We start from the raw sequence: 72089 nt of genomic DNA, 5'->3' as shown, positions 1-72089 counted from the left end.
TGAAGGGTAGTTAAGAATCCTTCAGCCTATTTAAAGAGGGAACTCGAATGATTACTACTAAAGGGCAGTTAAGTATTCTTTAATAGGTAATCAAAATGAATGAATTAGAAAACAGGAGAAATGAACATTTCACTATTTATCCTAATTCAGAAGAAAACATAGAGAATAATAACGATTGAAAACAGAGTGCAATCAAGCATATTCTGGATTATTCTTTCTCGTTAATCATTCAGATGTGAAACATAGGTGATATAATAAACAAATAAAACTTTAAAACAAAAGGTATAGAGGACTTATTGATCCGGTGTTTGATTCAAGAAATATGTAAAAAGTCCTTTGCCTCAATTCTTTATCCAGTAAGCCATACAAAGTTGGTCCAATCAGCACTTTATTCCAAGTAATCAATATTAAAGCAATGTCCCCGAATCCACCCTCAATACTCCAATTGAGGAGATATTTATACAAAAATATTTACAAAAAATATCTCATAACAGAGTGAGATATATCCTAGGGTGACTAAGAATAAGTTACAAGAAAAATAGAGATAAGTAGTCTCAAAGATAGGAGAAAGGTAAACTGATGTTGTGCCGGTCCCTTTTTTGCTGGAGGCAGGCCCTATGATTTGGCTTGCTGTTGTCCTCTTTAGTAACTCTGTGCTAGCTGCCCTGTTTTGACTGATACTCTTTACCTGTCCTGATACACTTCAACCTATTTGACCTTTGTTCATCTCTGCTCACCTTTATTCATCTTACCACAGTAAATAGCTCAAAATTTACATTTTACTAGGGATAATTTTACAAAATTTCCAACATATCTTCCCACCATTTTTGCTCTGCCAGTTTGTGTTTCTGAAGTTTCCTTAGAGTCTCATCAGTCTTTGTATATCTGAAAAAGGTAGGCTGGATTGGGAATAAGTGTTTTATCTCATGCTCAACATAAAATAAGTTCTCTAAGCTGTCATAGAGAACTCGGCCTGTGGGGAGTGCTTTTATTCCTGATGCACTTGTTGATGAACTAACTTGATTGGCAGCATACTTATTCAATTTGGTTACATAATCTACATGCATCATTAATCTGTCATTAATTACCAAAGGATTTGGTAGCCCTTTATTTTGCAAAATAGTGAACTTCTCCATAAAAGAATCAATTTCCACCTTCATATCTTGACATCTTCTCTCCAAATTCTGAATCAAAGTTTTCTTGGTTAGCACCCTTTTGATTTCCAAAATAGTTTCTATCCTATCTGCGATGCCAAGTTCTTCCAGTTGTTCCTTATTTCTGTTATTCAAGAGATGTATGAGCCAGTTGGCTTGATCAAGCATTTGTCCCAACAGAGCCCTTGTCTTTTGAATTTCTCCCTATGCTACTTTCACTAGATCAATCTGTTCATAGATCACTTGGATGGATGGCCAAACATTATTTATGGATTGGATGATGTTGTCCCAAAGAATATTCTTGATCTTTGCAAGAGAATTGTCAAAAGTGAGATCTTTTTCTAATTTTTTCACTTTATTTTCTAATGTTTTGATCTCCCTTGTTTTTTCCGCAACATTTATTTTGGAGAGATCATAATTTCTTTCTACCTTAGCCTGCTGATCTTTTACCTGTTTTAATTCTGAAACTTGCAGTCTCATTTCTTCCATTACCTTTATCAACTCTTCAGTGCTCAAATTAGCACTGCTACCTTGTCCTGTTCCTGTTGTTGCTGTACCTGTGACCACCTCTGCGATGGTTGCTGGGATGTTTGGAGCTAATGCAGTTCCAAGTGTAGAAGGGACTGTTGTTGAGACTATTGGTATTACATCAGGAGGCTGGGAGGTCGACTCTCCCTGATTTTCCTTCAGTGCTTTTTCTAATGCCTGCTTTGTATCATTTAGTCTTTCATTGAGTTTCAAAAGTAGGTCCATCATCTCTTCTTCAGACTTTTGTTGTATAACCTCAACAATCTGCAGATGCCTTGAAGGAGGCAGCTTTAGCTGCTTCCTCAAGGCAGCAATATCTTCTTCTTTCTTCTTGATTAATGCTTCTACACCTTTTACATCTTTGGGATTATGTCCCAATCCAATGATGATTTCTTCTAATGATTTTATTCTATTGTCCTTGGCCAGGGAGGAGGCTTTTTCTACGTTCAGCTGGGCAATTGTATTATCCAAAGAATTTTGTAGCCTATGGGCCATCATTGCTTTTCCAGTCAAGGTTGAATAGACCATTTCTGCAGTTTGCTTGTGCAATTCGATCTGGTCCAAAGGATGAATATCCTTTGTCAAGACCTCCAAGTTTGTTCCGATATAATCTGCAACTGATTGAGGTTGTTGCACCTTTGGGTTGAAGTGACTCATTATCATCTTACTTTCTTTAATGTCATAGGCTGACATTAATCTTTGCTGATTTGTGGGGGCCATTTTCAAATATTTATTGTAGACTTGAAGTCTCAATGGATCATTCCTGGCCTTTATCTCTGTGAATTTTTTCTTGATATCTAAAGATTCTATACTTGGTGGCCTGAGGGATGAAACTTCTGCACTTTGTTGCCTTTCTAGATCTTGCCTTTGTGTGCTAGTGAACGTTGCTCCCAGTGTAAAAGTTTGTTGGCTAACCACCCTCTCTTCTCTTTGACTGTCAGTGGTTTCTTCAATAATTTCCTCTTCTAAAAGAGGATTCAGTCTTTGCCTCTTTTTCCTAGGCTGTCTTGTAGGTCCACTGGTTGGAGTAGTATTTTCCCTATCCCTTTTTTTATTTCTTTCCTCTTTTAGAGGAGTTTGCAAAATTGGACTTTCTGCTACACTGGCTTGAGCTAGAAGAGTTGGCACTTGACCCTATTCTTTGGAAATTCCAGGCTGATCTGTCATTGTAGGCTATTCTATGGACTCTACTTCCTTACCTTTGGATGTTCCTGTGGCTGGTATGTTGACTTCCTGTGGAAGCTGTTGGGAAGTTCCAGCAGTGGATGTATTGATTGTTGATTGTTGAGACAACTTGAATGGTACCTGCCCAAAAGAATCCAAGTCAAGGGTTTTCTCAAGATCTCTCATAGAATTTTCCATATTGACCTTCTCATTTACCTCTTCTACTAGGGTCCCCTCTATCCATTCATCCAAGTTTGCAAACTACTCAATTTCTGGGATTCTGTGGTGAATATATGGGGATAACCTGTTCTTCATCCTTCTGTCACATAGAAAACTACAAGGGCCATATGGCACCCACCTAAAACTCTTTCGTAATCTAAGGTGATCTTCTAAAAAAATTTCAGCTTCTTTCCATACATCCTTAGAGTTGATGACAAAAGCACATAGTTGGTTATTAATTCTTAGCTAAGCTGTCTTTTTGGCACCACAAAAATGGACTAAATCTGCATTTATGATCTGTCTGAAATATTCCAATGCAAATAATCTCATGGGAATATACTTGGGTAACTTAAAAGGGGAAAGTTCACACCCATACATCCTGATTTCTGTGTGATCTTTATATAGGTACCAGTCACCTGTTTTGTACTGCTTAGAGAACTGGAGAATTTTCTTCATGTCACCATGGATCTTAGGAGGGGAAACTCCTGTTAACAGAGTGGTTGCTAGATGTACAAATAAGTCAATAAACTCATTATAAGTGTAAGGGGACTCACTGGTATTATGAAAGATTGAACTCCAAAAGATCACAGATATAGGATTTCCTTTGGTGTCAAGTTTCTGGATAGGGAAAGGAAAGCTATCTGACTGGTAATATAACATAAGATGGTATATGAAAGAGGTATATTTGAAAACTCCTTCCCTTTCCAAATTCAGGAATTTACCATGGATCTTGTTGGCAATAAAGGTAGCATAGTCATATTTTACAACAGGGCGCTGTGCTGGAGTAAAGATTGATAGTAACACTAGGGTGACATCATCAACATATTCACTTGAGTTAAATCCCATGATCAGGGATATCATATCAACAATAAGTCTTCCAGTTTTAGTGAAGAAAGCCTTCAGATAAGGAGGGGGACCTTTGGGCTGGTGCTTTGGCGACATGAAGGTCTGAAAGAGGCGAATGAGTTCAGATTGTGGCATTTCAGCTGCTTTCTCAAGTAAATATTCCATAAAAAGGGGAGTGAGATCTTGTCCTGGGGAAAATTGCAGCATTTCATTAATCGATGTAGTTGTTATGGGGAATAAGATTGTTTGGCTTGGGGACATAACAGCTCTTAAGTTAGGATCATAGTTGGCGCAGCATTAATGAATTACATCAGGAAACACATGGACTGAGGGGAGGAAATACATGGGAAGATTATATTCCCACAGTCCAAAAATGTCATATTTATTCATAAAACTATCTCTGGCTTGGCAAAAGACCTGAAGATGGTTTTTATCACCGGATATGTCTTTTATCTGAAAATCCTTATCGGCCAAAGGTAGATAATCTATGTCTTTGTGAGGAGCGTTGAGGGGCGCGACACTCAGAGCTAAAGGGGTTTCCATATTTGGTTCTTGTGGATTCAAAATGAAATTCGGGCTTTCTGTGGGAAAATAGATCAAACAGCAGGCTTGGGGACTTTTTATGGCAACACAGATTGTTCTTAGACTTGAATTTGGCCCTCTCTGGTAGAATTTTCCGTAGAAAACTAAAATTACAGGGTTGCAGAGTAAATAGGATAAATACCTGTGTTAAGGAGGTAAGTTGTACAATGGCAGGTTGGATGACAGGCTGCGGAGTGCGTCGTTGTAGTTTTCTTGATCAGGTGGCGGTTGGGAAACTAGAATAGTTGACTCAGATGTTGTTTTGCATGGGAGCATGGGTCACAGTGTATTATAGTGAAAATGACATTTTGTTCGTTTATTTAACAAAACTGAGGTTGGTGGGTCTTTTTTTGTTTTTATCGGGTGTATGACGTAAGCGGGATGTGATGTTTTGTCGCTTGCGGAGGGTCATAAGCGGTTTGTATCGTATCGCTTTCAACGCTGGGCGGTTTTGGGCTTGGGGCAAGCGAGCATATGGACAGCGTGGCGTGCGGCGGGAGTACAGGTGGAAAACCGCCTGGTGATCGCGAGTTAAAGTACGGTCACCAGGGGGGCGCGATATCAACGTCAACCGTTGGATGAAAAGGGAGTGATGGGACGGTGGACATGCATTGGAGACGGTGGAAGTTTATTTGTGGTAGGCCCGATGTAATTAACAATGTTTTAGTCATATCGGGGTCAATATGATTGGTCGGGGGTGGTTATTAATTAACCTAAAGGGTTAATTAATCCCGTATAGTGCGGCGGGGAATTAGGCTCTTAACGAATCACAGATTAACTCATTAATTCCTTTTAAACAATGTTTATTGTTGTATTCAACCGGGGGCGGGATATATTATTCTTGGGGATTTTTATATAGTTAAATCATACGAGAAGGGTAAATGTTTATTTGGGGAGTTATACTATAAGTTAAAAGTTAATATGGCATAAAATGAGAATGAGCACTAAGTAAATGTTAGAAATTTACATTAAAACTTAGGCTAAAGTGGAAGAGGGGTTTTTTAAGTGATATTGTGCATTATTCCTAAGTAAAATAGGATTTTACTTAAGAAAACTTTGTGTAATGAAATGAATGGTTTATGGATGATAATAAGTACTTAGGCTTTCAAATTATTGGGCCGAGGGTCCGGTCCCTCCAGAAGTCAGAGAAATGCTCTGAGCCCCTTTAATTTTCAAAGACCTTAATACTTTTAGGGGAAATTAGTGAAATCTTTAAGGAAAAATGTGGATGGAAGTTAATCATTTAACCTTGTTTTGTTTGAACTGCATCAAGTAAAATGTCTGCCTTGCACTTGTGATAAAAGTAAAATTGACACATTTTGAAACATGATCCATCACAAGTAATTCTGCAACACCATCTACCTACCCTACCTACTTTAGCCTAACATTTTTTCTTCTTTATTAGGGTGCACTTAGACTAGCAAACCCTTATCACACTTTTTCTTTTACATATAGAATCTATCTAAATCTAACCTTATTACATCCAAGGGCTCAGATTAAACTATTGAGCTCCTTTTATTCACTCTACCTATCTACTTATCTGCCAAGATTAAACTGTTTGGTCAGATACTTATTCTCTATTCTATAGCATGAAATTCAAATATGAACTAGCCAAGCTTACGTTGTTTGACTATTCATCAATTGTGGCATAAGTTAACAAGCTGCACACAATTGCTTATTACAGAAAATGAAATAGTAGTGGCATTTAAACTTGCACACTTTCCTGGTCTATTTTTTGTTTGGGGTTCATTTCTTCTCATTTTTTGACCATCTTTATTCTTTTTACCCTTTGATTTTTCTTTTAGGGTATACCCTCTTTACATTTTTTAAATTTTTTGATTTTGAAAATATGGAAAACCTTTGCAACAAAAAAAGGTATGAACATATTCATAGCTCATCAAGTCAATCATGAAATATGACACCTATTGGTATAGGAGCATAACAGGACCCATGCCACTACTGTGGTGAAAGGCCTATCAGTAGAAATCACCCCTGAAGTTATAAGCAAAATCACCACACTCCCTTTAGGGTTACCTTGGAGAAAAGAAGATAAGGGTAACAACGTCCTTGCAAAGAATAAATTCTTTTTGCAAGGGGAGGAGGCCATGGAGGACAAAAATGGGTCAAAAGAGAAAGCATTCCATGCCCTTGGAATGAAGTTAGTTACCACATCATTAAATATATATCATGTGAAGGGAGATACAGTGTGGTGTATTGATACCATTTCAGACTCCTCCAAGAACTGAGATTTGGAGCAGACACACCTTCTCAAAATAGATTAAGTATACCCTACTTTCTTCTTCAGTCAATGATAGATATGAGCATCAAAGTGCAGAAGGGAAAACATCAACAACCGCTCTACAAAACCTAAGACTCCCTATTACATGGACAACTTTCAGAGACATGCAGGCAGAGGGAGCAATTCAAAATCTTGAATATGACAAAACCCCCACTACTAGTGAGAGGAATGAAGAAACAGAAAATGAAGAGGAAATAGAGGAGGAAAAAGATGAAGAAAAGGAAGAGGAAAATTAAGAAGAGACAGAAGAAGAAACAAAAGAAGAAACAAATGAGCAGAGTGAGGAACTAGAGGAAGAAGAGAAAGAGAAATACAAGGATAAGAAGGAGAATGGAAAAGAGGAAACATAACAAAAAGAAGAATATAGGGTTACGGTTCAAGGCAAAGAAGGGGAAGAATCACCAAGGTATCTCCAGAACCCACTGAGAAAGAGGCAGCAACTGCTCGTACTGCCCTAAGTACACCTATCAATTCGAAAGGGAAGAGATAGAGACAAAACCAACTGTACTTTAGGAAAGAAAGAGCACAAGGATCAGGCAAGGAAGACCTCAAACACCCACCAAAATTCCTATTGTCATTGAAGCCTCACCAAAGCATAAAGAAAAGATAGCTCCTCTTGAGAAAAATCAAGGAGAAGGATCATTAGGACAAGCCTCTCCCAAATATCCCATCACTTATGTTAGGAGGCCTGTCACAAGGTCTGCCTCATCAAAGGGAAAAGGTATCCTATAGGAGACATAGAAAAACCTACAGGAAGCAAAGGCCATCCTACAAGAAACTTTGTTAAACCTACATGAAACTCAGAAAATGGACCAAGAAGGTATCACTCAGCAAGAAACAAAGAAGGAAGACCTAGAACTCAAAGAACCTAGTCCACAACTCAACCTCAACTCTTACTACAAGTTCATTGAAGGGAGTAGGGTTATCACACAGAATTTTTCCATCCCCATATTCTTTGAACTTGAGAAAGAAAGGGGAAGGACACATAGGTGGACGCAAATTTCCAAATCAAAAGGAGTGGAGGATGTAGGCCACATGGAGGATAAGTTGAAGGAAATGGGCAGAGAACTAAACAGCATAAGGGACAGAGAGGCAATGATGAAAGCTCAGCTATAAGCAGAGAATGCATCGCTAAGGAGATAGTTACAAGAAAGGGAAAGCCAATTGGCATCTATGGCTAGTTTATCCTTAGAGGAAATCCAGTGCAGGATGCTAGCCAAGTCCTATGCCTTGTATCTCAAGGAACAATGACTACAATTCCAAATTAAGACCTTAGCATAGAGAGGCACTATTCCCTTCCAATACTATAGACAATTCATTTATCTTTGTGATCAAAGAACCTTAGAGGATAGAGAAAAGATGTCTAAGTTTTACCTACACAACTTGGCCTTGACAGATTTGAATGTGTGGGACCCAAATTCAAAGCTAGGAGACTTGCAATTGATGGCCTTAGCATCATGGATGAATCATGAGGAGGCAAGAGCTACAAAGATGAAAAAGGTAATGGCAAGAGAAGAGACAGAACCACTGATGATCAGAGGTGAACAATCTAATCCAATGGCTATCATCAGCACCCACAACCTGATTACAAATGGTCCTAAGATTGCACCTTGGTACCTTGTTGCATAAGAGAAAGCAGTCACACACTTTGAATACATGTTCATATTGCTAGGAGATGACAGCATGCAAGCTTGCCAAAGGAGATGGAACACCTTGCCTTACAGCCTAAAAATCATAGAGTACCATTCTCCTCAAAAAATGAGAGAGGTACTAAACAAAACACCCATGTACAAGCAAGCTCTACAAAGACTCAAAGTCAATTGGATTGGCTTGAGACTCAATCCACCACTGCTTTTAGGAATGTTGGAAGGAAGGAAAGATCAAGAAGAAAGAAAGCAATGGGAAGAGATAGAGAGGAAGGTAGGATTTTTTCCACAAGAAGAAGAAATTACAACAGAAGCATGGGATGTCAAGGAGGCCATTAGAGCAATGAAGGACATGGATATAGATTAAGTTGCTTAGAGGATGAGCAATACTTTCAATAGGGGGGGTGATGATGAGCCTCATCATTAGGTAACTATATGGACCTTAATACACCTCCAATATTATTAAAATCAAATCTTCTTATAATTCCTTGCATGTTTTAATTATATTTTGCTTAATGAGATGAGTAAAAGTAAGATGTATGTCTAGTGGTCTAATGTGCATTGATTGTGGGTTTTTGAGAGAAAATCATGGCAATTTTGGCTAATTAAGGGTAGAAACTTGAATGAGACAAGGAGGAGAGATTATAGGAGATAGATCCTCTTCATATCATCCTTATCCATTTGAATATTCCTCAATCAAATCACACTATCTCGGAGTACCATGTAGCCGAGTCATGGGGATTGTTTATGTAAGAGCACTAAGCATTTTCGAGTGCAAGTTTGTGGCAAAACATTGTTATGTAATTTTTCTGATATGATAATGAGAATGAGCATTTCCTTGATCTAGCACTGAGTTGACTTAGAGGGCTGAAGCTTTTGGGTTAGGGTCCAATCCTAGAAGCAAAGGCTCCTCTTCTTGTACTTGTATGTTTAGATCATTTCATAGGTTAATTGTTGAATTGGTTTTAGCATTGTTTCATTGCAAGTAGTGGAAAATTTGATTAGTTTGCTTCTATTTGTGCATAGCTTTAGAAGTAGCTTAGAGAGGTATAGGAATACCAAAAAGGCTGATAGCAGGTGGATTTGGCCTCACTCCTCCCTTCAGGGACCATGGTTTGAGGGAAAACTCCTATTCAGCCCCAAAAAGATAGAATTTTGATTTCTTATGGAATATAGGGTTTTCTGCTACTCAGGCCAGCATCTTTTCAGTTTTCAGGGGTAGGTTTCAATTTTCATTTATGATATCTTCAGCTTTGCATTAGATCTCATGGTGTTTCACAATATTTTGCAAGTATTTCCATGCATGAACTAGGCAACTAAGTAATGAAATTATGTTTTCTTAAGTTGATTGCAAATATTTCTTGTTTGACATGATTCATGGATAAATACCAATGATGTATGTATTGCAGGAGTTTCAATAGTGCAGGAAGACCTCATTCCAACAACCCAGCCTAACCTTATCCATCCATGATCACCAAAAGCCACTAAGTTCATCAACCAATTCATCATTCCATAAGGAAAACTTTCTAGGTTTGTTGAGCAAATCCAACCATCTTACAAACTTTGGTTTGAGCTCTGAGGAAGTCCTAGCCACCCCCTTGCCTTGTTTCTTCCATCATTCACCTTCCTAAGCCCTATACCACCTTCCAAATCACTCCTATTGCTCTCGGCTGGATCCTGTAGGAATACAGGGGATCCTGTAGGAGCATTAGGACATCTTGTAGGAAGCATTAGGACATCCTGTAGGACGACCTATAGTGGCCTATTTTGAGGCCTATTTGTGGAAAAAGCATACAAGAAGATAGGAGAAGACCCCTACTTACCTCCCAAGCCATCTTACCTTTCACCATCTCTAACCCACCTGCCACACCACCAAGAAGATTTAACATTCACATTTTCACAAAAAAAGAGATAAAAAAGAAAAAAGAGTTATTGTGTTCATTCATGTGCACAACAATAGAATGTTTAGTTATTTCAAATTGCATGCATAGGAAAGTTAAGATTAATCACATGTTAGCTTATAATTCTTCTGAAGAAATATCTCTTAGCTATTAGTTAGATGAGTGGTGTGTTTAAAGAATTGATTCTAGTCTCTCCTTACTATAGTAGACAATATTTCAAGTCTCCTAATTAGTGAAAAATTCCCCTTTCTTCATTGGTAATAAAACTTCTTCTGAATCAATAGAAGGTTGGTTTGAGAAACCATAGTGGTCTATTGCCATCTCAGCAGTGACAAAGAGTGGACCCATCACATCTGCTTGTGTATACAGCACTGTCACCTCCAAGTTTGTACGAACCCTAGGTTGATAAAGTAAAGTTGGTAGCATCAGGAGTTGCAGCATTTTTACTGCAATACTGGTGCTCATCAACTGCCCATCCACGTCATCATAGCCCCCGGTCCATTGGCATATGTTTCCATGGTGGCATATAACTCGGGGCTAGTCCCCAATCTTTGCACCTGTCCACTAGTTCTGCCCTACCTCTTCCTCTGGTTACATGGCTTATGGAAAAACCTTCGGTTGGGGCTAAGCCTCAAGCCCTTGGTCACTCCACCCATGGGCTCATGTGTTTTATAGTGACAAGGGTTAGCCCCGACATGTAAGAACCGAAAACAGATATTCAGAAAATAGTAAGGAATTTACCTACAGTTGAAGTACCTACCTAAACTACTGTAGTTGAAGATGACCAAATCCACCCAGCCAGACTGAGTAGAGCCTGGCTGCTCAATCCAGTAAGCTTCTCAATAGAAGTTGACTATCCCCCATGCCCAGAACCTCAGAACTCTCAAGCTCTTCCAATGGTTGATTTCCTTCCCTTCTGAATTCTTCCTCCTGGTTTCTCCCTCTCCTAATCAACCCATGGCCTGCGGTTTATATCCTCTGGTTTGGCAGTGGCCGCCCTCCCACCTGCAGCCACCACTCACCCTGCTATTGCCACGCCTCCGTCTATGTAGCCCCTCTTGGTCTCCATTCAGGTAGTGATGAATACCCTTTATTTTTTGAACCAGATGATATTTATAAGTCGTTCTTTTAATATGACATTACATACATACCATTTAGAACATTACAACATTTATATATATTTTAACATAACACAAAGTTTTATTTATATTTATTTTAATATAAAGTTTATTTTATATTTATTTTAATATAAAGTTTTTATTTATATTTGTTTTAATATAACATTTAAAACTTTATACTTGGATCTTTTTTAATTAATTATTTAAATTAATACTTAACCTTTATTTTATTTTATTAATATGATTTTTATCAATATTCTGGAGCATATAATATATCTATATATATATATATATATATATATATATATATATATATATATATATATATATATATATATATATATATATAGATAGATAGATAGATAGATAGATAGTCCTCTTGATCTAACCATACATTTCGCAATATTGATGAATGAGTAGAACTTCTTTTCCCAGAAGGGTCATGGTATTTAGCACTTATAATCAATTTAGTATAAAATACTAGTGCGGTGTATGTGACACATGCATATGTAGCTATCATATGCATGTACCGTATACCTACTATTATGCTTGCGTTCTTTGTATTTATAAATGGGTTGTAATATTTCAAGTCTCCTAATTAGTGAAAAATTCCCCTTTCTTCATTGGTAATAAAAATTCTTCTGAATCAACAGAAGGTTGGTTTGAGAAACCATAGTGGTCTATTGCCATCTCAGTAGTGACAAAGAGTGGACCCATCACATCTGCTTGTGTATACAGCACTGTCACCTCCATGTTTGTACGAACCCCAGGTTGATAAAGTAAAGTTGGTAGCAACAGGAGTTACAACATTTTTACTGCAATACTGGTGCTCATCAACTGCCCATCCACGTCATCATAGCCCCCCGGTCCATCGGCATATGTTTCCATGGTGGCATATAACCCGGGGCTAGTCCCCAATCTTTGCACCTGTCCACTAGTTCTGCCCTACCTCTTCCTCTGGTTACATGGCTTATGGAAAGAACTTGGGTTGGGGCTAAGCCTCAAGCCCTTGGTCACTCCACCTGTGGGCCCATGTGTTTTATAATGACAAGGGTTAGCCCCGACCCCTTACACCAGCATAAATGTGCCAAAACTTTAAATACAAATTCATTGTCATAGCTATTAAGAATCACCCGGTAGTATAGTGGTAAGGCGCTCAGCTGCCATGCTTGAGGTCCTGCGTTCGATCCTCCCCAATGGCAGTTCAGCCTTAACAAAATTTTGCATAGTAGTGGGTTGCCACGTGGTAGCCCATGACCCGGCAACATGGAACCCATCCATTGGTTCACTAAAAACTCCAACAACCATTCAAATCCATCAATCCTTGAATGAATCTAATGAAGTCGCTTAGAATCCTACCATTGGTGCGAGGTACAGTCAGCTTGCCTAGTCATCCTACTTAGTCATCATACAGACTTCCCAGTCAGCAGTCCTACACCCGACCTGCAAAAAAATTACCTGCTTGGGAAAACAATCAGAATGTTATATTGGGAGAATACGATAACAATTTTGAGCGATTTAAGTTGCATTGGATTCAAGTTGGTGAAATCTACGCTTTGGCACCATTTTCAAGAAATTTTGAACACTTTAATTTTAAGAACTTTACTGATCCCTTGGATTACTCCACCGCACTGGAAGCTTTTGGACCTCCAAAAGACTATTTTCAATCAACAAACAGATGAGTGTACATTTTGCTCACCCTTCCAATCTCAATCCATTTGTCTTTGATTGGATTTGTACCTTTGAGCCCCACACGAAGGTACTCCACGTTCCCTCTTCTTGAAGTTCTTGTTTTTCTATCAAGGATAGTATCTTGCTATAATTCTTCAAGAAATTCAGGAGAGAAATCTTCTATTGAAGGAATGTGAACATTCTCTCCTTGATCTTCAATCAAAGTAGGCTCATATAATCTCAAATTCTTAACATTAAAAACTACATAAATTTTCATATATGGAAGCAAATCCAACCTGAAGGCATTATTGCCAATCTTTTCTAAAATATTAAAAGGTCCATACCTGATTGGTTTTAGTTTTTTTACCTTCTCCTCGAAGCCTCTCCTTACTAATGTAAATCTAAAATTCATCTCCAACCTGAAAAATTGTGGTCAACACGATGCTCATCATGCCTTGTCTTATACTTGGCTTAACTCTTTTCCAGCTTTTCTTAAACAATTTCATGCACCAATTGAACTTGTTCAATGAATCGCTTGGCCTTATCAATGTCACTATGTCCATCAATAGAAACATCTTTCGCAAAGATAAAATATAAAGGATATTTTGGTAAGTATCCAAAGAACGCCTCAAATGGAGATGTTTGAGTCGATGAATGCTTGGCCCAGTTGTAAGCATGTTGAATGTAGTGTAAGTGTTGATCCCAAAGCTTAGGATGTTTGTTGCAATAACCATGAAGAAGATGTACTATTGTTTTGTTTACCATTTTTGTCTGACCATCGATTTGTGGATTGAATGTTGTGCTCTTCTTCAACTTGGTGTCCATGAGTCCCCATAAGCTTGACCAAAATTTCCTAACAAATCGAGAATCTCGATTATAAATAATAGATGTGGGAAACCCAAAATGCACCCATACATTTTGAAAGAACATTTGTGCAGTCTTTTCATATGTAACCTACTTCTTACAAGGCATCGAAACACACATTTTGTTGAAATGATCCACCACAACATAAATATAATCATGACTTTTCCTAGACATAGTTATCCCTCCTACAAAGTCCATAGAAACACTTTCCCAAAGACCGGAAGGAACTAGAAGTGGAGTATACAATCCTAAATTTCTATTGTTAGGCTTACTAGTAGCACACAAAGAACATCCTCTTACATATCGTGACACACTTTCATTCATATGAGGCCATTAACAATACCTTTGTAATTGTGCCACCATCTTGCCTACACCAAAATGGCCAGCAATAAGGGAATTATGTGCTTCACTTATGATGTTGACTCTTTCACGCCGTGGAATGCATAGCTTTCCAAGATGATACAATAGTTTATCATGAACATGGTAATCTAATTCCTCTACTTGGTTTCCTTGACACAAAGTTGCATATACATCTTTAAAAGTGTCATCTAAAGCATATTGTTCAACATAGCTCTCATGCATGATAGAATTAGGCTTAATAATAACTAGTGCACTAATAGTTGGTCTAGATCGCATATCAACAACTTTGTTATAGATACCTTTCTTAAACCTTATCACCAAGTGGAATTGTTGTAAGAAATGCATCCATCTGAAATTCCTCACTTGTTATAGCTTGGTTTGTGATTGCAAGTATTGCAATGGTTGATGATCAGTACAAATGATAGTTTCCTTTCCCATCAAACAATGTTTCCATTTTTTCACACTTTGAACCAAAACATACAATTCTTTGTCATGTGTTGGATAATTTACTACTACACCATTAAAATTTTCAGAATGGTAACGAATGGGCTTACCATATTGCATCAAGACTACTCCCATAAGATATTCACTTGCATCGGTTTGTATCTTAAATTGCTATCTTAAATCAAGAAGTGTGAGAACTAGTGTTGTACTGATTCTCTATTTCAATGCATCGAAAGCTTTTTGTTGCTTTCCTCCCCACCAAAAAACATGTTTCACACTTGTCAAGGCATGTAATGGAGCTGCAATTGATGAGAAGTTAGAAATTAACTTTCTCCAATATCAGGTTGCTCCCAAAAATATTCTAACCTCTGTTACATTATTGGGTTTAGTCCAATCCACCATTACTTTGGCCTTTGAGGGATCTATTTTCAATTCACCCCCTCCAACCATATGACCGAAATATTCTAACAAGGTTTTTCCAAATTCACATTTAGACATCCTTAAAAACAGCTTTTATTTCTTTAAGACATCTAAGACTTGCCTTACATGCTTGACATGCTCTTCACGAGTCTTCCTGAAAATCAGTATGTCATCTAAGTAAACTACCGCAAACTCATCAAGAAAAGGTCTTAAGACATCATTCATAACTCGCATGAATGTTGCAGGAGAATTACAAAGCCAAAATGGCATAACACACCATTCAAACAAACCTTGATTTATGTTGAAGGTTGTCTTCCATATGTCTCCTTCAACAATCCTAATCTAATGATAGCCACTTCTCAAGTCCAACTTAGTGAAATAAACAACATCTTTCAACTGATCAAGTAAATCATCAATTCGAGGAAGAGGGTAACGATTCTTTACCATGATCTTGTTCAAGGCTCTGAAATCCACACACATGTGCCATGTAACATATTTATTTGGTACTAAAATAATTGGAAACCTGCATGGCGATGTGCTTGGTTTGATGACCACTTTATCTAGCAATTCTTGGATTTGTTTCTTGATTTCTACATTCTCCATGACTAACATCCTGTACATACCAATGTTTGGAACATGACGATCTTGTTGTAATTGGATCTCATGTTGGATTCCTCTTTTAGGAGGCAATCCTTCAGGTTTTTGAAACATCTTATCATAGGTGTTAAATACCTCAATCTTATCATGGTGAGGAAAGATGGTTCTCCTATCATATAGATATGGGATCCCCAAAAAAATAACACAAATGTCAAGTGGATTTACATCAAGCTCTACCTCATCTATGAAGTTTGCAGTGATGGAAAATTTTTGTTTACATCTTTTTGTCACATGCAATTTCGCATTGTCACATATCCATCCTAAAGGATAAGGTTTAGGATGAGGAATGGTTTCTTAACAATGTCTTCTGAAATAAGGTTTGCTTGTGATCCACTATCAAACAAAGTATCTATCTTAGTATGTTTTGAAATAAATCTAATGTGGAAATCTCTATTCTTTCTTTTTCATGTTGAGTTTCATTGAGGTTACTAGAAGAACTAGTACTTGCAATAGAGTCCTTACCTTTAAATCACATGGTTGTGATATTTTTATTCATCCCCAAAATCAGATCCTAAATCATGTTGTGTAGTTGCATCAGTATTTTGTTTCCCTTTGTGGTTAAACTTTTTGGATCTCATCTCAGGATAAAGTATTCAACAATGGTTTTCATCATGGCCTTCTTTTTAACAATGTTTACATGTGAGTTTTTCTCCCTCATTCTTGACTAAATCATTCTTCTTCCCTTTAAATTTGAATTTCTCCTTTCCTTTGTCTCCACTCTTGAATGGATTCTTGCTACCCTCTTGGGGAACATTCTTCCCTCTTCCTTCTAAATGAGTTGCATGTACACAAACTTCAACTAGTTTTGTATGGTTAAACATGACACTTGTGTGTCTCAAATAACTATGTAAACCTCCAATGTATTTAAGTATAGTGTCTTGAGAGGATAAATCTATACCCAAAATCAAAACATTTTTCCTAAATTCTTGAGTATAGCTTTGCACACTTTTACCCTTAGCTTGCCTAAAAATTTTTCAATCCATTATAGCTTTCTGCATGTATGCTAATGGATAAAATTCTCTACTTATAGAAACAAAAAAATCATTCCAAGAGGATAAAACCTTACCACTTTTATTCATGTCCTCTTAATTTTTGGCCTCCCACCAAATGAGTGTTGCAATTTCCAACCTAAGAGAAGCAAGTTGAATTTTGGTTACAGCATCCTTGATTCTTAGTATCCTGCAATACACTTCAATATGATGAACCCAATTATCTAATTTCTTAGCATTTACCTTTCCATTGTACATAGGAAATTCAAACTTTATGTAAAGCTTTAACAAAGGAGTATTACCATGTCCCTTTGGAGAATGTGGAAGTGTTAGTGAAGGGGTAGAAGTAGAATAAGATGAGGATGAGGATGGAGGTGAAGGTGGTGGCTTGTCACGATCCCCTCCATTCCCTTTTGTAGGTTTGTCTCCATTTACTACATTTCCTTTTTGAGGTTTTGAGCTCTCTCCTTACAACCTTGAGTTCCTCTCCTCATAAGGAGCTTTCACCATTTCAGGCATTTCAAAGAAATATTTTCTAAGAGTTCTCTCATCTTCAGACATCCCTTCATAACCTTCTTCAGGTGCCATGACTGGTGAGGCTTGAGATATGTGTGTTCTCCTTGAAGCAATATGAGACCTTGGCTCCACAAGCTCTCCTTCTCCTCTTTTGAGCTTCAACCTTGTAAGCATCAGAAAACACTTGCAAACAAAATCAAACCTTCAAAATAACCTTGAGCTCTAATAATAAACTGATCTTTCTGAGTTTAGACTTCTGTGATCTATAATGTTTAGAAGAGATTTTTTCAGAGAGATCACATTGAACAATTTCTTGAAGCCAACGTTCCGAACCCTCTACTATGGTTCATCATCAGGGCAAAGGTGGAGCATCTGATCTAACATTATATATATATATATATATATATATATATAGAGAGAGAGATCTATCTATCTAGAGATATATATATATATATATATTTATAAAAAACATAAAAACATAATAATCCATTAGAAAGTCAAAAATAAAAAATTAATAAAAATATATAATATATATATATATATAATATAAAATATATAAATAATATATATATATATATATATATATAGATATAGATATATATATTGTAAAATAATATAAAACTTTAAAAAGTGCTAAATTAATGGAGAAAATAAAGGAAGTCAAAAAGCAGGATCCATATAAATTATTAAAAAATATAGGATCAATGAATAGATATATATATATATATATATATATATATATATATATCTCACTCGTCTTCATTAACCTCTATTTTCATATACAAACTTGAAGGTGATAGGAAAATTTGCAAGTAAAATTTTATGTCTTTTAGGAAATGGATCACTTTTCAAAATCGCATAAAATAATGGTTTTAAAACTCAGTTAACATCATAAAAATAGAGACAAATATACCATATACAGGAACACAAGACATAAAAATGATAAATGAGTTCACCCCTCCTGAGTTACATCTCCTGGTAAAGCTTCCAATGTTGGGCCTCTTTCATTAAGTGTTCAAATTTGTGTTTACAAGGATTTACAGTGCTCAGAATGTAAAAATTATGTCCCCAATGGCTCCAAAATAGTGAAAAATCCCAAGTTGGGCTCTTATTGAGCTCAATTTGGCAAAAAATTGAAGAAGTTATGCTCTAGAAAAGTTTTTGTGCTAACTACTCTACAAAATGGACTCCTCTGCTAACTGTTCTACAAATTCCACAATTCCAAGGATCGTCGAGCCCCATTTTCACCCAATGTCGCAAACTTCCCATCGGTTCAGGGGAAATTTGTTGGTTCATTTAAATTCCCAATGATGCCTTTCGGTGGAAAATCTGGGTGATCCAGGTGGATATTGGTGGCCACCCACCTATTACACCTAGTCCTCTAGTCAGTTTCAATTGTTTCCTTATTTATTTCATCATTTACTATTTTTAGTCTTTTTTGGGTCTGGAACTTCTGGAGCAGTTTTGACCCCCTAAACGACATTTTTCTAGGTCTGTTGCAAGCCCATAACCATAGATAGGTGGATGCAGCAAAACCGGTAGTACTCAAAGAGACCTATCCAACAAGGTATCATACACACCAAACAAAGAAGTTGGCTACCCAACTAACCTCAACGGGGCCCATAAACTCTTGGCATTTCACCTCCTGGGGTTAGGGTTTTGGTTGTTTAGTGTTTTCTCATGTTTTTCAATAATAAATAGGCCCTTGAGCCTCATTGTAACATAGTTCAGAGGCATGTAGTTGCCACATCTCTTGTTAGAGATAAGCTACCATCGCCTGAGCTAGTCTTATTTCCATTCTATTTCTAAGCATATTTCAGTATTTGATATTAATCAAATGAAGTGCTATTTTTGCTACATCTTTGTATTTACGGTTATATCTATAATTTGTTGCGTTCAAGTTTAAATCTGAATCAGTGGTATTAGAGCGGTCTTCTCTTTCTATGTTTTTCTTTGCATGTCCCCAACAAGGTCGGGATATAAGGAGTTAGGGTTTGAACTGGTCGAACATTTGCAAGACCAGCCTCGTAAATCCCGACGACTTCCCATGGCAGAAAAAAATAAAGACGAGGGCACAAGAGATCTCATCAAAATCTTTCTTGAAGAAGCCCTCAAGCGACAAAGGAACACGATGATGGACAACTTTGCCTAGATACTTCAGTGACTACCCAACAATGACACATCTACTTCCAGCAGTTACTATGGAAGCACCACACCCTTTAAGGTACAATTTAACTTTGGCATTCCCATACTTGAGGGTCAGATAGATGCAGACGCCATAGATAAATGGTTAAATCTGCTAGAAGGATATTTTTCTATTCATGATTTTTCCAACCAGGAAAAGATTACTTTTGCTCTTCTCAAAGTCAACCCCCACGTCAAGGGCTAGTAGGAAACCTACTGCAAGTAGAAGGATGAAATTACGCCCTCACAATTTTCATCTGCACCCACTTGGGATTTTTTCCGGGATGCCATCAAGGAGCAGTAATACCCTGTCGGGAGCTATGAGGATAAATACATAAATTGCACCACACTACGATAGGGAAGGGACCAAGATGTGCCAAAGTTTACCAATGTTTTTCATACCCTTAGCATGAAGTTGGGTATCAAGGATTATGAGAAACATTTGTTACTCAAGTATTGCGGCTTCCTACATAGGTACATCCATGATAAGATGGAGTTCCTCGACATCTCCTCGCTCAACAAATCATACCAATACACTGTCAACATTGAGAAGAAGCTTAAACATAAAAAGTGAGACTTTTGATCTGCAAATCCAAAGCAAGGGAACGGCGCCCCCAAACTGCAGAGCAAACGGAAAAGCCAAGGTTGGGTGACCCAGGATAACCCGCCAAAGCTCCAAGAAAAGAAAAACACCATGAAGACAAAGAAGGACACAAGAAAGTGGTGTGGGCTCCATAAGAGTCCGATCACAACACAAGTGAGTGTTGGGCCAATCAGTCACTAGTGGTCGAGCTGAAGGCTTCTGAGTTTAATGCACGTTTGAACTCTAAGACAAAACCCGACAAGGGGAATGACAAAGATAAGCAGATCATTGACGTAGAGCCTAGTGCCACTGTGGCCACTACCAAGATCTAGAAGATTGATCCTGAAGATCCAAAAGAGGGGGAGCACCTATTCCACTCACAGATGTGGGTGAAGGGTTCTCCGTTGCAGTTTATTATTGATAGCGAGAGCCAAAATAACTTCATTTCAGAAGAGGTCATGAAGTGGTTGGGCCTACCAACTACAACACATCCGTAGTCGTACACCATTAGGTGGCTTCACCAAGGATGCCATCTCCGCATCATCTAGCAGTGTTTCCTTCCCTACAACATCAAGCCCTTCACGGATGAGGTACTGTGTGATGTTTCTCCTCTTGAATTTTGTCATGTTTTATTAGGACAACCATACTTATGGAAGCGACATGTTGTATATGATTCTAGACCTCACCTATCACCATCTCTTTAACCTCTGCTAAGCAATGCAGTAACATCATCTCCCAGACTGGGAAATTTGTTTTCTTTCTAATTCTCTCTCAAAGTAATGGGAAGGTCACAGCCACATCCATGGGCCCGGGGAAGGGTTCCTATAAGTAGAAGAAGCAGATGGATGCGGTCGTGGAAGAATACAGGGACATCTTCTCCTCACCCAAATAGGTACCCTTGCATTGTCAGGTCAAGCATTCAATCGATCTGACTCCCAGAGCACCTCTGCCCAATGGGACGATATATCGTTAATCCATTATGGAAAATGAAGAGATCAAGCAGAAAATCTAGGAGTTGTTGCAAAAATGGAACATCCGACCAAGTTCCTCACTTTGGGGAGCCCTATTGTACTGGTACAAAAGAAAGACAGAACATGGCGGCTTTGCATTGATTATCAGGCATTAAAAAAAATCACTATCAGGAATAGGTATTCAATCCCATGGATTGATGACCTGCTGGACCAACTCAAGGGGGCCAAGTATTTCAACAAGATCGATTTGAAGTCTAGTTATCACAAGGTACCCATAGCGCCCACAGATGTATGGAAGATTGCCTTTAAATCCAAGGAAGGCCTTTTTGAATGGTTGGTTATGTACTTTGGGTTGATAAATGCCCCCGCTACTTTTATGAGGTTAATGGATGACACCTTGATTCCCTTCACCAACTCGTTCATGGTGATTTATCTAGACGACATCCTCATCTTTAGAAAGAGTTGGGAAGAATAATTGCAACACATTCAGCAGTTCCTTTAAACCCTTTGGTAGCACAAACTGTGTGCCAACTTGGAGAAATGCACCTTTGGCATGAGTCAGGTCCAGTACTTGGGGTACATCATAGATGAGTGTGGCGTGCATGTCAACCTGACCAAGATCCAAGTAATTCTGGATTGGCCAGCCCTGACCACTCTAATGAATATTCACAGCTTTTTGGGCCTTACAATATTTTATCGGAGGTTTGTGTTGGGATTCTCCCATATCACTTGGCCTTTGATTTAGATTACTAAGGGCGGGGTGAAAGAAAATTTTTCCTGGTATGAGTCCCTGATGAGCCTCGTCATTGGGTAATCATATGGGCCTTAATTCACCTCCAAGCTTATTCAAACCAATTATTCTCACAACTTATTGCATACTTTTGGTTATATTTTGTTTATGAGATGAGTTAGAGTTGGATATTTTGCTTTGTGGTCTAATGTGCATTTAATGCAGGATTAAAGGATAAAAGCAAGGAATTTTGGCAAAGACCTTGGTCAAAACTCGAATGGGACAAGGGAGAGGAATTATAGTAGGTAAATCCTCCTCATTTACTACCCCTCCATTCAAATATTCCTCCATCAGCTTGGAGTGCAAACAACCAAATCATGAGGACTAGAAGGCAGTCGAGCAAGTGAAAGTCAAAGCACCAGTTTATCTCGAGTTTGGGAGCCGAGTCTCCCTAATTTTAAGGAAGTTGTTAGAGACTTCATATTTATAAGTAGAGAGGCCTAGGACCTAAGTAGGATTCAAATTTTTTATTGTAAAAGTTTACTCTATTTTCGAGCTGCAAGACTTGTGACAGTTTTTGATGTAATCCATTGTTTTGATAATAAGAATGAGTCTTGTTTTGAGCTACCACTGAGTTAACTCAGAGGGCTGAAGCTCTTGGGTTAGGGCCCAACCCTAATAGCTAAGGCTCCTCTTTATTGTACATGTATGCTAGCATAGATTCATGGTTTAATCGTTAATTTGCTTAAATAGTTGCATTCCCATTACAGCAATGTAGCGCATAGATTTATGGTCTAATCGTTCATTTTCTTAAGTAGCTACATTTCCATTATAAAAGTGTACCATAGATTGGTTGTGTTTTAGTCTGCTTCCAGTTGTGCCTTCTTTCGATTAGCAGGTTAGCAAGGAGAAAAATATCACCATAAGGTTGTTAGCAGGTGTCTTGGCCTCACCTCGTCCCTCTAGGACCATGACTTGAGGAAGAGACCCTTCAGCAACCCCAAAAACATGAATTTCTAGTTCTTGCATGAGCTTTGGAGTTTGTCATCTTGATTCAGTACTTGGTTCATTTAATCGTTATCATTTTCAATCACTCTCTTTCTGTAATAGATCTCACTCATATTCTCATTTCCTTCAACACTAAATTCTTAGTGGAAGCCAATGAATCACGTCTTAATCGAATTATACATGTAGATCTCCTTATCTTCTGATCCACAACAAACCTGGCCAATCAATGTCAACCGCATGCGTATTCATTTCAACATTTGACTTTAGGCACTCCGAATCTCCACTGTCGATCTGCCTCACTTGATCCAACAGCTATCGCGTCACCTGATCGCCAACTAGCTTGGCTGATCTCCACTGTTGATCAATCCCGCATGATCCAATAGCTATCATGCAATCCCGCATGAATTCCTGCACGGCCTATATCCCCCCGAGAGCATGCGAGAAAAGTGGTATTCTCGTGCTACGTGTCACTCACTTAGGCTAATCGCGTAAAATTTAGGAATTCCACTTACAGCTTTGAGGGCGCACGAGAAACTACTTACCACCTACGAAAACCCACTTCATCATTCTGCATGTTTTCCACCCTTCTATCGACACGTGACTTGATGTGATCCATCCATCTATTGACTTCATCTCCCATGATAAGATCTCCACCATTCATCTCTCGGTAATCCTATTCATCCATCTATTGACTTAACCTCCCGCGATAAGATCTCCGCTGCTTATCTTCCGTTAGTCTTGTTCGTCCATCTATTCACTTCATGTCCTGTGATAAGATCTCTGCCATTCATCTCCCGGTAATCTTGTTCGTCCATCTATTGACTTAACCTCCCATGATAAGATATCCGTCGCTTATCTTTCGTTAGTCTTGTTCATCCATCTATTCACTTAATCCCCTGTGATAAGATCTCTGCCATTCATCTCTCGTTAATCCTATTTGTCCATCTATTCACTTAATCCCTTGCGATAAGATCTTTGCCACTCGTCTTCTATTTACATTGTTCATTGATCTGACTGATCCAACGGTTCCCATGCACTGTTGCTTCATTACATCCTCCTTTCACTGATTTCGATCTCCACTTGCTCTTCCGCTTGACTCCTTGCATGCTTGATGTTACCAAAGAGAAAAACAAAAACGTGAAAACATACTTAGTTTAGTTTCCTTTCTTACACATTACTTTGGTTTGATGTTATTTACTTCTGTAACTTAGATAGCAGCATTAGGATAGCGTTGATTTAGCAATTCTACTTAGCATGGTTGTTTAAATGGTTAATTAGGATATGGTGTGATTTAGCATTACATCTTGTTTTCTTCATTACTACAGTACAGTAGCTCTCTTAGAATAGATTTTCTCTTCTTCCATTAAAGAATCAAGCTTCTTCTAACCTTATAGAAGTATGGCTTGGAACCCCTGGGGTCTCTCGCCAGATGAACAGTGACAATAGGTAGGACCTTCACTTCTACTTGTGCATATAGCACTGTCACCTCCAAGTTTGTACGAACCCGAGGTTGATAAATAAAGCTAGTAGCCCAAGAGTTGCATCATCCTTGCTGCAATACTGGAGCTCATCACTTTTTGGCGTCGTTGCTGGGGAGGTGTCTAAGTAGAATGTGATTACTGCTTTCTTTTCTTCTATTTCTAGTCTGCTTTCTTTTCTTCTATTTCTAGTCTCCAGTTTTGTGCCATTAGTTTATTTCTGCAAAAGTAATCTAGTAGCTTCCTTTGTTTCATTTTTCATTATCTACTTTCCTTTCCATTCTGCAAGTAGAATTTCAAATTCACCAAGTAGTTTCTTTGTCAGTAGTTTTCATTCAATCAGCACTTTCATTTCTGCAAATTACTTTCCAGCGTAAAAAATAAAAAATAAAAAAATAAAATAAAATAAAATAATTCTTATAAAAGCCAACCCAAGAACATTTCCTTTCATGCCTCGTAGGTGTTGAGGTATAAAATGTGTCTTTTTAACTCCTGGTTATCTTCACATTAGTTATCAATCTGGGCAAGATTTTCTATTTCAAGAGTGTACACAGTATGTGGCGGCTATTTACTCAAGAGTAATGTTTCTAAATTGCAGTACAGTGCTTTCAAACATAAAAGTAAATGGATGCTGCTAGTGAACTCAAATTACAATTAAAAGAAAGCTTAATCTTGCTAATAAAACCAAATCAAACATTCATTCAAGTATCAGTCAAGAATACAGTAGCAATAACTCATTTCTCTTTTAACTGATTGATATTCCAAAAGTATTTTCTAATCTGAACAGCAGGGATCTCAGTCTGAGAGCATAGACAGCAGTAGTCAATGCTCTTACAGTGGAGAATCTCAAGACAGCACGCTAAACTAATTACTAGATTGGAAATAGAATGCTGAACTCAAATGACTCAATCTGAAATAATAAAGAAATACTGAAATAGGTAATTGAATAACAACTTGAACCAATACTTCTGTAGCATGTAAAACAGAGTAATTCTGAGAATAAGAAATAGCAAAGCGATGCGATTACAATAGATGGAAATCAGACCAAACCATCGCATAGCAGAAACTGTAAACAAATGATATAGGAACAGCAAGTGAATCCACTAGGGCTGGGCCCTTAGCCACCAGTGAACACCACCGGATTACTTCAATATGAGAGAAGGAACAGCAACTGTATTATGTATTAATCATTTGCAAAATAGTTACAGCAGTTCGTACTCTGTTTCAACAATGAGAGTCGATGATCAAAGTAACAATACAATAGTAATTTCTGAATAATCTCTCCTCCCGTTCTCTTTACAATCGTTGCCTTTTATAATGGTCAAGCGATAAGAAGGGTAAAATAGTAACAACGATCCCTCAGGATCAAGAGATCCTGAGGGATCCGCTCAATCTTCCATCTTCAGTTAGCTCTTTGTCTTTTGCGCTGATGCTGTGATCTTCTTTGTTCTTATCCATAACTGCGTGCTCCATCCTTGGCTTGCTGCCTGTACGCTGTTTCCTAGCTAGGGAACAGTAGTTGTTCCATTTTGTCATTTTCCTGCATGAAGAGTGATGATAGTTAGCTAAATCATGATGATAGATAATTTCCTTATTTTTACCATAATCCCTTGATATATTAACACTTTAGGGTGTAGAAGGGATATAACTAAGGAAAAGGATAATAAAATAAATAATATATGCATACATTTTCCATGACTCAACACACTCCCCTGCTTACCCTTTTTCATGCCCTCATGAAAACCATGTAGTTTGTGTGCAAAGCAGTCAAAGAATAGGCTAGAGAAGGATTGTCATGAAGTGGTCTGAACCCATGATTCTGGGCCAAGGTTTAAAAAATGTGTCATGTTTGTCCTTCAAGTAATTCATATATACCTTTATAATCTTCTACAGGATACCAGACAATAGGACTACAAAATTGACAGCCTAACCAATATGGCCCTTCCCTCAAGATGAGGTTGCTATAAGTAACAAAGTGCTCTGCAGCCAATTTAAAGTTTTTATAGTTGAGCGGTTCTCTGTCCTGCACATTACGATTGGAAATTGTCCATCTGAATTTAGCTGCTGCCAAGGAATTGTCTTTGATAGAGAGAAAATACTCTACCCCTTGCTGGACAATTTCTTTGTGAATGGGCCCCAATATCTAGATTACTTCTTCCTTTTGCATCAAACTTTTAGGTTTGGCCAATAGTTGTAGTGGGTTTTTCAGTTCACCCCTGACCCAAAGGTCCAACCCATTTTCCTGCCTCTGAAAAGTATTATGGGCTTTGAAGCATTTCAACTAGTTAACAGCAAATGAAATGAAAGCTTGAAATTCTATATCCCCCACAAAAGGGTTGGGATTCTTCTCCATTTCTTCTTCCAATATAAAATTGTGCAAATAAAACTCACAGAGTAAGATTTGAACTTTCACTCCATGGTGTTTACAGCAATTTATGAAATCCTCCACAATTTTCAATTCTATGGATTTCCCTGCCCTGACAGCCTTAATTTTTAACTGTAAATACCTTTCTAACAAAAATAAATCATAGTTCTTGGCAGGGGACCTGCATGCTAAAACATTTGTGTATAGGGAACAAAGAGTATCCCTTTGATGCATGACTGTCTTCAGTCTGATCTCTATTTCCTCAATTCTTTCTTCTACCCTCCGACATTTCTCAAAGGCCTCACTTTCCAACGCGTTGATATCCCGCAATTGCCTCTGTAATTCCTAGTACCTTCGTTGGGGAACAGTCTCTTCCTCAAGCTTTTCTATGGTCAGTCGAGCCTGTGCCAGATTCTCTTGAAGATTTGTTATACCAGGATTGTTGCCTATCAAAACATCTTTGGCTTGGATATATGTCTGTGTCTGCACTGTTGGAGGGTATTACCTCTATTTGAACAGCTACATTGCAAAAATATACATTCTCTGTTTGGGCAGCCGCTTCTCTAACAGTTGCATGCTGTTCCTTATCTATTTGAATGAATATTGGCTCGATTTGAGTCCCAACAATCTTTGTATCAGGGAATTCAGTTTGAATGGCTGCATCCACCATTTTCCGAGTTCTGCTTGAAATTTTCCCCCTTTTTAATGTCCTTGTCATTTGTCTGAGTCTTTTCACTACGCTCTGCAGCTTCTGCTGTTCCTTTCTCAACCTCTTAATTTTGCTTTTCTTCTTTCTAGGAGGAACAGCTATTTCACTAACTGTTTTTGCTCTTAGCGAGCTTGGTTGCTCATTTAGGTTTTTCTCTTCAAGGGTTGTGTCTCTCCCCTGGCTAGTTTCTATTTCCTCTGTTCAGCCCATATCTTCTATGTTTAAATTGCCCTAGCTAGGTTCTTCTGGAGGGGTATCCCTCATTTGGTCCACCTCCTCCTAAGTGGCTTCTACCCCTGTTTCTGCTTCACCAATTATTTCTTCTGATATACTCCTATTGTGGGCAGAGTTTTCTTCTGATTGTGTTGCTTCGACATTAAGGTTGAGCGGATTTTCAGGCTGTATATATTCACTCATGTTGGTCAAAATCTGGGCTAATTCAACATCATGAAGCAAATCTTGTGGTGTACTTGTGCTGGGAGTTAAGGGAAGTTTTGTTTCATCCCTCTCCTCTTCACTAGTATGCTATGTTTCCTCCTGAAGTTTTGACTCTAGGTTATCTCTTCCTTCCAGCTGTAAAGGTTGCTCGTTTTCGGGGCTAGATAATTCTAAGGGTTGGCTATTTCTACCCAGAAAGTTTTCAGTTGTTCCTTGACTTTTCTCGGCATATCGTCTGTGTTTTTGTGGTCTATTTGCTGTGTTGGAAGTCCTTTTCCTTTTTGGGGCAGGTAAGGCTAACCCTCCTTCTATAGTAAACACTAATTCTTCCCAACTGGTTTGTTGTTGGGCTAGACTGTAGCTTACTATCAACCTAATTAAGCAATGATGGCTTACAATAGTCTCTATATGCCAGGATTTCTTTATGCTTTGAGCAGCTTCATACAACAAGAATTTCAAATATGCAGGCAAGTTTACAGAACATTTATGTTTTAAAACTGTTAATAATTTAAGGTGGCGTGGTCTTACCACATCTTTTCTTCCGTCGCATGTGATATAACTTTGAACGATTCTAGCCAGCTCTGTCCATGGTTCTCCTAGAGATGAAGGTTGAACTCCTTTGCCTTTGACAATCAAGTTCTGTCCCTCATCCCGAAAGACGGTAATGACGTCTTGTAGCCTCAACTTTTTATGCATCCATATGGGTCCGACTACTAGTAAGCCAGATACCTCAGCTATTACTGCATCTGTCACTATTGTTCGTCTTCCTCTTACTATAGAATGATCATCCTGCAAATTTTGTAAAAATTTGATAGCCACAGTTTCATTGGGTTGCTACAGTTGTGTAAAATATGCGACCCATCCAGCTCATACTAGAATTTCTCGAGTGGCATTGGAAACAGCTAGTGTCTGTGGATCACTGCATACTGATTGTCCTCCCATTTTGTCTGAATTCTGCACACTATTAGCTTTACACAGGTCACACAACAATACACAGAGCCAACAATGGAACAACAAGTTGTTAAATTCGGATAATACTTTTTTAACATAGATACCATTAAAAACTTGCTATTATGGGATATCATGTAGCCCGATACAACCAAATGACAGATGGACACATATACAAAAGTGCTTTGGAAGTCACCCGCACCCCCCTGAAAAATGATAGGTCGCCTTCGACCAGTTAAATGAAGGAATGATGTACTGACGACAATCGTACAGTGGTAAAAATGGCAAGGTGTACATATTTATGACAAGATCACAAAAATATCGAGTTGTTGAAATCGATGCATAGCATGAGAATTATGAATAAATATGGAAATGCCATGGAGTGATGCGGAAAAGGGAAAAAGGATATCTGACGTGGGTAAGATGCTATGCAGTCATTATTCCACTTAAACCGTTATGATTGACTTTTTAAACAATATTTCATGCATAAAGGTTCAAAAGGAATTGGGAGCATAATCTCTTTTGAAATAAAGATAAAGAAATAAGAAAAGGGAGTTATAATTACTATTGATGTTGAAGAATATGACTCCAATACCATTAATAGAGCTCTGTTGCCCACAAGTGTCTATAACCTTGACAGAGTTGCTTTTTCACCCTTTGGAACCATGATCCTCTATGTATACTTAGGAAAGTGCCTTATGATGTCAGGATGGAGGCCATTGTGCTGGCTTGGTAACCAGATGGATCACAATGCCATTCACTGGGAAGGAGTGAAAGGTGGGCAGGCCGGCTCGTGATGAGACCCCCTATCCTCTATCTGACACATCATAGAATTGTTAGTAAACATATATACATATTTTTTTCTTTCGTTTTCTTTTCTTTTATTTTATATAGCACTTCCTACTTATATATAGAGGATGGGTCAACACTCCTTAAGAGTAGGGATGGTGGAAGAAGTCTGATCATATCAATAGAAGAAAATATGCCCTTATTCTTATTCAATGATAATAAGCAAAGAGAATTATGAAAATTAGGGAAGAACTAGCATGGTACAAATAATCAATCAATTTGAGTTGTAATGAAGATAAAGACAGCAAAGTGATATAGATAGTTATGTCCTCCCCTTTTCTAATCAATACAAAGCAATTTCATTAAAGATGATAATTTCTCTTTGATTTGCTTATTCCAATAACCTTTAAATTTTGTATCCTTGCATATGTGTGTATTCTTGCCTTCAAAGGATCATGAAGAGTGAAACAATATTCACAAAAAGACTTCTCAAAAAGAGTGTTGTTCTTTAGGAGGAAAAACAAAAAAAATGCACAAGAAAGGGTGTTGTTCCTTAAAAGGAACCGCCGTTGTTCCTTAAGAGGAACAACAAAAAGACAACTCGCACACAAAAATGTTGTTCCTTAAGAGGAATGGCAAAAAGAAAGAAAAAAATGGCACATGAAACTGTTGTTCCTTAAAAGGAACAGCAGTTGTTCCTTAAGAGGAACAGCAGGAAAACGAACGCAAGTGAAAGTGCTGATCCTTCAGGGGAATAGCATTAAAACAAACTGAAGAAAAACTATTGTTCCTTAAAAGGAATAGCAACAAGCAAAAAAAATGACGAAACCGTTGTTCCTTAGAAGGAATAGCAGTTGTTCCTTAAGAGGAACAACAGTTGTTCCTTAGGAGGAACAGCAACTGTTCCTTAAATGGAACAGTGTAAAGCACTCGCATACCAAACTGTTGTTCCTTAGATGGAATGTCTGTTGTTCCTTTTAAAGGGAACAGTAACTGTTCCTTAAACAAAACAACGAAAACAAATGCAATGGAACTGTTGTTCCTTAAATGGAACAGCTATTGTTCCTTAGAGGGAATAGCAGTTGTTCCTTAAATGGAACAGCAGGAAGAAATGCAAGCAAAGCTGTTGTTCCTTAAATGGAACGGTTGTTGTTCCTTAAGAGGAACATTAGCTATTCCTTAAATGGAACAATGGAAATACAAAACACAATATTGTTGTTCCTTAAATGGAACGGCTACTGTTCCTTAAGAGGAACAACAGCTATTCCTTAAATGGAACAGCAAAAATACAAACACTCGAAATTTATGTTCCTTAAGAGGAACAGCACATGCAATTTTGTTGTTCCTTAAATGGAATGGCTATTGTTCCTTGAGAGGGATAGCAGTTGTTCTTTAAATGGAACAGCAAAAAGAAACGCCCACGGAACTGTTGTTCCTTAAATGGAACGGTTGTTGTTCCTTAAGAGGAACAACAAAAAGAAAGCACACGCAAAACTGTTGTTCCTTAAATGGAACGACTGTTGTTCCTTAAGAGGGATAGCAGCTGTTCCTTAAGAGGAATAGCAAAAAGAAAGCACATGAAAAACTGATGTTCCTTAAATGGAACGACTACTGTTCCTTAAGAGGGACAGCAGTTGTTCCTTAAGAGGAACAGCAAAAAGACAGCACACGAAAAACTGTTGTTCCTTAAATGGAATGGCTGATGTTCCTTAAGAGGGACAACAGTTGTTCCTTAAGAGGAACAACAAAAAGACATCATATATACAAGGGCCTGTTGTTCCGTAAATGGAATGGTAGTTGTTCCTTAGAAGGAACAGTAGTTGTTCCTTAAATGGAACAGCACGAAAATTAAATAAAGAGAAAACTGTTGTTCCTTAAATGGAACGGTTGCTATTCCTTAAGGGGAACAACAACTATTCCTTAAATGGAATAGCACAAAAATCTATAAAAAAAAATGCAGTTTATACAAGAAAAATAGAAAGAACAATCTATATACAAAATTCAAAAGAACCAATGAGTTGTTTACTGGATTGATGTTGAGGATGGGTTATCCTCTTCAGCGAGAATTTTCATGGTGGAATCTTCCCGTAACTGTTGGAAAAAGGACTCCCTGGCAAGCAGTTTATGATAAAGTCGCACTCAATGACCATTCACTTTAAAAGAATAGCCAAATCCATCAATGGTTGCCAATGTAATGGTGCCATTATCATGCACTTTTTGTATCTCATAAGGTCCTAACCATCTGGTATGGAGTTTTCTGGGGAAATCCTAGAACCTGGAATTATATAGGAGTGCCCAATCTCATTCATGGAAGATCTTCTTTTTTAATAAGGGCATCATGCCATTTTGCTCTCTGCTGTTGGATTAGTGCATTGTGTTGAAGAGCAGATAGCCTGATTTCATCTAATTCATTGATTTGTTGTAATCTATTGATTTGAGCTTCATTTAAATTCAAACCCACTTCCTGGGTTGTTCTTAATGTTTTAATCTCGAATTCGATTGAGATGATGGGTTCTTTACCAAAGACTAATTGATAAGGTGAATATCCCATGGTATTTCTCCATGTTGTGCGGTATGCCCACAAGGCTTCTGGTAATCTAGAGGCCTAGTCACGTCTATGCGATGCAACTATTTTTGTAAGTATTGCCTCAATTACCTTATTAGTACTTTCTACTTGGCCATTTGCCTGTGGGTGGTATGGAGTTGTAATTTTGTGCAGAACATGGTAATTTCTCAATGTTGCAGCAATCTTGTTACTTACGAATTGTAGTCCTCCATATGTAATTATGTCTCTCAGCAGGCCATATCGCACAAATAATTGGAAAAGAAAGTGTATCACTAAATCCTCAATAGCTCTTGGTAGCGCCTCTACCTCAACCTATTTAGTAACATATTATGTTGCAACCAGTATTTATGTTTTTTGATTGGATGATGGGTTAATAGGACCAATAAAATCTAGCACCCATTCCTCAAATGGCTCAATTACTAATTGCAGGTTGAGAGGGATCTCATCAGATTGTCTAGGGCGCCCCGCCCTCTGGCAGCTATCACAGGCTTGAACAAACTTTTTAGCATCTTTAAAGATAGTGGGCCAGTAATAGCCTATTTGTCAGACTTTGTGACCAATTCTGTGGTCTGCAAAATGTCCGCCGCACAGCCCCTCGTGGCATGCTTTTAGAATGTCAAACACTTCATCTTCCCGGACACATCTTCTAATGTGCATATCTGCCCCTGTGTGGAATAGGTAGCCCCCAATCCAAGAGAATCGAGTACTGCGCTGCACTATTTGTTTTCTTTCATTAGGCATTAGGTGCTTGGGTAATTTGCCTACTGCCAAGTAATATGCAACGTCTGCATACCATGGTGTTCTGACAGTAACAGCAAATAAATTTTCATCAGGAAATTGATCCTCAACTGCTGCTGCATCAGCTGGCTTTGGCATCCGTGAGAGAAAATCAACGACCGGGTTTTCTTTTCGAGGTCGATCATTTATTGTGATGTCAAATTCCTACAATAGAATCAACCATCTTGTCACTCTTCCATTTGTAATAGGTTTATTTGCTAAATATTTAATGGCAGAGTGATCTGTATATAAAACTATGGGATATCCAGTTATATAATGTCTAAATTTATTTACAGCATATATTACAGCTAAAAATTCCTTTTCAGCCACAGTATAGTTTAATTTAGCAGGAGATAGATTTTTGCTGATATAATATATTGCATATGGCTCTTTATCTTCTGCATGTCCAAGAACTGCTCCGATTGTTGTGTCTGAAGCATCAGATGAAATCTGGAATGGAAAATCCCAGTTTGGGCCCCTTAGCACTAGGGTTGTTGATACAAGCTTTTTTAGATCCTCAAAAGCACTGTCACACTTATCTGTCCAAATGAAATCAATTTTTCCTGTTAGTGCATATAAAGGTGCAACAATCTGAGAAAAATTCGTTACAAATCTTCTATAATAACCAGAAAATCCCAAAAAACTACGTACCTCTGTTTGTGTGGTAGGGGTAGGTATTAATAGAATTATCTGAATTTTAGCTGGATCTACCTGTATTCCAGCTGCTGAGATATAATGACCTAAGATGAGTCCCTCGGTCATCATCATATGACACTTTTCATGGCTTAAACAAACCCTGGTGGAAATGCATCTTTGCAGCACTTTTTCTAATGTTTGTAATGCTAGCTCAAAGTCATCCCCATAAGGTGTGAAGTAATCCATATATACTTCGAGCCCTTAATTTATCAAATCTAAAAAAATGCTGAGTATAGCCCTTTGAAATGTGGCAGGTGCATTGCACAGCCCAAAGGGTAAGACCCTGTAAGCAAATGTTCCCCAAGGGCAGGTAAAGGTAGTTTTATCTTGATCTTCAGGGGCAATCTGAATCTGATTGTATCCACTGAAGCCATCTAGGAAAGAAAAGAATTTCTTTCCTGCTAATGTGTCCAAGACTTGATTAATGAATGGAAGGGGGAAGTGGTCTTTCTGGGTTGCTTTATTCAGTTCTCTATAGTCAACACATATCTGCCACTTTCCATTATTTTTCGGCACCACTACTAATGGAGAGACCCACTTGCTGTCAGATATTGGGTAGATAAAATTTACATCTAAATTTTTTTGCAATTCAACTTTCACAATATCCTTAAGATGAGGATTTAATCTCCATTGGGGTTGGCGAATGGGTCTAGCATCCTTTTCTGTATAGATGTGGTGCATACACAACTGGGGATCAATTCCTTTCACGTCCAGGTAATCCCATGCAAAGGCTTCTTTATATTTTCTCAGGAGCTGAACCAGCTTTTGCTCTTGGTCAACAGTCAGGTTTTTGTTAATGTTCAAAGTTTTTCCTGGCTCAATCTCTATGGTTTTGCTGTTGTAAACATAGGTGGTTGGTATTGATCGATCGTTAGTATCTTTTAGGGGATCTTCTTCTACTTAATTATTGAATGCTTCTTCGATCATGTGACATTTTAAATGGGATCCAGTTTCTGGTTGGTTAATGAAGCTGTTAATGATGTTGTCCTCTATTTGGTCTTTAAATTCGAGAGTATCTTCTATGGTTAGTGGTGATCTAATGTTTTCAGTTAGGTATGATACAGGTTGTTTTCTAGTTTTGACTATTGTTAAACTTGGCTGCGCTAGAGGGTATAAGGTTAAGTTCTTTACATTGCTTCCTCTTGCTATAGTCATGTTGCCTGTTCGACAGCTAATGTAAGCATCCGCAGTTGCTAGCCAAGGTCTACCTAGAATTAAGGGGTGTCCATCCAGTTGGTTTTTGGGCTTGATGATTAGAAAGTTTGCAGGGTATTCCCAAGAGTCTATAGACACCATTACATCATGCAATGTACCTTCTGGTCTGACTACCGATCGGTCAGCCAAGTCCAATAAGGTTGTGGTTGGATCTAATGATGTAATGCCAAGCTTTTGATAAGTGGTGGTTGTAAGAATATTGATTACTGCTCCTAAATCAACTAAGGCATTGGGAAAAGAGCATCCATTGATTTGCACCGTGACTATAGGATTTCCTGGGTCCTCAGTTAGCTCTTTATCTTTTGCGCCGATGTTGTGATCTTCTTTGTTCTTATCCATAACTGCGCGCTCCATCCTTGGCTTGCTGCCTGTATGCTGTTTCCTGGCTAGGGAACAACAGTTGTTCCATTTTGTCATTTTCCTGCATGAAGAGTGATGATAGTTAGCTAAATCGTGATGATAGATAATTTCCTTATTTTTTCCATAATATCTTGATATATTAACACTTTAGGGTGTAGAAGGGATATAACTAAGGAAAAGGATAATAAAATAAATAATATATGCATACCTTTTCCATGACTCAACAGTAGGAATAGGGACAATTTAGGGAAATTCTTTCCAAATACCCCCACTGCATCCAGCAGCCAACCTTCTCTCTTCTTTGGTGGTTGTGAACTAGAGGAACCTTTAGGTGAGAAACCTCACATATTTAAAGAATCTATAGGGGAATAAGAAGAAGAAGAGGAACCTATTCCTACTGAACCAATGGCTGAAAACCAAAATGACAGAGGAAATAGAGAGAGAATTGAGGGTGCCTTCCCCAATAGGGAAACCAATGGGGACACTAATATGAAGAATATAAGCCCCTCTACTCTACCTCATTTCCATGGCCTGACCACAGAGGACCCTGACACTTTCCTTTTTGAGTTTTTTGTTATATGCTGAACCTATGACTATACAGGTGATGAGAAAAAGTTAAAATTGTTTCCATCTACCCTCAAGGATGCAACATTGCGCTGGTTCATGGGTTTACCTGGAGATAGCATCACAACTTGGGCTCAGATGCAGTAGGATTTTAAAAACAAATATAGGGACTACTGTAGGTAAAAGGATACCAAAGAAGATATTTTTCAGGATGACCATGGGCTAGGATGAATCCTTAGAAGACTACGAAGAAAGATTCCAGCTCAGTTACAAAATGGCTAGGTGCACACTTGACCCCGAGTCACTAAAGCTGGTCCTACTTAGAGGAGTAAGGGAAGATATTCTTACATTTGTTAGCAGGAGGAGATATCTACCAAATACCCTATGAGGATATCAAGACTACCTTTAGAAACCATTCTAGGGTAGCCAAGAAAAAGGTTAGGAATAGTCAACCTATGGCCAGTACATCATCTTCCAACTCATCCATCAAGGGTGAAATTGGAAATATGCTAGAAGATTTCAAAAGTGAGATGCTGCAAACCCTTGCCTTGCAATTGGATACCATGAACATCAAAAGGAAGCAAGAGGAATAAGAGATAGCCTTGGCCATCTTTTGTCTTAGATGCACCAGGAGGCATCCTAGGAATGAATGTCCATTGAACTGCATTGAGATTTGCTTGGTCTGTGAAGAAAACCACTCCACAGATAAGTGCCCTTCTTTACCCGGACTCAAAGTTGTATATCAAGGAGCTGAAGGGGTCACTGAGCAGCTTTGTTACATCAACCAAAGGAGACCTCTTGGGCCTAGACCATACCAGCAGGGTATGCAAGGGTCATCCCATGCATATTACAACCCCAACCAAACCACAGCTATACCTTCTTGGGGACCCCCTGCTCATCCTTCCTGGTCTACACCCCCTCCTTGGTCCTATGCATCTCAGTATCATTCCTAGCCATCCAGCCAGTCATTTCAACCTTATGTTCCGCCACAACCTCAATGGAATACCCCACTCCAGGGGTGGATTCCCTAATACAACAATGCTCTAGCTCTATTTCCTCCACCACCTACCCAACCAAAACTCCTACACTCTGCTCCACCCAAGCAACCCTAGATGCCTGCCCAACCAAATCTGAACCCGAACAATAAGTAGGCTTAGTAAGTATACAGTGGAGAGACATCATACCCAGCTTATGATGTAGAAATCCAGGAGATCAACATAAGATCTGGGAGAATTCTCTAGGATAACCAACCTCCCTCTCCACATAGGGAGGTTGAGGAAGAAAGAGATGAAAGAAACCTTAAAGCAAATCCATCCTTTCCTAAGAGATTAGCCCAACCACTCCAGCCTACCGCAGAAGAAACTGAACTTCTGGGAGAATTGAAAAATTTATGTGTAAATATCCCCCTTCTCTAGGCAATTAAAGATCTTCCCATTTACAATAAGTTGATTAAGGAGAAATGCTTCAAGCATCCATGAAGAAGAAAAAGGGATTCCCCTACCATTAATGTCATTGGGCAGTTGTCTGACTTAATGTTGGGGTAGGTAATATGTCCAAAATATTTGGACCTTGGAAGCCCTGTAGTAGATGTGCACATCAATGGCACCATCGTCCCACACACTTTGATCGATCTTGGGGCTGCCATTAATGTGATGACCAAGGACACCATGCTCAAGCTCAACCTCCAAGGGTCATTGAGGAAGACCACAACAGTTCTGCAACTTGCAAATCATTCCACAGTCACCCCTGAGGGAATTGTGGAGGATGTGATGGTCTCCATTGACTCCTGGGAGTACCCTGCAGAGTTTCTAGTTCTCCAACCTAAGGCTAAGCTTACTAGTTACCCTCTCATCCTTGGGAGGTCATGGTTGGCCACAGCCAATGCTTACATTAGCTGAAGAGCTGGGAATATGACCATCAAGAATGGGCATATGTCCAAAAGTTAGTCCTATACCCTCCTGCTCAACCTTCTCTAGAGCATGATTTACCTTTATGGTTGGAGGAGGAGGAAGAAGATGAGGTCTATTCAGCCCAACTTTACACTTTGGAAGCAACCATAGGAGGAGGACAACAAGATGAGGATGACTTAATTGAACACCTGCTCCAAAGTCCAACTCCTAGTTCGTTACCATTAGAAGAAGAAGTAAGGGAAACCTAGAACAATCATCCAATTGACTTATTCTTGGCCAATTCCAACCCACTCCATGTCAAAACCATAGAATTTGGCCAAAGAAAACTTTGAAAATTAATCCATCTCTTTCTGCTCTTGAAGAGGAAAAGTTATGCAACATGTTGAGAGAAAACCTAGAAGCCTTCGCTTGGAGTTACAAGGAAATGAAGTGAGTACACCCCAGTGTGTACTCACCACATATACATCAAAGAAGGTTGCAAGCTGTTCCGACAACCACAAAGGAGGATGAATCCATCTCTTAAAGATATAGTCAAAGAAGAATTGCAAAAACTGCTAGATGCAGGATTCATTTACCCTATCTCTGACAGTGAGTGGGTCTCTCCTTTAGTGTTAGTTTCCAAGAAAAATGGTGAGTGGAGGACTTGTGTTGATTACAGGGAGTTGAACAAAGCAACAAAGAAGGATCATTTTCCCCTACCCTTCATTGACCAAGTGCTAAATGTCCTGGAAGGGAAGAAGTTTTTTCTTTCCTAGATGGATTCAGTGGGTACAACCAAATCCAAATCCACCCAGAAGACCAGGATAAGACCACATTCACCTGTCCTTGGGGTACTTTTGCCTATAGGGTCCTTCCTTTTGGCCTATGCAATGCTCTTACCACTTTCCATGATGCGATGGAAATTTATATGGATGATTTTACACCTTATGGCTGTGATTTTCAAGAAGCCCTCACTAACCTAGGCAAAGTATTGCACAAATGCATTGAAATGAACCTGTCTCTAAGTCTGGAAAAATGTGAATTCTTAAACACTAAAGGGACGGTGCTAGGCCATTTAATATCTCAGCAAGGACTGCAAGTGGACCCGAACAAAATAGCAATCATCCAAAGGGTCCCACCTCCACAAAAGCAGAGGGATGTCAGGAGTTTCTTGGGGTTAGCTGGATACTACCGAAGGTTCATAAAGGACTTCAGCAAGTTGGCCTCTCTTTTATTTGGGTTGTTGGCCAAAGATTTAGAGTTTATATGGTCAAAAAGCTGTCAAGAGGCCTTAGACATTTTAAAGGGTAAGTTAACCACTGCACCAATTCTTCGAGGCCCAAACTGGGCCCTCCCTTTTCATATCCACGTTGATGCCTCACACAAAGCCATAGGAGCAACCTTAGGTCAGGTAGAGGAGAAATTTCCCTATGCCATCTACTTTATGAATAAGAACCTATCAAAGGCTGAGCTAAATTATACTATGACCAAAAAGGAACTCCTAGCTGTTGTGCATTCATTAAACAAATTTAGGCATTACATTACAGGCTACCAAACATTTGTGCATACTGACCACACTGCAATCAAATATTTAATGAACAAACCAGATGTGAACGCTAGAATTATAAGATGGTTGTTTTTATTACAGCAGTTTGATCTAACTATTGTTGATAAGCCTGGTAAGGAAAATGTTGTTGCAGACTTTCTATCTAGGATGGATCTACTTGCAGGTGAAGAAGGAATGGTGGCTGACCAGTTACTAGATGAGCATTTGTTTGCTATTTCAGTTCTCTCCCCATGGTTTGCTGACATAGAAAACTATTTGGTATCAGCACAGTTCCCACCAAACTTTACCTCCAAAGAAAAGAGCAAGATAGTCAGGAAAAGCACCTGCTTCATATGGATTGGAGGCAATCTTTTCAAACTTGGCCCAGATCAAATCTTGAGAAGGTGTGTAAGGGAAGAGGAAGTTTTTGACATCCTTCTGACCTGTCATGATGGGCCTTGTGTAAGTCACTTTACAACAAAGAGGACAGCATTCAAAGTGTTACAAGCGGGCTATTATTGGCCCACTCTTCATCAGGATGTGAAAAAGTACATTAGTCAGTGTGATCGGTGCCAAAGGATTGGAAATCCTACTCCAAGAGATGAAATGCCCCTACAACCTCAAGTGAATTTCGATCCATTTGACAGGTGGGGCATGGACTTCATTGGGCCTATCAACCCTCCTTCAAAGCAAAAACAGTACATTAGTATGTGCACTGATTATTTGACTAAGTGGGCTGAAACCAAGGCGATTAAGGCAGCAACAAAAGAGAAGGTGGTTGAGTTCCTAAGGGAGAATGTATTCTACAAATTTGGGTACCCTAGAGAGCTAGTCACAGACCAAGGCAACCAGTTTACCTCCAACATGATTGAAGAACTACTCAGCCATCACAAAATCAAGCATAAGACCTCCACTCCTTATCATCCACAAGCTAATGGGCAAGTGGAGGTGACCAACAGGGCACTGGAGAGCATCTTAACCAAGGTAGTGAGCAGCAGCAGGAAGGATTGGGCAGAGAGACTAGTTGAGGCCACATGGGCCTATAATATAACATGGAAGACCATCACTGGATTTACACCCTATGAGCTGGTCTATGGGAAAAAGGATTTGTTATCCATTGAGTTTGAATATAACACATTGAGGATGGTAGCCCAACTAGATTTGGATCTTAGTCATGCACAGAAAGAAATATTTTTCCATTTAAATGGCTTGGATGAATTCAAACTACAGGCCCTCCTACATACAGAGTTAGTTCAACTTCAGAGGAATATCTGGCATGATAAACATATTAAGGAGAAGTAATTTCAAGAGGGAAATTGGGCATTGTTATATGATTCTAGGTATAAATACTTCAAGGGCAAGCTAAGGACAGGATGGCTTGAACCTTATGTGGTGAAAAGATGTGATGATAATGGTTCAGTGCAAATCAGAACTATAGATGAAGAACCCATTCTATTGCTTGTTAATGGACACCGATTGAAAATGTACAAGAGGCCTTTATCAAAGCAAGAGTTCATTAACAATATCAATAAAACGGTGATGATGGTGGAGCAAGTTCCAGCTCCTCCCTCATCAGGTCACTTAAAAAAAAAAAAAGAATAAGGACTCAAATGAAAACCTCCATGAGGCGCCTAAGTCCCATCTTTGGGTTGAAAACCTCGTGAGGCAGCCCAAGGATGAGAAAAAATAGAAAGAAGAATATGAAGATCCTTGGGCGAAAACCTTCCTTGAGGCGGTCAGGGCAAACATCTAGGGTGAAAACCTCTCTGAGGCAACCTAGGTGTTTATCAAAAAAAAAGAGAAACAAGACATAATTGTTATTTGCAGGTGGGCGAGAAAGACAATCAAGGAGCAAAGAGAAGATCCAAAGGGAACCATGCCTCACATATATTCATCTCCTCCACACCTTACCATGCATCCCTCCATCAATTCCATTGTTTTTTTCAATTCATTGCTTCTATTTAGGCGAAGAATATGTTTTCTACAGGATCCCATGTATTCCTACAAGATCCCCCGAAAACCTACAGGAAGCAATCCGAGGGTGAATGGTAGGTTGGTTAGGTCCTGTAGCAGCCTATCCCATAGAATATCAATCATCAGCTACAAGTCTTCACTAGGATGATCCAGGAGCTCCAGACAGTGGACAACAAACAACAGACAGTAGAGGTGGAAGAAGAATGACCATGCAGCAAATAAACAAAGGAACACCTCTGACCTTCGACAACTACAGCATGGCATCAATACCATAGGTAAGTATCCCACTCACTCACTCATGTAATAAAAAGTTGTAAGGGTTACGAGGTAGTTCGTTTATAAGTGAAAAGGTGGCAAGTTAACTTGGCCACCTTCATTCAGTCATCACATACAAAACCTGGTTTCCTCTCACACGTGGTTGCAGTCAACTCAAAGACAGAGGAGGAGTAGGACAAGAAGTGGTTAACTACGGATCTATGAGGTGGGAGCTGAGTACGAGGAGTGGGAGCTGATTATGAGGAACCTCACCCCGAAAATCCATAAAGGGAAACAAAACATCATTTGCATGCATTCGTGCATTCCACCTCCTCGAAACTTCCTCACGCAAGTCGCTCTCATAACTCTGACCACCCACCGTAAGCAAGGATCCATTGTTTTGCAAGAGAATTTCTACAGGAGCATGCATAAGAATTCCTACAAGAACAATCTATAGGAGCACTATACAGGATACACAGAGGCAGTCTACAAGATAGGCAAAGAGGGGTTCAAGAGGGAATATCATGAGACTTGTCCACTGCCACCATTCGAAAGAGGTAGGATCTAAAAATCCATCCCCATTTACAAGCAAATGAACTAGAAGTGCTCTAAAATCTAGTGGATATAACAACAGTGGGAGGTGAATTACATACACAAGAAACTCTATTTTCTCCTTAATTTAAAATTCTTGTGTCAAACCTCTCATTTACTCCTCAAGCCTCACAAGCAAGATGACATGAGGATTTAATAGGAGAGAACCCACAAACACTGTGAGGATACAACAACACCCCCAAGTGCTTGAAATCTTTATAAGACACCAATGGATGGGGTTTTTCGAAACATTCACAAGGTACGATGATGAGGTGGCTCAAGAATTTGCTCATTCCCTCACTCCACACAGTAGATTCCATGCCACTGTTATAGTTAGAGGGCTCACTATAGATCTCACTGTTATAGACATTTTTGTGCCTCGCAGCATGGAGCATGAAATGTCAATAATTACAGGGGTCCTCAATCCCTAAACATGTTGTTCTTACCCCTAAAAGAACAAGGTCATCAAACAACAGCACTTCCAATCAGTTCTCCACCTGAAAACACTTCAAAACAGGCTAATTTTGGATCATGTCAGCTGCTCCACTGAGCAACTGCGCTGAATGTCAACTGCTCTTCCTTGTACCTGCGCTGAAATTCAAAAGCAATGAAGGCTACCTGCGCTGGGCGAGATTGGCCAAGTGGCACAGTCATTCTGCAAGGTGTCAATTGCCCAGGAAGCTTCCAAACTGACACTTGGTTCATGAGATTCGCCCTGTGATGAGTAAGAGGTACTTGATCTCCATGTGTAAGCAAGGATCTCCAAGTGGACTCAAGAACTGAAGATTAACTAAAGAGGGAGAGGACACAAGGCAGCTTTATGTCAGTCTCAAGCTGACTCATCCTCTCTTCTTCTCTCCTATATATAGAGCTCTTCTATGAGGTCTAAGGAGGCTGGAATTTTGTGTAAAGCAAGGAGGTGCTGTTGGATTACAGTTAGAGCTATTGGGTGATTGTTTTACTAGAGGTGAAGAGGAGAGTTCTTGTTGCTGGGGAGGTGCTGCTGGATTGGAGCCATCATTGGTTGTAACCTTCTCAGAACCCTGTTACTTCTATCAATAAAGTTTTGCATGTTCTCCTATATACTTGTATTACATTGATGGATTGTATTTACTTGTATATTTGATTCACTCTAATCCATGCATCAGTTATGAGTACATGTATCTTGTAGTTTCCTCTCTTGTTTTGTGCAGGATCTGTGTGTAGCTGGACCGGCAAAGAGAGCAAGGAGCTGGGAACAAGAGACAAAGAGAGAGGACAAGGATCGACTAAGCGAAAGACACCAGGTTGGTTAATCTTTTCATCCTTCTCTCTGTACTTTCATAAAGGAAAACATCAAAGCTTTACTTTCAGTTGTTGCTAAAGACTGTCACCTTTAGAGTAGGGATAGGGTCATCCGCATCGGGTACTTTTCCCCACAACAAACTGGCGACTCCACTGGGGAGCCTAGTATCTTGTTGGTGTTTGTAGTATTTTGCTATTCATTTCTTGAAGAAAAGAGTACCAAATCGAAAAGCTTTTGACTATATCAAAAGCGAAGTAGAGGGTCTGCTACTCTTGCTCATTTGCTGAGCAAATTCAAGATTTGAAGAGCTTATCTACAAAAGACTCTTTACTCTTTGTGATAGCTTTTCATCCTCTTGATCATCCCTTAGCCTGTACTTGACCTATAGCTTTTTATTTCAGCAAAAACAGTGCATTTTTGAGCTTTTTATGACCCAGAATTCTTTGTAGACGAAACTCTCGTGAGTCAGTGCAGGTTGTCCACAGGCAGTCTGCATTACAGTGCAGGTGCTCCCTTCAGGAACTGCGCTGAGAGTCAAACTGGCAGACTAGAACCTGCGCTGGTCCAGTTAGCCATTGTCTTGCTCAGTTTTCCCTTTGTGTCTTGGCCTTGTTTTCACTGATTTTTTGCTGATTGCTTGATGGTCATTGTACTTGCTGTAAACCACTTCTCCTTGACATTATTCCGCCTCAGTTGTATGATGAAACTGTGAATGTTCTTTCAGTATTTCTTGTTTCAGTTACAGTTTCCCATTGAGAAAAGCGAACCAGTATAGCTGTGACCTCTTAGATCCTGAACTGTAAAAGTGTCTTTGTGATCTTATGAGCTAGTTTTATTACTGTTCATGGCTGTTTGAGTTTGTTTGCTCTTCATTTTATGGTTTGAATCTATACATTTCCTGTGTTTAAACAAGTCTATCATAAGGTGTCTTTTTGATTATTGGACAAGCTTGTTTATTTCTACTTGAAATTAGATTCAAAATTATACAACAGTTTCCTTTCTGTCTTACATCAACATTAAGGATAACGAAAAGAAATACATGCATTGTGCATTTTGCATTTGACTGTGTGCTTGATGATTTAGGAAAATGTGCATTTTAGTGTGTGTTCTATGATCTGTGGAAAAAGTTGTGTCTTTCTTTTCCCTCAGTAGATTAAGGTTTTCAAAGTTGAAAGATTGAAAAGATTTGCTTCTCATTCTTAGATTGCATATAGGAAGTTGTATATATACATCTCATGGCGAACCTGAAAGGCAAACTGTTAAGAAAGATCAACATTAAAATAAAATCAATTTACATAACAACGCTTTGGAATTTAACGCAAACATCTAGAGGTCTAGGTAGAGACGTGTTCCGACATCGTTAAACATAGTGACTGTCGATCTCTACGAAGGTGGGTGATTCCTCCTGAGAGTCGGTGGCACTAACACGGACTTGAGCTCCCGCGTACCGTCGCGTATATTGGGAGACCCCTATAGGCTTTTATCCTTTATCCTTAGGAAACCGTGTCGGCCGCCCTACTGATCGCGATGCAGTGAACACAGCATTCACGAAGATCGACCACCCGTACCGTAAAACGTATTCTGTGGTTTCGCGAAAGGTTTGGCACACCCTCTGCCTAGATCTCCAGAGCAGTTTCTTTTGGCCTTTTTCAAACTCTATAACTGAAAAAGTCCAACCGAGCATTTGTCACTTCGGGCTCGTTAAAACATCGAAGGCGACTAGAGTCATCTTTAGCTTTTTCTCGACTCTTAAAACATGAAAAAGCAAGTTTGTGTCTAAAAGCGTCGTTAATAAAATTTATTTTAAGCGGAACATAATCACCTGTTATTCCCACGTTGATCTTTCAGTTGAAAAGTATGGAGCCCACCAACCAAGGAAGTAACCTTGGCGGAAGTCCAAACCCCTTCTCCTCTTGGGGAGATGTTGGTGCGCCTCATATGGCTACATTGTCACTTCCAGGATTGACAATCGGCCTCCCTGTATGGCTCTTTTCAACTAATGTAGTCCAGATCGCCACTAATCCTGAGCAGTCGAATCAACAGTCAGAACAATCTAGAACTACCCACCAGCCTCCCACTTCTTATGATACTTCCTCTGATCCTTCATCTTCCCAAGGTAGAGCCGGCAAAAGTCAGCCTCCCAAGGAGAAGAAGGAAAAGAAGAAGAGAGAAAAGAAGCAGAAGGAGCCTCTGGCGAAGGCGACTGGGGGCAAGCAGAAGAAAACTGACAAAAACCCACACACTGCACTGACCGGGCCTAAATCGCCATGTGTCATTTGCAAAGGGATCCATTTCCATCGTGATTGTCCTTGTATTCCCCGGATACTGAGGGACTGGTCCCCAAGGTTGCACAATCCGGTAGCATCAACCTCTGGTTGTCAAGTTGATTGCATTCCGTCAACTAGCGAGAGTGAAGGACGAAGAAGGGGACCAAGATCACCCTGTCTATTGTGTGAAGGCAATCATGCCCTCCACAAATGTCCATTCTTAGATGAGGCAAAGAGAGTTTTGGAAGATCGCCCGGTTTCACCGTTGCAACTTCCTCCTGGATACCGAAAACTCGCGCCTAATCCCTCGATAGTTGAAAATCCAGTTGACCCGCTCAAGTGGTCAGCTGAAGTGTCGGTCGTTGAGAATGAACCTACTGAATCCAGACCAGACGAAAGTCTAAAGGTCGATACGGCAGTTGGCCCGGTTCTTCCTTCAGAGGTTCTATCGCCCAATGACTCCGTCATTGAAGACCCGTCTTCAAATGACACCGTCGCCGAAGAGTCATCTTCATGCGACACCCTCGCTGAAGAGAATAAGGATGACACCATCCAGGTTCTTTTCATCAGCACCGACTCCGATGAGCATCAGGGCAATGCGCCCATTCCTTTATCGCAGGAAGGAACATCATCAGAGTCATATCCGGCCGTATATTCGGTCCCACCACCAAGCAACCTGGTTGTATCCTTTGATTGGAATCAACTAGGCAGACCCCGGTTACCAGCCAGTATACCATTCAGAATCATTGTCCAGATCTATAGAATGATTATGGCTGGTACTATCATTGATGAAGGGGCGTCTGTGAGTATCCTTTCCTCTGTTGCTTGGAAAGCACTGGGTTCCCCAGCGCTTTTACCTGAGTTGAGAAATCTCTCAGGTTTTGATAAAGGAACCAGTCGACCATTAGGGATCCTCCCCGATGTACCTGTTACATTAAAAGGGAAGACCGTCAGGATGAACGTGTTGGTAGTTCAAGGACCCTTGGATTATAACCTACTCCTTGGACGCGACTATATTTATTGCATGGGAGCGATAGTCTCCTCACTCTTTAGAGTAATGTGTTTTCCACACAAAGGGAGGATGGTCAAGCTCGTAGACCAACTTTCATTTCTGGGATCTCGCATCGCAAATAGTCAAATACCAATCTTAAATGGTCTGTTCACTCAAGATTCGCCTCCACCCCTGGTCCTCCTTCCCGATGAGCGCGAGTAATTCGGAAAGAAAGACTAGGACCCAGGGGGCATGCACCCTGGTCTGCTTCGGGCAGAAGAAACTCGGGGTATAAGACAGAATTTCCGCAGAAGAACATGACTAGTCCGTACCCCGTCCGTAGGAAGTGGGGTTGTTCTGGAATAATGATCTTTTGTTAAAGTTATGTGTTTGACAAAAGTCATTCACCTTTGTCTAAAAAAGTGGGCAATGCCTAAGTAGGAATTCCCTTATTGCAACAAGTAGTAACCATCTTTGAATTCAAGCCTCGCCCATCGAAACATATGTTTTGAAGGATAAGCAGGGGCAGTCTACGAAGAAGGAGACCGTATTGTTGTGACAGAGGGTAACCATCTTTGGACAACCCAATGATAGACACCGCCGAAGAAAGAGATTGATTTGCGGCAGCAAATCGAACCTTCTTTGGAATAATAAGAAAGAGGCAAGCCTCCCTCAATAATGCCAATGTTTTATCTTTGAGTGATGTTCTTCTATTGTCACAAATAGCTGTTTGTTAAAAGTGGGCCGACGGGAAGCCTGAGTACTGCGTAAGACCCCTTAGAATAACGAGAAGACAAGTATCGTTAACATTAGATTGGCAAGATGACAAGTAAATGTGAACACCCAAAGGAAAGCAGAAGTAGGGGAGAGGAGGGGCAGCCTCGAAATTCTATCCTATACCTGGGGGCATGCAAACCTTCTGGAGTGCAAGCTAGGGGCGGTTATTTATCTGGTTTTAAGATTAGCCGTTTCCAAACTTACATGAAAGAAGCCTGTGGGGCAAAAGTAAAATTTGCCAAAAGTGAGCATAGCTGTGGTAAGGCATAAGCTCTATAAAAATTGGTCCTTACGGGAGGCGTTCTTTTTATGACTGGTATATCGAGCAGTTTTAGCATATAGTTCATGCTCGTTAAAAAATAAACGCAAAATTCGAGCAGTTTTATGACTGAATTTATGCTCGTTAAAAAATAGAAAAGTGTGAGCAAAAGTTTCCCCCAGAGTTCAAGCTCATGGAAAAAATGAACCGGTAAATAACCTTTTGAGATCGTAAATTCATCAGCCATAAGAACCTTGATCGTGTTTTCATCCATCACCTCCACTGTTCATTTGGCCGATCATTCACTTCCATTTGTGTGTTTACCTCTTTTGAGAAACAGCTGCGAAGAGTGATTTCACCTAGCCATCCTTGTGACACTGCCGTGATTGGAAAATTCCAACCTGTGCCTGGAATCTGCTGCTATCCTTGTTTATCACTCGTTCCTCAAAAGACGAGTCTTCTTTGAGCTCTTTTCACTGACTCGTAAAATATGAAAAGTTTGCCGAGTTTTGGCCTTCCAGCTCGTTAAATAACCGGAACGCTATCCCTCCTCTAAATTTTAATCTTTTTGGACCTGAGGGATTATTGCACAAAAAGATCGAGCGCTTGTCTTGTTCGGCTCGTTAAAAGTACCGAACACCCATCCCTTCTGTATTGTTTTATACTTTTTCGGACTTAAGGGATTAGATGACGAAAAAGGAATTATGGAGTTGACTTTCTGTACCTTTTCAGACTCTCTAAAAATGAAAAGGACCGAGTTTTCATTGTCGTTAGACTCGTTAAAGTGATTAAATAGCGACAAACTTGTCTTTAGACGAGAACGAGTTTCCCTATCGCTAGGCTCGTTAAATCATAGCGATGGGCTTGCCCGAAGGGCAGGTTATAGAACAAGCATATGTTATCCTCCTCAAGCTTGACAAAAATAAAGAGGTACTGGTCAGAAATGACTGGGGAAAAATTGGGAGAACATCAAAACTTAATGGTAGCAAGTCACTCTTGAACATGACACTTTTCCTCCGTACCACATCGGGTTGGGTTGTTTCATTCACCGGTCTCATCACCATGGTCCTCGCCAAACCATCCACATTTGGGGTAATGCTACCGATCCATCGCATCAGTGTCGTTATATGTTCAAGAGGGGTCATTCTGAAAGTGTCAACCGTGTCCCATCCACTGCCATACATTATCCTTCATCCATTCATGATCACCACCCTGAATCATATGTCACAGTTTGTTTTCACCTCCACTAAAATCATTAGCTTCGTTCCGTGTCATTGATGTGGGATTCATTAAGGCCCTCCTTTGACGGATCGCTTCTTGTCGACTTCAGCTCATTATCCAAGAAGTTGATCTAGGAACAACCCCATCAGTACTTTGAAGCTTGCATGCCTCAATGGCAAGTTTCTCACTTCCGGCGACAGGTATACATCAATGACCTTCGACCAGAAGATTTTGCGTGGCGTTCGACGCCAAGTCCTTTATTCACGCCACGTGAATTGTACTACAGTACCTTGAGGGTCATTATCATTATCGGTGATTCCTCTCGCGCTTGTTAACGGTTTTCATCATTGACCGGTAATCAAGCGATGTCTTTCCATGTTCGACTTCAGCGAAATTCTCGCATGGATCGACTTGTACTTAGAGTGAAGATCGAACGAGTTTGAAGACCCCGGATCTAGTTTCATCCATCCGGGCTGCGATACATATTCAGGAAATATAAAAGCATTTGTCATGTACGTCATTGCAGCAGATGATCATCCTACTCAAAGGATGATAATTTCAACAGAAAATTATCAGTCTACCATCAGACGATCGTCTGTTATATGTACCAAAATGTATTTATAAAGCTGAGCATGGGAATGCCCGCCTCAGCTAGATCATGAAAACAGAATGAAAAAATAATGTATTGTATTGTATTGTATTACAGGGCGCCTCCTCAGCACTAGAATAAACTTCGGACCCTCTAGATAAAGCATTTCACCCGATAAACGGCCTCATACTTTAGGGGGCAACTGTTATAGACATTTTTGTGCCTCGCAGCATGGAGCATGAAATGTCAATAATTACAGGGGTCCTCAATCCCTAAACATGTTGTTCTTACCCCTAAAAGAACAAGGTCATCAAACAACAGCACTTCCAATCAGTTCTCCACCTGAAAACACTTCAAAACAGGCTAATTTTGGATCATGTCAGCTGCTCCACTGAGCAACTGCGCTGAATGTCAACTGCTCTTCCTTGTACCTGCGCTGAAAGTCAAAAGAAATGAAGGCTACCTGCGCTGGGCGAGATTGGCCAAGTGGCACAGTCATTCTGCAAGGTGTCAATTGCCCAGGAAGCTTCCAAACTGACACTTGGTTCATGAGATTCGCCCTGTGATGAGTAAGAGGTACTTGATCTCCATGTGTAAGCAAGGATCTCCAAGTGGACTCAAGAACTGAAGATTAACTGAAGAGGGAGAGGACACAAGGCAGCTTTATGTCAGTCTCAAGCTGACTCATCCTCTCTTCTTCTCTCCTATATATAGAGCTCTTCTATGAGGTCTAAGGAGGCTGGAATTTTGTGTAAAGCAAGGAGGTGCTGTTGGATTACAGTTAGAGCTATTGGGTGATTGTTTTACTAGAGGTGAAGAGGAGAGTTCTTTCTGCTGGGGAGGTGCTGCTGGATTGGAGCCATCATTGGTTGTAACCTTCTCAGAACCCTGTTACTTCTATCAATAAAGTTTTGCATGTTCTCCTATATACTTGTATTGCATTGATGGATTGTATTTACTTGTATATTTGATTCACTCTAATCCATGCATCAGTTATGAGTACATGTATCTTGTAGTTTCCTCTCTTGTTTTGTGCAGGATCTGTGTGTAGCTGGACCGGCAAAGAGAGCAAGGAGCTGGGAACAAGAGACAAAGAGAGAGGACAAGGATCGACTAAGCGAAAGACACCAAGTTGGTTAATCTTTTCATCCTTCTCTCTGTACTTTCATAAAGGAAAACATCAAAGCTTTACTTTCAGTTGTTGCTAAAGACTGTCACCTTTAGAGTAGGGATAGGGTCATCCGCATCGGGTACTTTTCCCCACAACACTCACCCCACAGCTCATCAGTAAGGTCATCACACTTCCCATAGGAATTCCATGGAGAAAAGAAGAAAAAGTAGATAATCAGGTGACAAAAAGGAAATTCCTTTTAGAAGGTGAAGAACCCACAGAGGATAAAAATGGAGTAAGGAGGGACAGTCTTCCATACCCATGGAGTGAGGTAGGTTACCAACTCATCAAATATATCTCATGTGAGGGTAGATACAGTGTTGTTTATGGCTACCATTTTAGGATGCTTGAAGGATTAAGATTTGGGGTAGAAACACCAGTTCACCAAGGACTCAACATACCCTATTTCTTAATGCAATCACTCATATACTCCAGCAACAAAGTAAAGGAAGGGAATTCCCAACAATTGGCTCACCATGGGTTGATCAGGATCCTCATTGAAGATTCCCTCCAACACCTCAAGATCCCTATAACATGGTCAATCTTCAGAGACTTACTAGTAGAGGATGACATCAAAACCCTCACCTATGATGTTAGTCCTTCTATCAGTGAGGGGGAGGCAAAACAAGAAGAAGAAGATATAGAGCTAGATGGGGATGAGATGGACGAAGAAAAAACTAATACAGAGGAACATGATGAAGTAGGAGAAGAGAAGGAGGATGATGCTGAAATAGAGGAGGAAACTAAGGAAGAAACTGATGAAGATGAGAAATAACAAAAAGAGGAAGAAGATAAGAAAAACAAATAGGAAGAAGGCATTGAAAAAGAAGGGGAAGAACACAAGGAGGAGTCAACTAGGGTGTTTCCAAAGGCCCCTGAGAGAGGGGCAGCAGCTGCCCTCACTGCTCTCAGCACCCCAGTCAAGAAAAAAGGGAAAAGAAGAAGGAAAACCCCTTTATATTTTAGAACAATAAAGAGCACAAGAATCAAACAAGGGAAGCCACAAATATCAACAAAAATCATTATTGAGATTGAAGATTCCCCTACACCAAGAGACAAAATGCCTTCCCCTAAGTCACCAATCACCTATATAAGGAGGCCTAGTACCAGATCAACTCCCTTAAAGGGTAAGGCCATCCCATAGGATCCACAGCGAAAACTACAAGAAGCACAAAAATTTGAAAGCAAGGTAGGGGAGCAGCAAGAAACAAAAGAGGAAGATATTGGGCACATGGAAGAGAAGCTCAAGGAAATGGGCAATGAGCTAAGTGGCTTAAGGGATAGAGAAGAAATAATGAGAGATCAACTTGAGAAGGAAAATGCATGGTTGAGAGTACAACTGCAGGGAAGGAAAAACCAACTAGCATGTATGGCCAACCTCTCCTTGGAGGTCGTCCAGTGTAGGATGCCAGCTAAATCCTATGCTCTTTACTCTAGATAACAATGGCTGCAATTTTAGATTAAAACACTAGCACAAAGGGGCACCATGCCATTTCAGGACTACAGGCAGTTTATTGATCTTTGTGATCAAAGTACACTAGAGGATAGGGCCAAAATGGTTGAATTTTACTTACACAACATGGCCCTCACAGACATGAATGTTTGGGATCCTAATGCCGAGCTAGGAGATCTACAATTAATTTCTTTGGCATCATGGATGAACCATGAGGAGTCAAGGGCTACAGAGATGAAAAGAATATTGGCCAGAGAGCAAAATGAACCTCTTTGCATCAGAGCTAAACAATCAAATCCCATGGCCCTAATCAGCACCCATAATCTAATTGCAAATGATCCTCAGCTCACACCTAGATATCTTGTTGCCCAAGAGCAAGCAATTTAACATTTTGAGGATATGTTTAGGCTGATAGGAGATGATAGTATACATGCCTGCTTAAGGAGATGGAACACACTGCCACACAACTTGAAGATCAGAGAATATCACTCCTCTCAAGGGTTGAGAGAGGCACTCAACAGGACACCTATGTATAAGCAATCAATGCAAAGGTTGAAGGTCAACTAGATAGGCCTAAAACTCAACCCACCACTACTCCTAGGGATGCTAGAAGGGAGAAAAGAAGAAGAGGAAAACAAGCAGTGGGAAGAAGTAGAAAGGAAAGCAGACTTCTATGAACAAGAAGAAGAGACCATAGCAGAGGCATAGGATGTCAAAGAGGCTACAAGAGCCATGAAGGACATGGACATTGACTAATTTGCTCAGAGGATGAGCAACACTTTCAGTAGGGGGGTGATGATGAGCCTCATCATTGGGTAATTATATGGGCCTTAATTCACCTCCTAGCTTAGTCAAACCAACTATTCTCACAACTTATTGCATACTTTTGATTATATTTTGTTTATGAGATGAGTTAGAGTTGGATATTTTGCTTTGTGGTCTAATGTGCATTTAATGTAGGATTAAAGGATAAAAGCAAGGAATTTTGGCAAAGACCTTGGTCAAAACTCGAATGGGACAAGGGAGAGGAATTATAGGAGGTAAATCCTCCTCATTTACTACCCCTCCATTCGAATATTCCTCCATCAGCTTGGAGTGAAAACAGCCAAATCATGAGGACTAGAAGGCAGCCGAGCAAGTGAAAGTCAAAGCACCAGTTTATCTTGAGTTTGGGAGTCGAGCCTCCCTAATTTTAAGGAAGTCGTTGGAGACTTCAGACGTATAAGTAGAGAGGCCTAGGACCTCATTAGGATTCGGATTTTTTATTGTAAAACTTTACTCTATTTTCGAGCTGCAAGACTTGTGACAGTTTTTTATGTAATCCATTGTTTTGATAATAAGAATGAGTTTTGTTTTGAGCCAGCACTGAGTTAACTCAGAGGGCTGAAGCTCTTGGGTTAGGGCCCAACCCTAGCAGCTAAGGCTCCTGTTTATTATACATGTATGCTAGCGTAGATTCATGGTTTAATCGTTCATTTGCTTAAATAGCTACATTTCCGTTACAACAATGTAGCACATAGATTTATGGTCTAATCATTCATTTGCTTAAGTAGCTGCATTTCCATTACAACAGTGTAGCGTAGATTGGTTGTGTTTTAGTTTGCTTCCATTTGTGCCTTCTTTCGATTAGCAGGTTAGCAAGGAGAAAAAGATCACCATAAGGTTGTTAGCAAGTGTCTCGGCCTCACCTCCTCCCTCTGGGACCATGACTTGAGGAAGAGACCCTTCAACAACCCCAAAAACACAGATTTCTAGTTCTTGCATGAGCTTTGGAGTTTGTCGTCTTGATTCAGTACTTGGTTCATTTCATCGTTATTGTTTTCAATCACTCTCTTTCTGTAATAGATCTCACTCATATTCTCATTTCCTTCAGCACTAAATGCTTCGCGGAAGCCATTGAATCACATCTTAATTAGATTATACTCATAGATCTCCTTATCGTCCAATCCACAACAAACCTGGCCAATCACCATCAATTGCATGCGTATTCATTTCAACGTTTGACTTTAGGCACTCTGAATCTGCACCATTGATCTGCCTCACTTGATCCAACAGCTATAGCGTCACCTGATCGCCAACTAGCTTGGCCAATCTCCACCATTGATCAATCCCGCATGATCCAATGGCTATCGCGCAATCTTGAGCGAATTCTTGCACAGCCGATATCTGCCCGAGAGCACGCGAGAAAAGTGGTTTTCTCATGCTACGTGTCACTCACTTAGGAATTTTTCTTACAGCTTTGAGGGCACGCGAGAAACTACTTACCACCTATGAAAACATGCTCCATCATTCCACATGTTTTCCACCCTTCTATTGACATGTGACTTGATGTGTTCCATCCGTTTATTGACTTCATCTCCCACGATAAGATCTCCGCCATTCATCTCCTAGTAATCTTGTTTGTCTATCTATTGGCTTAACCTCCCGTGATAAGATCTCCGCTGCTTATCTTCCATTAGTCCTATTCGTCCATCTATTCACTTCATCTCCCGCAATAAGATCTCCGCCATTCATCTCTCGGTAATCTTGTTCATCCATCTATTGAATTAACCTCCCATGATAAGATCTCCGCTGCTTATCTTCCGTTAGTCCTGTTCGTCCATCTATTCACTTAATCCCCTGCGATAAGATCTTCGCCATTCATCTCCCGTTATTAATCCTATTTGTCCATCTATTCACTTAATCCCCTGCAATAAGATCTCTGTCACTCGTCTTCCATTTATATTGTTCATCGATCCGACTAATCCAATGGTTCCCATGCACTGCTGCTTCGTTACATCCTCCTTTCACTGATTTTGATCTTCACTTGCTCTTCCACTTGACTCCTTGCATGCTTGATGTTACAAAAAAAAACCAAAAACGTGAAAACAGAGTTAGTTTAGTTTCATTGCTTACACATTACTTTTGTTTGATGTTCTTTACTTTTGTAACTTAGATAGAAACATTAGGATAGTGTTGATTTAGCAATTCTGCTTAGCATGGTTGTTTAAATGGTTAATTAGGATATGGTGTGATTTAGCATTACATGTTGTTTTCTTCATTACTATAGTAGAGTAGCTCTCTTAGAATAGATTTGCTCTTCTTCCATTAAAGAATCAAGCTTCTTCTGACCCTATAGAAGTTTGGCTTGGAACCCCTGGGGTCTCTCGCCAAATGAATAGTGACAACAGGCAAGACCTTCACTTCTAATTGTGCATATAGCACTGTCACCTCCAAGTTTGTACGAACCCTGAGTTGATAAGTAAAGTTGGTAGCCCAGGAGTTGCAGCATCCTTGCTGCAATACTGGCACTCATCAATCCCAACATAAGGCGTTTTTGGAGTTGAACCGCCGCCTCTGCTCTACACCGGTACTCATATGGCCAGACCTGCAGAAACTAATTGAAATCAAGACATATGCCTCAAACTATGCTATTGGTGCATTCCTCACCCAGCATGGGCATCCAATGGCCTATCATAGTGAGGCACTTTCCAATACAATTCGGAAGTACCCCATCTATGATTAAGAAATGTATTTCATCATGCAGGCTTACTAACAATGGAAGAACTACATTCTGGGGAAGGAGACGGTCATCCACACTAATCACCGACCAGGCTTTCGTTTATACAGACACAAGGGGAGTTCCAGAATGATCGCCATCAGAGTGGTCTACATATCTGCAACAATTCCACTTGAACATTAAATACAAAATGGGCAGCACCAATCATGTTGCAGACTGCCTCAGCTGGACCCCAGATGCAACACTAGCTACTATTCTCAACTCTTGTGGTCACGAGACCTCTAGATGGACACAACTATACAAAAATGATGAAGAGTTCACCTCCACATACCGGGATGGTAGTAAATGGGAAGCAAGTTCCTGATTTCCACCTTCAAGACGCATTATTATGTTACATGTGCCACATTTGTGTTCCTTCAAGCGGGCGTGCCAAACTGATTTGGGAGGCGCTCTACAGTTGGATCGCAGGACACTTTGGGGTGGAGAAAACTATAGTTGTACTAAAAAGGTACTTCTATTGGCCCAAACTTTGACCAGATGTTGGGAAATATATCAGATCTTGCACTACCTACACCATCACCAAGCCATCCTTCAAGAAGCAAGGCATGTACACTCCTATGCCTACTCCCAGCCAGTCATGGGAATCCATCTCCATTGACTATATCACTAGCCTCCCTTCTACCAAACATGTTAATGACTGTGTACTTGTGGTCGTGGATAGATTTTCTAAGGTGGCTATATTGGCAGCCTGTAAGAAGAGTATCACAGTATAGGAAACTTCCATACTCTTCTTTGAACGAGTATGGGTACATTTTGCAATCCCACAAACCAATATTAGATCAGGATAGTAGGTTCCTAAACACATTCTGGTCAAGCCTCTAAACACTATTCGAAACCAAGCTCACCAAGTCGACTGCCTTCCATCCCAAAAGTGATGGCCAGATGGAGGTTGTCAACGGGATGATAGTGCACATACTCTGCATGTACAACTCCAAGCATCCTCGAACCTGGGATGAGAGTCTTCCATATGTGCAGCAAAGTTATAATAGAGCTCTCCATAGCTTGATTGGTTACAGTCCCTTTCAAGGGGTTCTAGGATTTCAACCATTGTGTCTGATTGATGTTGCCATGCCTCAGGTGACTACACAGACAAAATCCACACATGTATCATCTGAGGCAGATAAAGAGATCAGATTTATTGAATGCATCCAACACATCCGCCAGTAGGTTCATGACATCCTGGAGAAGTCAAATTCCAATTACAAGCAGTGACATGATCAACATCGAGTGCCACACAAGTTTTAGGTGGGTGACAAAGTCTGGTTGCATTTGTAGAAAGAACGCCTTATCAGAGCCCATCAGAAGCTCAAACCACTCTGATATGGTCCTTACACCATTACCAAGGCTATGAGAGATAATGCTTTTGAGCTCAAAATTCCCCCATTCCTTGGGCTACACCCAGTGTTCTATGTGGACTACCTTCAACCATACTTCCCACCATTACCTGACATGTCAGATATTGTAGAAAAACTCACAATAAGAGAGTTAAATCTAGACTGCATGGAACATGCCACAACTGATCAGATTATGGACACATAGGTCAAGAACACTCGCCAGCAGAAGATCCAACTATATCGAGTTGTCAAAGCTATCCAACTCCTGCACTAAGGCAAGTGGCCCACCAGGAACTAGATTCAATAGAAATTTCCTCACCTCATGGAGGCTTTATACGCAATGGGGACCATTGCTTCCTAAGGGGGGAGAAATGATCCAGGTGGATATTGGTGGCCACCCATCTATTCCACCTAGACCTCTAGTCGGTTTCAATTGTTTCTTTGTTTATTTCAACATTTACTATTTTTAGCATTTTTTTCGGGTCCTGAACTTTCGGAGCAGTTTTGACCCCCTAAACGGTGTTTTTTTTTAGGTCCATTGCAGGCCCATTTCCATAGGTAGGGGCATGCACCAAAACCTATAGTACTCAGAGAGAAATTTCCAATAAGGTATCATATGCACCAAATGGAGATAATATGACCAAGTTACGACCCCGGGAAGTTGGTTGCCCAACTAACCCCAACGGGGCCAATAAACTCTTGGTTTTTCATCTCCTGGGGTTAGGGTTTTGGTTGTTTAGGGTTTTCTCATGTTTTTCAATAATAAATAGGCCCTTGAGCCTCATTGTAACATAGTTCAAAGGCATGTAGCCGCCACATTCCTTCTTAGAGATATGCTACCATCGCTCAAGCTAGTCTTATTTTCATTTTGTTTGTAATCATATTTCAGTATTTGATGTTAATGAAATGAAGTGTTATTTTTGTTGCAGCTTTCTATTTACGATTATATCTATAATTTTTTTCATTCCTATTTAAATTTAGATCACTTGGCCACATGGGGCGATTCGCCCGGGGGCTGCGGCTAACCACTTGTCCCCATTGGCATAGCCCCCCGATCCGTCTGCATAGAGTTTCGTGATGTCATATAACCTGGCGCTCGTCCCCAATCTTTGCACATATCTGCCTAGCATTGTCTTGCCTTCACCTCTGGTTACAAGGATTATGTTGTTTTCCCACCATTTTTTTTTTTGACTTCTACTTTTACACTAGTGTTACAAATTCTAAGAGCTATCTTCCTAACACTCTTGTTCTCTTATCTTAACATTACAAAATTACAAATTATAAATGTTATCGATAACACAAGTATTTTAATTACTATCATCATTTAACAACCATATATAGATATATATATAGTAATAATATATCTTTCATATAATTTGCCATTTTAAATTAACTCTAGCTGGTTGTTAAGCATCATCCACATTTTATACATCATTCTGATGACTATTTCAAAATATAGTAAATCTCGATGCAATTTGCAAGATATATTATATAACCCGAGTTCGTTGCGCGGTGAATAAGACTAGCAAAACAAACTCCTTTCCTTTGTGCAACCTGCATTATATAATGCGAGTTTGGTTAGACATCAAATATTGTTTTTACCATTTTATTAACTATTTTAAAACACGATGACACCATATCATTGGGGACACATATTCTTATTTTATTAAAGGGTAAGGTTCCTTATATATACGCTAATATTTTATTTGGGTTCAATATTCTTCAGAAAGAAAGGAAAAGGAAGAAAATATTATTGCAGAGTTACATCATTTATTATTTATATATGTTATCCTCTCGTTATCGTGGAGGATAGTGACAAAATATATTTTAAAAGACATAAAATTATTAATATTATTATATTTAAATAATTTTATATATTTGTTATATATATTTATTGAAAAAGAATTATTATAATTGTTATTATTGTTAGTATTATATGTTTTATTGAATTAAGTATTATTGAGAAGTACCTGTTTTATTGGGTTAAGTATCATTGAGAATGTTTAATAAAGAGGGGAAAGAAGGAGATTATTGTTATTATTTATGATGGTGGTAATATATTATATATTAGTCAATTTTTTTTTAGATAAACATTATTAATAATTAATCATTGTTGACCAAGAGAAGGGAAATAAAATATTATTGTGGTGTTTAAGTGTGTTAAATCACATAGTATTTATATTTGATGATGATGATAATAAGAAAGAAAATACTATTGTAATGCTTAAGTTAGTTAAGAACATTATTAATAATTTATTTTTGTTCACTGAAAAGGAAAGTAAAATATTATTGTGGTGTTCTAAGTGACTTAAATCACATAATATTTATATTTGATGATGATGATAATAGGAAGAAAAATAATATTGTAGTGTTTAAGTTAGTTAAGTTATTATTTAAATCATGATGTGTTCATTTGATTTTAAGGAAAATTGTAAGAAATCAACTAGTTTTTTAAAGAATTTTATTTTATCTTTAAAAAGATTGGAAAGAAAAGTTTCTATTTTTTAATGGTTTTTTTTAATTGAGAGGTTAGAAAGATTAGTGTTGTTATAAATAGTTTGAAAATGGGATTTAATATGAATATATGTAGCCACTTTAAGACAAATTATTTTTATCTTCCATTTTCTTAATACCATAAAGATGACAAATTCTTTCATCTTGGAGCATTTTAGGCTATTCCCAATCTCTCTTTTTACCATGTGGCTCGGGGGAGTTGTTTCTTATTATAACATTGTTGCTTTTCTTCTTTAATGTAGCTGTAACACAAAGATAATTTTGATCTTCTAGTTTGCGTTTAATGACCTTTTTGTAGTACTTTAATTTTTTCTTATCGTTTCTTTCTTTATCATCTGGTCGGTTATTCTTAAACTTAAACATGATAATATTATTAATGGCATCAATATTTTGCAAAATGACCTCCTCCTCTATTATCCATTGATTTAACCAAGAAATGGCATCATTATGCCAACCCTCCTTAAGATATAGTTGACTTTGACTATATTTTGAAGTAATCTCAGGAAGCATCTTGTCTTTCATTGTGGTATTATACTAGTATATTAAATACTTAGTCATAACTAAGTTCTCAATGAGGGAAATGCTATCTTGTACGAGGAGAATAATATAGATATATTTCTTTTAATTTAAAGATTATCAATTATGAAATGGTTTTGTATTTGTTCAATCTTCTTCCATAATTCTCTAAAGAATTTTTAAGCCCTAATTTCACAATCACATAAGATAATCTTAAAGAGAAATTTCTATTTTTCCCATAACTAGAATTTTGTTGATGGTCTTTGATTGTGGTCTTATACTAGTATATTAAATACTTAGTCATAACTAAATTCTCAATGAGGGAAAGACTAGCTTCTATGAGGAGAATAGTATAGGTGTATTTCTTTTAATTTTAAGATTATCAATTATGAAATGGTTTTTTATGTTCTCAATCTTCTTCCATAATTCTCTAAATATGTTTAAAGCCCTAATTTCACAATCACATAAGATAATCTTAAAGAGAAATTTATATTTTTCCCATAACTAAAATTTTGTTTATAGTTGCTTTTTTTGTGTGTGTGTTCAAATTAGGATTCTTAAATGAAAATCTGTGGACTAGCATCCTTAAATTAATATTTTTACTTAACTTTTAATAATCTTATCATTATTATTGACTCCCTCGTCATTTTCGTTCATCTAACCTCATTGATTTTCAAAATTACTAAACCTTTAATGGTGAAGTGCTCTATTTCTTAAAAACAAAGGGAATACATGGTTTGTAAAATTAAAATTCTATACAGATAGATGTCCCCACACTATAAATATTTCAAATGCATAAAAGATAGTTTAAATAAAGTTGTTTCCTTTTAGATGAGGGTTGTCATCACAAGGGGGATTTCAGCTAGTCCTCTTTGGAGGAGACTCATCTAATGTTGGAAGGGGTCACACATGAACAACAAAATAAAAAGGAAAGAAGTGAAGTGTCAAACAACGAAGAATCAATGAAGACAAAGTGAGATGTAACTTCAGTTCTTTCTTTTACAATATTTCGACAGTCTTCCATGAGTTATGATCATTTCTTTTTCTAAATTTTTAATCTGATAGGTATGGTCTATTTGGAATAGTTTTTTTTAGATTTTTTTTTTATATATTTTTCATTCTTTCAAAAATCAAAATTTATAAATGATGTCCATTTAATAATGTGAAAATATTTTTAATCGTATACATAATTTAATGACTGAAATCAATGTTTTCTACACACATTTTTTTTACTTTTACTTTTACTTTTGCACTAGTGTTATAAATTCTAAATTCTTAGAACTATCTTCATGACCCCTCTTATCTTAAGATTAGAAATTATAAATGTTCCAATAACACATAAATATTTTAATTACTATCATCATTTATCAACCATATATAAATATAATATAATAATAATAATAATATATATTTTCATATAATTGGCCATTTGAAATTAACTATATATGGCTGGTTGTCAAGTACCATCCACAATTTATAAATTATTCTGATGACTATTTCAAAGTGTAGTAAATCTCGATGCAATTTGCCAGATATATTATATAACGCGAGTTCGTTGCGCAGTGAATAACACGGGCAAAACAAACCCCGTTCCTTTGTGCAACCTGCATTATATAATGCGAGTTTGGTTAGACATCAAATATTGTTTTTACCATTTTATTAAATATTTTAAAACACGATGACACCATATCGGTGGGGACACATTCTTATTTTATTAAAAGGTAAGGTTCCTTTTATATATATATACACGCAAATATTTTATTTGGGTTCAATATTCTTCACAAAGGAAAAGGAAGAAAATATTATTGTAGAGTTATATCATTTATTATTTATTATTTATATTTGTTATCTTCTGGTTATCGTTAAGGATAATGACGAAATATATTTTGTTAGGGTAAATAATTTATTAGAGTAGATATTATTAATAATAGTTTAAAAAGGAAAGAGATAAAATTATTAATATTATTAGGTTTAAATAATTTTAAATATTTATTATATATATTTAATGAAGAAGAATTATTATAATGGTTAGTATTATATGTTTTATTGAATTAAGTATTATCGATAAGTATATTTTTTATTGGGTATTATTGATAATATTTAATAAAGATCGGAAATAAGGTGATTTTATTTATTTATTTATTTATGATGGTGGTAATATATTATATACTAGTTATTTTTTTTCCTACGTAAACATTATTAATAATTAATCATTGTTGATCAAAAGAGGGGAAATAAAATATTATGGTGGTGTTCAAGTGAGTTAAATCACATTGTATTTATATTTGATGATGATGATAATAAAAAGGAAAATACCATTGTAGTGTTTAAGTTAGTTAAGCAAATCATTAGTAATTAATTATTGTTCACTGAAAGGAGAAATAAAATATTATTGTGGTGTTCTAAGTGAGTTAAATCACATAGTACTTATACTTGATGATGATGATAATAGGAAGGAAAATACTATTGTAGTGTTTAAGTTAGTTAAGATACTTATTATTTAAATCATGATGTGTTCATTTGATTTTAAGGAAAAATGTAAGAAATCAACTGGCTTTTTAGAGAATATTATTTTTATCTTTAAAAAGATTCGAAAGAAGCATTTCTATTTTCTTTATGGTTTTTTTTTTAATTGAGAGGTTAGAAAGATTAATATTGTTATAAATAGTTTGAAAATGAGATTTAATATGGATAAATGTAAGCCACTTTAAGGCAAAATTCTTTTTATCTTTCATTTTCTTAATACCATAAAGATGACAAATTCTTTCTTGGGGCATTTTAGGCTATTCCCAATCTCTCTTTTTACCATGTGGCTCATGGGAGTTGTTTCTTATTATAGCATTGTTGTTTTTCTTGTTTAATGTGGCTATAACACAAAGATAATTTTGATCTTCTAGTTTGGGTTTAATGACCTTTTGTAGTACTTTATTTTTCTCTTATCATTTCTTTCTTTATCACCCTGTCATTTAGCCTTTAACTTAAACATGATAATAATATTAATGACATCAATATTTTGCAAAATGACCTCCTCCTATATTATCCATTCATTTAACCAAGACATGGCATCATTAGGCCAACCCTCCTTAAGCTATAGTTGACTTTGATTAGATTTTGAAGTAATATCGGGAAGCATCTTGTCTTTCATTGTGGTCTTATACTAGTATATTAAATACTTAGTCATAACTAAGTTCTCAATGAGGGAAAGACTAGCTTCTATGAGGAGAATAGTATAGGTGTATTGCTTTTAATTTTGAGATTATCAATTATGAAATCGTTTTGTATTTGCTCAATCTTCTTCCATAATTCTCTAAAGATGTTTTAAGCCCTAATTTCACAATCATATAAGATAATCTTAAAGAAAAATTTCTATTTTTCCCATAACTAGAATTTTGTTGATAGTCTTTAGTTGTGGTCTTATACTAGTATATTAAATACTTAGTCATAATTAAATTCTTAATGAGGGAAAGACTAGCTTCTATGAGGAGAATATTATAGGTGTATTGCTTTTAATTTTAAGATTATCAATTATGAAATTGTTTTATATTTGCTCAATCTTCTTCCATAATTCCCTAAAGATATTTTAAGCCTTAAATTCACAATCACATAAGATAATCTTAAAGAGAAAATTCTATTTTTCCCATAACTAGAATTTTGTTGATAGTTGTTGTTGTCTTTTTTTGTGTGTTCAAATTAGGATTCTTACATGAAAATATGTGAACTAGCATCCTCAAATTAATATTTTTACCTAAATTTTAATAATCTTATCATTATTATTGACTCCCTCACTATTGTTGTTCATCTAACCTCATTGATTTTCAAAATTACTAAACCTTTGATGGTGAAGTGCTTTATTTCTTACTTAAAAACAAAGGGAATACATGGTTTGTTAAAATTAAAATTTCATACACATAGATGTCCCCACACTATAAAAATTTCAAATGCATAAAAGACAGTTTACATAAAGTTGTGTCCCTTTAGATGAGAGTCATCATAGCAAGGGGGATTTCAGCAAGTCCCCTTTGGAGGAGACTCATCTAGCGTTGGAAGGGGTCACACATGAACAAGAAAATAAAAAGGAAAGAAGTGAAGTACCAAAAAACAAAGAATCAGTGAACACAGAGTGAGATGTAAGTTCAGTTCTTTCTTTTACAATCTTCCAATAGTCTTCCATAAGTTATGATAATTTTTTTTCTAAATCTTTTCTCTGATAGGTATCGTCTATTTGGAATAGTTTTTTTTAGATTTTTTTTTTTTTAATAATTTTCATTCTTTAGAAAATAAAAAGTTATAGATGATGTACATTTAATAATTTGAGATTATTCTTAATTGTATACCTAATTTAATGTCTAAAACCAATGTTTTCCACACCGTTTTTATTTTACTTCTAATTTTGCAATAATGTTACAAATTCTCAAAAAAACTATCTTCTTGACACTCTTGTTCTCCTATTCTAACATTACAAATTCTAAATTTTACGAATAACACATAATTGGATTACCATAGTCATTTATCAACAATATAATAATAATATATCTTTCCATATAATTTTCCATTTTAAATCAACTCTAACTTGTTATTAGGTATCATCTACATTTTTTTATAAATTATTCTGATGACTATTTCAAACTATAATATAAATTATTCCGCTAACTATTTCAAACTATAATATTTTACTTCTAATTTTTCAATAATGTTACAAATTCTCAAAAAAACTATCTTCTTGACGCTCTTGTTCTCCTATTCTAACATTACAAATTCTAAATTTTACGAATAACACATAATTGGATTACCATAGTCATTCATCAACAATATAATGATATATCTTTCCATATAATTTTCCATTTTAAATCAACTCTAACTTGTTATTAGGTATCATCTACTTTTTTATAAATTATTCCGCTGAGTATTTCAAACTATAACAGATCTAGATGCATATTACAAGATATATTATATAACACGAGTTCGCTGTGCAGTGAATAACACTGGGAGAACAAACTCCTTTCCTTTGGGCAACACGCATTATATAATGCGAGTTTGGTTAGAAATAAAATATTATTTACCATTTCATTAAATATTTTAAAACACGATGACACCATTAGGGTGGATCCCTCTTGATTAGGTTCTCCTCGGATTGCAACATTAATCAATAGTCTTCGCAAAGAAAGGAAGAAAATAAAATATTAGTGTAGACTTACATTATTTATATTTGTTGTCTTCATGTTATCGTTGAGGATAATGACGAAATATATTTTGTCATTCTAAATAATAAATTAGAGTAAATATTTTTTATAATAGTTGAAAAAGAAAAAGAAAAATATTATTAAAACTATTATATTTAAATATTTATTATATATTTACTGAATAAGAATGATTATTATTGTTATTATTATTAGTATTATATGTTTTATTAGGGTAAGCATCATTGACGATATTTGATAGAGTGAGGAAATAAATTGTTATAATATTTAGATGATTTATTTATTTATTATTATTATTACTTTTAATAATGATGGTGGTGATATATTTAGTGTGACAAATTTTTTTCAGATAAATAATATTAATTATTAATCATTGTTGACTGAGAGAGCAGAATTAAATATTATTGTGGTATTCAAGTGAGTTAAATTACATAGTATTTATATTTGATGATAATGATAATAAAAAGGAAAATACTATTGTAGTGTTTAAGTTAGTTAAGCATATTATTAATAATTAATTATTGTTGACTAAGAGAGAGGAAATAAAATATTATTATGGCATTCTAAGTGAGTTAAATCACATAGTATTTATATTTGATGATGATGATAATACGAAGGAAAATACTATTGTAGTATTTAAGTTAGTTAAGCTACTTATTATTTAAATCATGATGTGTTCTAGATATCATTTTTGGGATTCAACTGCGTTAAGTAAGTCATTCAAACGTATGACCATTTCCATGAGAGGTAGTCGTAAAGTGACTAATTTCTCATGATTTTTGAATAGTTACTCATTGCATCGGGTGATGCTCACAGGGGTGAAGAAGTGGGATTGAAACTAGTGAAATGTGGAGAACGAATCACATAGCATCAATCATCACTTCCGGGGCTTGCACCCGGTAACCAGGACTTCCCAGGCGGTCACCCATCCCAGAACTCCTCTGGCTCAAGCGCGCTTAACTGTGGAGTTTTTCCCACAATCAAGCCCACTTAGCTTGCTACCCCATGATGTGTTCATTTGATTTTAAGCAAAATTGTAAGAAACCAATTGGTTTTTTTAAGAATTTTATTTTTATCTTTAAAAAGATTGGAAATAAGTGTTTCTAGTTTTTTTTATGGTTTTTTGAATTGAGAAGTTAGGAAAATTAGTATTGTTATAAATAGTTTGAAAATAAGATATAATATGGATATATGTAAGCCACATTAAGACAATTATTTTTATCTTCCATCTTCTTAATACCATAAGATGACAAATTCTCTCATCTTGGGGCATTTTAGGATATTCTCAATATCTCTTTTTACCATGTGGCTCATGGGAGTTGTTTCTTATTATAACATTGTTGTTTTTCTTCTTTAATGTGGCTATAACACAAAGATAAATTTGATCTTCTAGTTTGGCTTTATGAACTCTTTGTAATACTTTAATTTTCTCTTATCATCTCTTTCTTTATCACCTTTCCATTTATCCTTAAACTTAAACACGATAATAATATTAATGACATCAATGTTCTGCAAAATGACCTTCTCCTCTATAATCCATTGATTTAACCAAGACAACGCATCATTACGCCAACCCTCCTTAAGCTATAGTTGACTTGACTAGATTTTGAAGTAATCTTGTGAAGCATCTTGTCTTTCCTTGTAGTCTTATACTAGCATATTAAATACTTAGTCATAACTAAATTCTCAATGAGAGAAATACTAGCTTCTATGAGGAGAATATTATAGGTGTATTGCTTTTAATTTTAAGATTATCAATTATGAAATGGTTTTGTATTTGCTCAATCTTATTCCATAATTCTTTAAAAATGTTTCAAACCCTAATTTCACAATCATATAAGATAATCTTAAAAATAAATTTCTATTTTTACCATAAGTAGAATTTTGCTAATAATTTTTTTTTTCAAACTAAAATAGACTTTTCACCCTTCAATAATATTTGTCTCAATACTATAAAACTATATAAGCAATGCAACTCTGAGTTTGTATGAAGTCAATTCCCTTAAATTGTTATATTCATATACAAAATCAATGTAGGTGACCTTTTTGGATTTGATTATCATGATTTTTCTATGGTTAGTCTTTATTGATGTGTGTAAAACAAAAGCCTCAAGAATTATTCATTTCTTGTTAAAATCTATGGGACACTTGGCCATAAAAATAATATTATTATCATAAATAAAGATGATTATTACTGAAGTAGTGTCATCGCAACTTTCTTCTCCAAAATATGCCTCTAATGTAAATTCAAAATAAATAATGCTTCTAAGTTTCTTAACAAATGATAAAATACCACTTTTATGCATGCATACTTAGTGTATATCTCTTTTATTCAGTTATACATTTAATCCAATTTTATTAACAAATAATAAAATACCACTCTTATGCATTACAAATTTAGTGTTTGTTTTTTTATTCAATTATCTAATTATCATTTAAAACAAAAATATTATATGCAATTTACAATATTTAATAAATAATTTGATTTCTCTAATATTATAGTGTGATTCTCTAAGTATGAGGAAATAATTTTCAAAACCAAACATACTCTCTCTTAGGGTAGATGAAGGTGTTGACTCTAAGTACAATTACAATTTCAGTGTATAGGTAAAAATAAGGTGCAGAATGTAGAACTAGGTATGTAAGATAAATGTGAGTCATCTTTATATGAGTTATTAATTCTGGAAATACTATGGAAATGGACAAAAATGAACAAGGTCAATTTTTTTATCTCTCTTATGTGCATAATTTTGAAATATTCCTGGAATCAATAATCAAGTTAAGTTCAATGATAAAGACTACATACAAGGTCTTCAAAACTATGAAATAAGGCATCAACAATCTTATAACACTATGATTGTATTATCCTTGAGACAATATCTCCTATTCCTACTAAATGGAATACACAAAGGTAAGATTTTGATTTAGATAACATGTGAACTTAGTTAAATTATAGTTCAACTTGCCATGGGTTGTCAAGGTTGTTTCCATCTCCTACTGAAACTCAAAAATACACTAGAGAGTTGCTTTTCCTTTCTCGAGTTTTTTTCTAGTGATAGAGTCAGATGGCTTCAAAAATCTTTACCCACCTATCTTCTAATATTGAATATTTGTTCTTGGAATGCTCTTGAGTTGCACCAATTACTAGTATGTTGCTACCTTTTAGATTGCATTGTGTTAATATACATGCTTAGGATATACACCGTAGTCATAATCAATTTATATGTAGTTACTAGTATTTCCTAAATGGATTGTTGTTTCTTAGGAATTTATAATTCATAGTCTCTAAAATCATCATATTTGCATGCATCTTAAGAAAATCATGCAATTGTGTTTAAAACTAAAAGTTAGATTTAAAAAGACCCAAAATTCTATCTTCCCTAGCCCTCATCTTTGAAATAAAATATTTACAACTATGACCTGCATATCTAATTCTACTTCCTTTGGATTGGTGACAACTATAATATTTTCTTATAATTCTAAGTTATGATCTTAGAGTGCTTGGAAGAAACTATATACTGAGAAATTTTTTCTTATGTAACATTAGGTGGAACAACCTTTGTTGATGTAGTGGGAATCACTAAGTACATTTCATCAACCACAATACCAAGTGATTCATGCTCAATTATCATTTTAGCATGTCTTTCATTGAGCTCTTGCTAAGAAGTTTCAAGCAGTTAATGTTGATCATCTAATTCATTAAATATTTTAGATCCATTGTTAAACAAATATTTATAAGGGACAATAGAGAGGTCAAGTTATATGACTTACATATATTAAGAGATTTCATGATCTAGGTGGATATTAGTGGCCAACTACCTATTCCACCTAGACCTCCATTTGATTTCATCTGTTTCCTTATTTATTGCAACATTTACTATTTTAGCAATGTTTTGGGTCATGAACTTCCAAAGCAGGTTTGACCCCCTAAATGGCATTTTTTTTACATCTGCATTAGGCACATATGGCACGACCCTCCCTCAAATCTTGTATTACTCGGGGATATCTTTCCAACAAGGTATCATACGTGCCACGCAAAGATAATATGACCAAGTTACGACCCTAGGAAGTTGGCTGCCCAACTAACCCCAGCGGGTTCCATCTCCCGGGGTTAGTGTTTTAGTTGTTTATGGTTTTCCCTTATTATTCAACAATAAATAGGCCCTTGAGCTTCATTGTAACACAGTTCAGAGGCACGTAGCCGCCACATCTCTTCTCAAAGATAAGCTACCATCGCCTGAGCTAGTTTATTTCCATTTTGTTTGTAATCTTATTTTAGTATTTTATATTGATGAAATGAAGAGTTATTTATGTTGCATATCTATATTTATGGTTATATTTGTGATTTGTTGTGTTCTTGTTTAAGTTTGAATCAATTGTATTAGAGCAGTCTGATATTTCTTTGTTTGTCTTTCCATATCCCCAACGAGGTGAGGATATAAGGAGTTAACATAATCTTAAAGAGAAAATTGTATTTTTCCCACAACTAGAATTTTGTTGATAGTTGTTGTTGTCTTTTTTCTTTTGTGTTCAAATTAGCCTTCTTACATGAAAATTTGTGAACTAGCATCCTCAAATTAATATTTTTACTTAACTTTTAATAATATTATCATTATTATTGACTCCCTCACCATTGTTGTGCATCTAACCTCACTGATTTTCAAAATTACTAAACCTTTGATGGTGAAGTGCTCTATTTCTTACTTAAAAGCAAAGGGAATACATGGTTTGTTAAAATTAAAATTTCATACACATAGATGTCCCCACACTATAAATATTTCAAATGCATAAAAGACAGTTTACGTAAATTTGTGTCCCTTTAGATGAGAGTCATCATAGCAAGGGGGATTTCAGCGAGTACCCTTTGGAGGAGACTCATCTAGCGCTGGAAGGGATCACACATGAACAACAAAATAAAAAGGAAAGAAGTGAAGTCCCAAACAACAAAGAATCAATGAAGACAAAGTGAGTTGTAACTTCAGTTCTTTCTTTTACAATCTTTCAACAGTGTTCCATAAGTTATGATAATTTTTTTTCTAAATCTTTTCTCTGATAGGTATGGTCTATTTGGAATAGTTTTTTTTAGATTTTTTTTTTTTAATAATTTTCATTCTTTAGAAAATAAAAATTTATAGATGGTGTACATTTAATAATTTGAGATTATTCTTAATTGTATACCTAATTTAATGTCTGAAACCAATGTTTTCCACACCGTTTTTATTTTACTTCTAATTTTGCAATAATGTTACAAATTCTCAAAAAAACTATCTTCTTGATGCTCTTGTTCTCCTATTCTAACATTACAAATTCTAAATTTTACGAATAACACATAATTGGATTACCATAATCATTTATCAACAATATAATAATAATATATCTTTCCATATAATTTTCCATTTTAAATCAACTCTAACTTGTTATTAGGTATCATCTACATTTTTTTATAAATTATTTTGATGACTATTTCAAACTATAATATAAATTATTCCGCTGACTATTTCAAACTATAACAGATCTAATACATATTGCAAGATATATTATCTAACACGAGTTCGCTGTGCAGCGAATAACACTGGCAGAACAAACTCCTTTCCTTTGCGCAACACGCATTATGTAATGCGAGTTTGCTAGAAATAAAATATTATTTACCATTTCATTAAATATTTTAAAACACGATGACACCATATCGGTGAGGACATTTATTCTTATTTTATTAAAACGTAAGGTTCCTTATATATACGCAAATATTTTATTTGGGTGGATTCCTCTTGATTAGGTTCTCCTCGGATTGCAACATTAATCAATAGTCTTCGCAAAGAAAGGAAGAAAATAAAATATTAGTGTACACTTACATTATTTATATTTGTTGTCTTCATGTTATCGTTGAGGATAATGACGAATCATTCTAAATAATAAATTAGAGTAAATATTTTTGATAATAGTTGAAAAAAAAAAGAATATTATTAAAATTATTATATTTAAATATTTATTATATATTTAATGAATAAGAATGATTATTATTGTTATTATTATTAATATTATATGTTTTATTAGGGTAAGCATCATTGACAATATTTGATAGAGAGAGGAAATAAATTGTTATAATATTTAGGTGATTTATTTATTTATTATTATTATTATTTTTAATATTGATGGTAGTGATATATTTAGTGTGACAATTTTTTTTCAGATAAATAATATTAATTATTAATCATTGTTGACTGATAGAGGGGAATTAAATATTATTGTGGTATTCAAGTGAGTTAAATCAAATAGTATTTATATTTGATGATGATGATAATAAAAAGGAAAATACTATTGTAGTGTTTAAGTTAGTTAAGCATATTATTAATAATTAATTATTGTTGACTAAGAGAGAGGAAATAAAATATTATTATGGCATTCTAAGTGAGTTAAATCACATAGTATTTATATTTGATGATGATGATAATACGAATGAAAATACTATTGTAGTATTTAAGTTAGTTAAGCTACTTATTATTTAAATCATGATGCGTTTATTTGATTTTAAGCAAAATTGTAAGAAACCAATTGGTTTTTTTAAGAATTTTATTTTTATCTTTAGAAAGATTGGAAATAAGTGTTTCTAGTTTTTTTTTATGGTTTTTTGAATTGATAGGTTAGGAAGATTAGTATTGTTATAAATAGTTTGAAAATAAGATATAATATGGATATATGTAATCCTCATTAAGACATAATTATTTTTATCTTCCATCTTCTTAATACCATAAGATGACAAATTCTCTCATCTTGGGGCATTTTAGGATATTCTCAATATCTCTTTTTACCATGTGGCTCATGGGAGTTGTTTCTTATTATAACATTGTTGTTTTTCTTCTTTAATGTGGCTATAACACAAAGATAAATATGATCTTCTAGTTTGGTTTTATGAACTCTTTGTAGTAATTTAATTTTCTCTT

Source organism: Pinus tabuliformis, chromosome 1_1 (genome assembly GCF_031772625.1).
Source record: "Pinus tabuliformis cultivar Carrire ecotype Pingquan chromosome 1_1, CPIR1, whole genome shotgun sequence".
In the NCBI taxonomy this organism is placed as follows: domain Eukaryota; kingdom Viridiplantae; phylum Streptophyta; class Pinopsida; order Pinales; family Pinaceae; genus Pinus; species Pinus tabuliformis.
The sequence above is the reverse complement of the archived record's forward strand: the minus strand, read 5'-3'. Positions refer to the sequence as shown.